The sequence below is a fragment of the Bufo bufo genome, chromosome 8, assembly GCF_905171765.1.
Source record: "Bufo bufo chromosome 8, aBufBuf1.1, whole genome shotgun sequence".
NCBI classification, from domain to species: domain Eukaryota; kingdom Metazoa; phylum Chordata; class Amphibia; order Anura; family Bufonidae; genus Bufo; species Bufo bufo.
This window is the reverse complement of record NC_053396.1, coordinates 187277577-187338524: the sequence shown is the minus strand read 5'-3', so window position 1 is coordinate 187338524 and position 60948 is coordinate 187277577. Positions and strand designations below refer to the sequence as shown.

At 43.6% G+C, this 60948-nt stretch overlaps 1 protein-coding gene across 1 annotated transcript; it reads left to right on the top strand.

Annotated features, from left to right (window-relative positions):
* Nucleotides 1-1695: 1695 nt before the first annotated feature.
* Nucleotides 1696-27334, top strand: LOC121009417 (cytochrome P450 2G1-like). Its single transcript, XM_040442525.1, has 9 exons — nucleotides 1696-1887; nucleotides 2233-2395; nucleotides 7505-7654; nucleotides 8051-8211; nucleotides 10039-10215; nucleotides 10425-10566; nucleotides 15864-16051; nucleotides 17877-18018; nucleotides 26923-27334. The coding sequence occupies exons 1-9, from the start codon at nucleotides 1708-1710 to the stop codon at nucleotides 27105-27107; spliced, it is 1488 nt and encodes a 495-aa protein (XP_040298459.1). The 5' UTR covers nucleotides 1696-1707; the 3' UTR covers nucleotides 27108-27334.
* Nucleotides 27335-60948: the final 33614 nt, after the last annotated feature.

The following is a 60948-nucleotide window of genomic DNA, read 5'->3' as shown; positions in this document are numbered from 1 at the left end:
AACAGCACAAAATGCAACTAAAAAAGATTTTTGAGTGTTTCCGCTTTTATTTATGGTTTTATTTCATTAATGACATAGAGGATGTGATTAATAGTGCGGTTTCTATTTTTGCAGATGACATCAAACTTTGTAATACGGTCCAGACTATGGAAGATGTTAATAAGTTACAAGCTGACTTGGACAAACTTACTGTTTGGGCCTCCACTTGGCAAATGAGGTTCAATATAGATTAATGTAAAGTTATGCACTTGGGGGCTAATAATCTGCAGGTCCTAGGTAGAGTAAAACTGGGAGAGTCACTTGTTGAGATGGATCTGGGTGTATTAGTTGATCATAGAATAAATAACTGCATGCAATGCCAGTCAGCTTCCTCTAAGGCCAACAGAATTTTGTCTTGTATTAAAAGAGGTATGGACTCGCGGGACAGGGATGTAATATTGCCACTATACAAAGCGTTGGTGCGGCCTCAACTGGATTACGCGGTTCAGTTCTGGGCACCAGTCGATAAAAATGAAGCCCTGGAGTTAGAAAAAGTACAGAAGAGAGCAACTAAGCTCATAAAGAGCCTGGAAGATCTTAGTTATGAGCAAAGATTAAATTAACTGAATTTGTTTAGCCTTGAAAAAAGACGTCTAAGGGGGAATTGATTAACCTGTACAAATATATAAACGGACCATACAAAAAAATATCAAGGGAAGCTATTCTGTGTTAAACCCCCTCAAAAAACAAGGGGCTGCTCCCTACACCTGGGGAAAAAAAGCTTAATTCATAAGAGGTGACAAGAATTCTTTACAGTAAGGGCTTTGAGTCTCTGGAATAGCCTGCCGCAGGAACTGGTCACAGCAAATACAGTAGATGGCTTCAATAAAGGTTTAGATTAATTTTGAATTCAAAATAGCATTGAGGCTTATGGCAATGTATAGAAATCTTGTTCTGCACACCCTTTCCCTTTGGCCCAACCCCTTTTTAAAAGGAAGATGGACATTGATCCAGGGATTTGTTCCGTGGATTGATATAGCAGGAATACAGGTTCGACTTGATGGACTTTGGTTTTTTCCAACCTTAACAACTATGTAACTATGTAACTATGGAAATTGGTCCTACAAAGTATTGACTCAGGGGGCTGAATACAAATGCACACCACACTTTTCAGATTTTGTTTTATTAAAATATTTGAAAACCATGTTTCTTTTTACTTCAAACGTACTTGCTACTGTGGGTCTATCTAATCATGTTGGTGTAATGTGTAAAAATATGGAAATGTTCAAAGGCTATGAATATGTTTTCAAGACAGTGTAAATGCTGACATAATAAGAAAAATGTATACCATAACTCAAATAGGATATGACCACACATTCTGGTTTCCTGATGCAGTTTTAGACACCATAACCAAGATAGGATTTAAAAAATAAAAGTCATATCTGTCCCTAATAATTTCTCTACTTTTATCATCCACACACTATTTTAGCTTTCAAAACTGCATCACGAAACATAAGCATGTAGCTGTACCCTACTTGGGTTATAATATTAAGTTAATTTTGTTTATTTTGCCTTTACATTTACAATATATTATTTAATGGAGCTGTAACTCTACACCAACATGTCCAGCCTGCCCTAATTCATCACATGTTCTCTGGATTGGTGCCCACTGCCTGTTCATATAAAAATACAGAGGGACATAGTACAGACAGATTACTGGGGCACAGGATGGCTCTGGATATTGCTTCAACACTTCTCCTGGCTACAGGAGTTACTCTCCTAATTTACCTCATAAAATGGTGGGGAATAGTCAAACTTAAAAACCTGCCCCCAGGACCTACACCTCTACCAGGCTTGGGGAATATCCTTCAGATCAGCACCTCAGAAATACCACAGTCTTTAGTCAAGGTATGTAAACTTACTTGAAATGTTACCCTTACTCGGACCCTGATTCCATACTAATTCTTACTATAAACCTGTTTTCAAAATAGCTCCCAAGTCAGGGTGATCCAGTAAGAGACATGGGAAAGCCTTAGGGAATTCATAGCTTTCACAGCTGCTCTTTAAGTTCATCATCATACACAGGATATTTTATGACAAACTGTCTGCATTCCTGATGTTAAATGTATGTTAGAGAAATTCTGCACAGTATGACTTCTCCTCTCTACCTACTAAAGAAGATGGGTTCCTCATCTCAAGTATACAGCTCCTGCTCAGACTTATAATATTCTTGTGTTTTCTATACCTCTCCAGCTAAGTGAAACATATGGACCTGTCTATACCCTCTACATGGGGAACCTGCGGATTATAGTACTGATTGGGTACGATGCTGTGAAAGAAGCATTGGTGGACCGCAGTGATGCGTTTAGTGATAGGGGAAACACCGGAGTAACAGAGCTTTTATCTCAGGATTTTGGTAAGCAGATATAGCAAATGACTAAAATAGCAATGATAAATTTTCTTAGATTTTCATCTGAATTTCTTTATACTACTGTACACAAACTATTTTGTCTGATAATATATGGGACATGATTTACACATGGGACATGATTTAAAGCACTGGTTCCCAACCAGTGGTTCAGGAGCCATCCTCTGCGTGACTCACCATAAGTGTCCTGAAAAATGAACATACAGTACAGACCAAAAGTTTGGACACACCTTCTCATTCAAAGAGTTTTCTTTATTTTCATGACTATGAAGGCATCAAAACTATGAATTAACACATGTGGAATTATATACATAACAAACAAGTCTGAAACAACTGAAAATATGTCATATTCTAGGTTCTTCAAAGTAGCCACATTTTGCTTTGATTACTGCTTTGCACACTCTTGGCATTCTCTTGATGAGCTTCAAGAGGTAGTCCCCTGAAATGGTCTTCCAACAGTCTTGAAGGAGTTCCCAGACATGCTTAGCACTTGTTGGCCCTTTTGCCTTCACTCTGCAGTCCAGCTCACCCCAAACCATCTCGATTGGGTTCAGGTCCGGTGACTGTGGAGGCCAGGTCATCTGGCGCATCACCCCATCACTCTCCTTCATGGTCAAATAGCCCTTACTTTCAAAGTTTTCCCAATTTTTCGGCTGACTGACCTTTATTTCTTAAAGTAATGATGGCCACTCGTTTTTCTTTACTTAGCTGCTTTTTTCTTGCCATAATACAAATTCTAACAGTCTATTCAGTAGGATTATCAGCTGTGTATCCACCTGACTTCTCCTCAACGCCACTGATGGTCCCAACCCCATTTATAAGGCAAGAAATCCCACTTATTAAACCTGACAGGGCACACCTGTGAAGTGAAAACCATTTCAGGGGACTACCTCTTGAAGCTCATCAAGAGAATGCCAAGAGTGTGCAAAGCAGTAATCAAAGCAAAAGGTGGCTACTTTGAAGAACCTAGAATATGACATATTTTCAGTTGTTTCACACTTGTTTGTTATGTATATAATTCCACATATGTTAATTCATAGTTTTGATGCCTTCAGTGTGAATCTACAATTTTCATAGTCATGAAAATAAAGAAAACTCTTTGAATGAGAAGGTGTGTCCAAACTTTTGGTCTGTACTGTATATGCTGGCAATTAACATTGTTGTAGACCCATGCTAGATGATTAGGATACCAATTTATATACCTAAATCACTGAAAAAGAGCCTGATAAAATGTAACTTTTAATTTTTTCTTTTAAAAAACAAACAAAAAAAAACCTGTCCTATAGTGACTTAAAAATAGAAAGTGATATACTCAAGACAGTGGTTATAGGTAACGTACAATGACATAGGTTGCCCAGGTGGGCACTTACCCATTCTTTTTATAAATCACTCAGCAAAGGCTGTTGGGCTGGTATTAGCTTGCGACTCCAAGATATTCAATGTTTTGTAGATTCACAGCTTTTTTTTACAGATCTATAGGTATGATTAGTCTAGTTGATTATGGTTACTATCAGTAAAATCAATGGCAATAAAGTCAGAAATTTAGCCCTACAGAGCAAGTCCCTGCACTTTCTCAGAGCACCTGCCCTGAAAAGAGTGACCCCACTCAGTGCTCTTGTTATACCCTTCTGCAGCAGGCCACTCACAAGCCTGGGAAATCCCTGGCCCCTTGGGAGATTTCTACGAAATATAGAGCTCTTATAGAGCAAGTAAATGTGACGCCAGTTGCAGTTAAGCAATGGGGACATGGAGTCCCCTTTGTAGATGGTATTGGTGAAACTCAAGGTAGGAATGCCAGAGTGGTGTAGTGTCTCTGAGGGTGTTATAAGCACGTGTCAGGGTGCTCCTACCTGGATATTCGTGGATCCCAGACATGGTTGGTCCGAAGCAGTGCAAAAGGGTAGTTGAACTTGAAAGGGGTAGAAATAAAGTTAAGTCCAGACTGGAGTAAGCGTTGAACAGTTGCTTTTACTTGGCATAATTGGTAATCCATACAGTTTCCAAACGGTATCTTGGTCATCAGCAGGTATTGGCTTAACTTTGGCAGGTAAACATTTCTGCAACAATCTCAGCTCTGCTATGCTGTAGCTTTCTCAGCTATGCTATGTTGTAGCTGGGTAAAATAAGAACTTTCCTCTTCTGCTGGATCTTAGCTTAGTGGTAGTCTCTTGTGGTGTCTTTAGCTCTAGGAACTTCTTGCCCTGGCTTCAAGCTTACTTTAGCTTGGATACTTAGGCAATGCAAGCCCAGGGGGAGACAAGCAACCATATAGAACTCGCAGGCAGGGCCTGCAGGCCCAGCAGAGCGAGCAGTGCTCTGCTAGCCACCACACAACCTCTCCCTAAGGAGGGTAGACTAGACACTGACTCACTAACACTAATCTCCTCCTCTCTCTGAGAGAGGGATAGAGACTGGAAGGAAAAGTTCCAGACTCTGCTAATGCTCTGCCAAGTGTTTGCTTCCACCTGCTGGCGGACCAGGCAATTACATGAACATTAAACAGTTACACAGGAAAGAATATGCACATTATTTAGGGATGACATAAAATTTGATGACAGGTATTAGCCCATGGCACTCCCGGACATTACACTTCCTATCCCTATACTACAATTATGAGCCAGAGTGTTTATTTTACATTTTAACCAAACCCGTTTCTGCTGGTAAATCATTCAGCATCATCAGTGGGTTAGGAAAGGCTCAGATAATAAGTTAATAACCTGATCATAAGGGTACATGGTGTATCATTCAGCAGCGTTTACTGTGGGAAATGGAGCGGTTCATGTCTCCAATAGTCTGTCTTAGCCTAGATTTACCACCGAACAGTGCCAATTTGGATGATAAAACACTAGTGCTAAATTTCACACTGACATATTTATCAGCAAATGTTTGCAATTTCATGTTTTTTGTTTCTCCACATTTAAAATTACTTTCATCTATTTTTAAATTTCCTCTCCCTCTCGACCATCACTGAAAATTGAATGTGGCTCACAACATACAAAATGTTTAGGACCTCCGATTTAACGTATATAATGCTGTGAAAGTATATTTATCTCAGTTCATATCCCAAAACAGTTTTATGGTATATTAGTAGCAGTTCTTGTAACAGGTTCTGCTTAGTGGCTCTGAGCTTTCTTACCTAATATGCACGGTGTCTTGGAGTTCGGTATATAAATCAATGGATGTAATAATGAGTATAATATCCTGAAGGTTGCAATCTCTTAGGAAAGTTTCAGAGTTGTAGTTAACCAAAAGCTGGAGAGACCAATCTCCTAAATATTTACTTCTCATGCGTACTTTTTCTAAAGTAACCTGAATTGCAGGCAAATACAATTTTGAGGTTGTGTTGCAAATACTGACTATAGCACATGCAAATTTAAAGTGGTCAGACCTTACAGACAGAACCTTTTGGTCCTGAGTAGTGTTGAGCGAACTTCTGTTTTAAGTTCGGCGTCTAAAGTTCGGCTTCCGGTTAGCGGAGGATCCCGATATGGATTCCGAATTCCGTTGTGGTCCGTGGTAGCGGAATCAATAATCGGCCATTATTGATTCCGCTACCACGGACCACAACGGAATTCGGAATCCATATTGGGATTCTCCGCTAACCGGAAGCCGAACTTTAGACGCCGAACTTAAAACAGAAGTTCGCTCAACACTAGTCCTGAGAAGTATGCAAGGCTTCCTGCTCAATGATGGTATAAGGAATCTTGCAGGAAAAAAAAAAGTAACCTAAACAAGGCAAATTTTACTGACTAAATGGTTCCAACAGTCTTTGCCAGACATTAGGATTAGTGGTTGCAGTGTCTCAATGAATAGAGGCAACAGGTTAAATGGGTACACGATCTCTGTAAGTGGCAAGAGTCAAACAGAACATGGTCCCTTTGAGAAACAGCAACACTCTCCCTCTGGCTTGCATTGCACTCAGCTTCATGGTCATCACCAATCTTCCTCTGCGCTCCTCAGAGTGACTGCAATGAACATAATTGTCACTGCAGTTAAGATCATGGCTTTATCTCCATGTGGCACAGTACCACATAATCTGCACAGGCAGTTGTTCCCAGGTTGTGGTATCCCTCTTGGAACAGGCCTAAGCTGCTTCCATTATGCATAGACTAGTCTGCTTCCTCCTGTCCCTCATCTCTCAACACCTCTGGGATATTTGGCTTCAGATGCCCTAGCTAGTACCTGAGGTATTGTTACTATTACCAATCACCTCCGCCATCTAACTAGTTGCCTGCATAATTAATTCTGGCTTTGTTCCCTGCCTACTAATCACCATGTAGCTTACCTGTACTACTCTTCATGCTGCCTTCCTGTGTTTTCCCTGAGTTCTCTACAGCTAAAGGTCCTTTTACAAATCAAGTGACCCAGAAGGTCTTTGCCCGGACACATAGTATCCATCAGTAATGATACAACTGATCTGTACATATCAGCATATTTATAGTGCATACATTTATATCACAGTGCAATACATATTAAAGGGCATTGTAGCATCATACAGAGAGATCTACCTACAAAGTCTATCACATCCTGTACCAAGTAATTTGACTCCAAATTGGTGATATGTTGTTTTAGACTACTGCAACATTATTGACATTTCACAGCTATAGCCAGGTTTCCACTATGGTTCCCACTATGGAAGATAATATGTTACTGAACAAAGCACCCATGCTTTTATAATCTTGAATATCCCTTTAAATGGGGGTTTAAAGTTACTGCAAGATATCACCTTTCCACTGGATAGGGGATAACTATTATGTAGGAATTTAACCGCTAGGACCCCTACCATCCCAATAACGAGGGTTGCATTCACACATACTAATGGAGGAGCCAGTTAACCATGTACCCTTCCACCCCATTAATTCTCTATTGGACTGCCCTCTTCTATCTGACAGTCCCAGAGTTTACAGAATAAATGGAGCAGCACGGTGTGCGGTTGACTGTCTACTCCATTAGGATAGGGGAATGGGAACTCCATTCTCTGGGTTGGTGGTCATCCCAATGGACATATCCCCACCAATCGGTTATCAGTTCTTCTGTGAATAAGGGAGAACTTGTTGCAACAGGAAAACCCTTTTATATGCATGCTTCAACTTACAGGGGTCATTGCAAGCAATGGAGAAAGGTGGAAAACTCTTCGGCGATTTTCTCTGACAACTTTGAGAAATTTTGGAATGGGAAAGAGAGGCATTGAAGAAAGAATTCAAGAAGAAGCCCAACGTCTTGCTGAAAAATTTATGAAGGATAAAGGTTAATTCCAAGATTATTTGTCTCATGAGTTCAGGCCACCATACATATTAGTTTTCTTTTGGACAACAGCCATATCTTCTCTACTGAATTTTCCATGCTCAGTATGTGTGAAATATTGAAGGAATGTTGAAAATGACATGCTCAATCTTTCAAGGTTTGTGATTTTTTAATTGCCCTAAACACATTGGATCAGTGACTGAGCCGAAATCAGGGGGCACAGACAATTTTAATCTAATAGGTGTGGTCAGCTATAGTGAGATTGCCATACACACCACACCATACTGTGTGGTAATCCTTACCATGGTCCATATTTTCCCAGCGTTTGAATTATATCATATAGTTAAAGTAATGTCTGTCTGTAACCATGTGGTCACATATCTTTATATTTACTAACAGATACCCCGTTTGACCCAACATGTATATTACGATTCGCCGTTTCTAATGTCATTTGTTCCGTTGTGTTTGGTGAAAGATTTGACTATGAAGACCAAGAATTCTTGACTCTCTTGTCATCTCTTCATGAACTTATAGAGCTGTTCAACAGCCGTTCAGGGCAGGTATGTATTACGAAATGTCTAAATGTTATGTACATTAAATGTTATTAACATATATTCAGAAGCATTATAGAGTTTTACTACTATTGATAATTGAGATGAGCGAATCGAATCCCACGAAGTGGAATTCAATCTGAATTTCAGGATAAATTCGATTCGCCTAAAAGCCAAATTTTCTCGTGATTCATGTAAGCAAATCGATTTAACCTGAAATAGTATAAAAAACAAAAAAATTTTAACTTACCTCCTCCATTTGCTCGCGACGGGCCACCAGCCTCCATCTTGCTTGAAGATCTCGGCTGAAATCCCAGTGTTCAGAAGTAACGTGTCCTCCTGTATGATGAGGACAGGTTTTGTGTGTATTAATAGGATGGTGGCCATTTTGTTTCTCCTAATGATTGCTCCCTAAACAAAATGAGCCATTATTAATATGGGAATATATTTATAATAAAGTAATATTTAAGTATTTTTATTTTCTAAATTCTTCGAGAACCGATTTAAACCGCTTGGTGTGTCTATTATGTATGTTCAGAAACACTTTGCACACTTTGGCTTCCACCAGATTTGGTTGCATTGGTACAAAACTGGAACAGAACAGCCTTTGAGTAAGCCTTATAGGGGTTGTATGGGTTCAGCTCTGAACTATCCCTATCTTCACCCCTCCGGCCCCCCTGACATGAGCATCGGAGCATTTCATCTTTCAATGATCCCCCTTGCTCTGCGCTGTATCATGTAGGGCAAGGATTTTTTGCTTACTTTGCTACACTGCTAGGCAGAGGCTTCTGCCCAGCAGTGTTCTCAGTGACATCACCGACTCTGATGGGCGGGCTTTAGTTCTGCCCTAGCATTTTATAGGCTAGGGTAGTGCTATAGCCTGCCCATTAGTGCTGGTAACATCACTGGGCTCACTGCTGGGCAGAAGCCTCTGCTTTGCAGTCCCTATTGAGAGCACGGTACGTCACCAGATCTCCTATAAAAATGTGTTTACACAGGTCAAAGGAGAGCATCGGAGAATGAAATTCACTGATGATGAAGTCAGAGGGGATGGAGGGGTTAAGATAGGGATATATATCCAGGTTCAGAGCTTTAATATCTTTGCAGATAGCCTGGAAGAAAGCCTTCTATGTTGTGTCTACAGTTATTATGCTGACAGCAACATAGGTGTAGGTTGCAGAAGTAGTAGTCAGTGTCAGACTGAGTTTCCTTGGGCCCATTAGAGGAAATTATTCTTGGGGCCCAACCCCATATCATCAGTAAAGTCTAATAGGTTAAGATTCAAAGAAGTAGAGCCCAGTGGCATATGATTAGCAAAAAAGGATTTCTCCAATTTTTTTCACACCCAGGCTAACCCACTGCCATAAAAGAAATAAATATTACAAACACCACATGGAAGGGGAGGGGCCCTGTTACAAATTTTGCACTGGGGTCCAGCAGCTTCAAGTTATGCCTCAATATGCAGACCTTGGTGTAATCATGGTTGCAGACTACAAATTAGCCATTTACAGCTTGGTCCTGCAGTCATACCTCCCCTTATCTGTTGTCAATTTGTTGCTAAAATTTTGGTATCTTAGAAAGAAGTAGGAGACAAGTGGAAGGGAGTATGACTGCAGGATCAGACAACACTGGTTTTGTTTGTAGTCTGTAACCATGGAAGCACAAAAGTCGACATATGAGCTATAAACTATATTCAAAGTTGGTTATATTTTTCCAGGATCTGCAGCAGTGCAAAAAATTGTTCTGCACAGGTGGGCAGCATAATGAATATGGCAAAATGTGGCAACATACAGAAAAATATTGATGCAGTTTTTTATGACTTTTTCTCTCAATCAGCTTTTAAACTTGCTCCCAAAAATTATGTCCTACATTCCTGGTCCTCACCTAAACCTATTAAAAATTATGGACAAAATAAAACAATTTATTATGGATATGGTGAAAACCCACCGAAAGACCATGGAAAAGAACTGCCCTCGTGATTTCATAGACTGCTTCCTCATGAAGATGGAGGAGGTGAGTTTATATATAGTTAAAACAAAAGAAGCTTTTGAGGGTAACACATTTTAAGGTATCCATACCAACCAAAATTCAAGTATTGTTGAAAAAAAGATATTGAAAGCATTCATTTTTAATTACTCCTTTCACAACTAGAAAGGGTGTGTGGGGCTTTGGTAATATTTGATCATTAAAATAATGATGGATTCTGAATATTTTTTTTTTAGGAAAAAAAAAACCCATACACCGAATTTCTCGAGAAGAACCTAGAGGGGACAATATTAGACGTATTCTTAGCTGGAACAGAGACTACAAGTTTGACACTGAGATATAGCTTTCTTATACTCATGAAATATCCTGAAATACAAGGTGATCAATTTGATGCATTTTTTATTGTTTGTTAAGGACACAATACACACAGGAGTTTAGCTATAGGGTATATAGAAGAAGTATTTGCACTAAGATCCAAGAAGAATAAATGACCTTTAAATTATACCACTATCCTCATCTATTTACTAAATCGAACAACGTTATTGGTTCCTCTTTTCCTAAAAAGGTATTATAGATATATATTAAAAAAAAAAGATATTTTGTGTGGTCTTCCAAGAGGCACAATCAGCAGCAGTCCCAAACAACAGGAGTAGGTCTCTTCTCCTTTCTTAACCAAAATAAACTGCAATTCAGGGTCCGTGCTTGAACTAGGCACTATGATGCGTGATAGAGTTTGGACACGCATCATAGTGCCTATTTCTTTTGCCATATACATAGTACTTAAAAGAAAAAAAAAATTTAATTTGGAAGCTGATCTAACGGAAGTAACACAGAGAATAACCACATGTGATCAGAGATTTTAGCTTTTTTAGTAGTGTCAATTGGAGAAGAGAGGAACGCCCCAGAAGAAGCGGACAGCGAAACCCGGGTCGGGCTAATTGATTTTATATTTGATGTGAACAAGTGTCGATCTTGATAAAAGAGCTGTGTTTGCTGGTGGATATTGAGACCGAGGTGCTGGAATTGTCTGGAATCGAGATGAAATCGTCTTGGGGAAATGTTGCTGTGTGTGAATTGTTCCTTACTGATGAAGTTAAAGCGCGGTCCCTAAATTGCAGTTTATTTTGATTATAGATATATTCCTCTTACCCTTTCCCCCCCGCGCTCAAGTTTCTTACACACACAAGACACTAAACTCTCCAACACAGCCTTCATCCTTCAAGCCTCATGTTAGTGGCATAATTAAGGAAAATGGGGATACCAGGCTAATTAGAGCTAGGACAACCCATCTTTTTCCCATATAATGGAAAGCCTAGACATGTCTCAGCATGGCTCATTCACATGTATACTGACAAGCAAAAGGATAACATAATATTTTGTACTTTTGACTTTCAGGCTCCATATCTCACCATCCACTACAGCTTTGAACGTGAGACTACCATCATTCCATAGACAATTATCTTGGCTATCATAAATTGGACTTGCAACTATTTAGCATATGATTAATTATGCAGATTCTTGTCATGTAGCTGCATTGTTACTGTTTTGCTCCTAAAATTCTATATTTTAATTTCTATTATTTTGTTAGTATTTTGTAAATTCACCTTTGGATTTCAACACAGCCTAAATCTTTCTGGGCATGCTCTCAATCAGATTCAAGCATGTCTCGACCGAAATCTGCTCCCAGTTCTCCTCTACACATTCCCAGTGTTGGTGCATACAGCTTTTTTTTCAACTATACTCACAAGTGTTCAGTTGGGTTGAGGTCTGGGGACTGTGGGGGCCAATCTATCACCTCTATTTCATTGTCTTTAAACTATTTCTTCACCAATCTCGATGTATGCTTCGGGTAGTTTTCCTGCTGGAACACAACATCATCCTTTTCATACCCATAGTACTCGAGTGTACAAATTAATTCATCTTGTAAAATACTCACATATAGCTCAACATTGAGACCACCATCAATTATGTGCAAGTATGCAACGCCCTTGGCTGTGAAACAACCCTATGTCATGAAGCTTCCTTCTCCAAACTTGACAGTTCTTTCAAGTTCTCAATCCGTTAGCCCCCTTTTCCCTTGTTTCTTCCAGACCCATTTGCACCCATCAGAGTCCAGTCTATTGACTTTCATCTCATCACTCCAAATCACTCGTTTCCAATCTTCTACTGTCCACTGTTTGTACTTTTTTGCAAGCTCAAGCCGGAGCTTCTTATGATGATGTTGAAGTCGAGGCTTCTTCACCTTTTTTCAGGCCACCATTCCAGACTTATGTAATGCGTGTCGCACGGTGCTTGCATGGATGTCTGTGATCTCACTTTTGACAAAGCATGCAAGTCACCTCCACTGCCGTGTTTGTCATGCCAGAATTGATAGACCTTGTGATAAGCTGACTTGTTGACTCTGATATTTTGCCTGGACATCCACCTCTTGGCTTTAGAATGGATACATGGACTTCAGTTTGTATTCTTTCAACTGTCATGGCACTCACATGATGCAGTTTGGCAATTTTCTTGGCCGAGATACCGCTATCGATGAGCTAGATGATGCTGTTTCTATTTTCTTGGGAAATCTTATTCATGGCTGCTCCTGGATTTGTACCAGTGACCTTTAGCTTGGGAATCAACCTAATAACACACTGAGCTATTAGGGAATGTGAGAACAGGTTGTAAATTGTAGTATACTAGAAGAATAAGATTGATCTGCCACCAGGAGCAAAACAGTAACATAGTAACATAGTATATAAGGCCGAAAAAAGACATTTGTCCATCCAGTTCAGCCTGTTATCCTGCAAGTTGATCCAGGGGAAGGCAAACAAAAACTGTGAGGTAGAAGCCAATTTTTCCCACTTAAGGGGAAAAAAATTCCTTCCCGACTCCATTCAGGCAATCAGAATAACTCCCTGGATCAAAGACCCATCTCTAGTAGCTATAGCCTATAATATTATTACACTCCAGAAATACATTAAGGCCCCTCTTGAACTCTTTTAATGAGCTCACCATCGCCACCTCCTCAGGCAGAGAGCTCCATAGTCTCACTGCTCTTACCGTAAAGAATCCTCTTCTATATTTGTGTACAAACCTTGTTTCCTCCAGGAGCAGGGGATGTCCCCTTGTCACAGTCACAGTCCTGTGGATAAATAAATGATGGGAGAGATCTCTGTAATGATCTCTGATATATATATAATAACCCTAATTTTGATAATCTTTCAGGGTACTGTAGTTCCCTCATTCCATTTATTACTTTACACTGCGTGCAGAATTATTAGGCAAATTAGTATTTTGACCACATCATCCTCTTTGTGCATGTTGTCTTACTCCAAGCTGTATAGGCTCGAAAGCCTACTACCAATTAAGCATTTCCTTTGGCAAAATGGGTCAAAAGAAGGACTTGACAGGCTCAGAAAAGTCAAAAATAGTGAGATATCTTGCAGAGGGATGCAGCACTCTTAAAATTGCAAAGCTTCTGAAGCGTGATCATTGAACAATCAAGCGTTTCATTCAAAATAGTCAACAGGGTCGCAAGAAGCGTGTGGAAAAACCAAGGCGCAAAATAACTGCCCATGAACTGAGAAAAGTCAAGCGTGCAGCTGCCAAGATGCCACTTGCCACCAGTTTGGCCATATTTCAGAGCTGCAACATCACTGGAGTGCCCAAAAGCACAAGGTGTGCAATACTCAGAGACATGGCCAAGGTAAGAAAGGCTGAAAGACGACCACCACTGAACAAGACACACAAGCTGAAACGTCAAGACTGGGCCAAGAAATATCTCAAGACTGATTTTTCTAAGGTTTTATGGACTTATGAAATGAGAGTGAGTGTTGATGGGCCAGATGGATGGGCCCGTGGCTGGATTGGTAAAGGGCAGAGAGCTCCAGTCCGACTCAGACGCCAGCAAGGTGGAGGTGGAGTACTGGTTTGGGCTGGTATCATCAAAGATGAGCTTGTGGGGCCTTTTCGGGTTGAGGATGGAGTCAAGCTCAACTCCCAGTCCTACTGCCAGTTTCTGGAAGACACCTTCTTCAAGTAGTGGTACAGGAAGAAGTCTGCATCCTTCAAGAAAAACATGATTTTCATGCAGGACAATGCTCCATCACACGCGTCCAAGTACTCCACAGCGTGGCTGGCAAGAAAGGGTATAAAAGAAGAAAATCTAATGACATGGCCTCCTTGTTCACCTGATCTGAACCCCATTGAGAACCTGTGGTCCATCATCAAATGTGAGATTTACAAGGAGGGAAAACAGTACACCTCTCTGAACAGTGTCTGGGAGGCTGTGGTTGCTGCTGCACGCAATGTTGATGGTGAACAGATCAAAACACTGACAGAATCCATGGATGGCAGGCTTTTGAGTGTCTTTGCAAAGAAAGGTGGCTATATTGGTCACTGATTTGTTTTTGTTTTGTTTTTGAATGTCAAAAATGTATATTTGTGAATGTTGAGATGTTATATTGGTTTCACTGGTAAAAATAAATAATTGAAATGGGTATATATTTGTTTTTTGTTAAGTTGCCTAATAATTATGCACAGTAATAGTCACCTGCACACACAGATATCCACCTAAAAAAGATAAAACTAAAAACAAACTAAAAACTACTTCCAAAAATATTCAGCTTTGATATTAATGAGTTTTTTGGGTTCATTGAGAACATGGTTGTTGTTCAATAATAAAATTAATCCTCAAAAATACAACTTGCCTAATAATTCTGCACTCCCTGTAGTTGCCCTCTTCTGAACCCTCTCCAGCTCTGCTATGTCTGCCTTGTTCACAGGAGACCAGAACTGTACACAGTACTCCATGTGTGGTCTGACCAGTGATTTGTAAAGTGGTAGGACTATGTTCTCATCACAGGCATCTATGCCCCTTTTGATGCAACCCATTATCTTATTGGCCTTGGCAGCAGATGCCTGACACTGGTTTTTACAGCTTAGTTTGCTGTTCACTAAAATTCCTAGGTCCGTTTCCATGTCAGTGTTACCGAGTGTTTTACTATTTAGTATGTACGGGTGACTTGCATTATTCCTACCCATGTGCATAACCTTACATTTTTCAGTGTTAAACCTCATCTGCCACTTCTCTGCCCAAGCCTCCAACCTATCCAGATCCATCTGTAGCAGTATACTGTCCTCTTCCATGTCAATGCAGTTAAATGACAAGAATCTGCATAACTAATCATATGCTAAATAGTTGCAAGTCTAATTTATGTATGAGATAGCCAAGATGATTGTCTATAATGATTGTAGTCTCACATTCTAAGCTGTAGTGGATGGTGAGATATAGAGCCTGAAAGTCAATAGTTCAAAACATTGTTACCCTTCTGCTTGTCAGTGTAGATATTAAGCTCAAGGCAGAGTCTCGGTTTTCAATGGGGAAATTATCTCTACACATGGTATTCTATGGAACATGGCAAGATTTTTTTTACACAAATTCCATATGGATCTGTGAAAAAATAAATAAACCCCATGTGGAATCTGAACTGAAGCATCTGGAACTACATCAGGGGCCCATGGATTTTTATGGGTGTTATGGATCCAAGTTGTTTATAATATGCATTAAACTATTTATCAAATTTAAATAGGCTTTGCTAATTAGTTTGGTTGTAATTGCACTTTGGATTAAATTATAGCACAATGCTAGACTAAAATTTTTTTTTTTGTTCTGCCTTTGTTTCTTTTAGAGAAGATCCACAAAGAGATTGATAATGTAATCGGCAAAGATCGCTGTCCATCGATGGAGGACAAGAGTAAAATGCCGTACACAGAAGCTGTAATGCATGAGATCCAGAGATTTGCTGATATTGCTCCTTTAGGAGCGCCTCATTCTCTCAGCAAGAACACAACCTTCAGAGGATTTTACATTCCAAAGGTATCTGGAGGAATAAAGCTTCTTCTTGTGGAGGCCACCAAGTTGGCATAGAAAGTCTTATAGGCCAGGTAGTGCATTCTGGGTAGGAGGAAATGTAAATAAGCTCTTTGAAGAGCAATAGCTATCTAGTGTAATTGATTGGATGGATATCCTTGTTTAGCTGATAAGAGCAAGACATCAGGTTCTGATACTCTTTAAAAAGAGACTCTTAACTAAACTACAGCTACACTTCAATGGAAGGTTTATAATATATTGTATTAAATATAACAAGTAGTATATACATATAGTGATAGAATTTCCTTCTTTTGCACTTATCTATATACAAAGAAAAAAAGAACATAATACACAATTACATCAACACTTCAACTGGAGTCCTGACTACACATAGAATGAAGGTACAAACATCAGCGATTGAGTTCACATCATCTGACAGCAACATCAGCTGGGAAGCCCTTTCAGCTAAAGCAGTCAGAGTCTTGATCTGGAAAACACCAATTAGGTTCCTGCACGAGGCTTCCCCCCATAGGATGAGCTTCTGAGTTCTTTCCTGAAGGGTTGAAGCTTTATACCGATTAAACAAAAAGCTCCATTCCCCAGTGGAACGCAGTCAGCGCATGCGCTCCATAATTGTCATTGTGTACATGTTGTTCATCTGCTATCAAACTGGACCTTGGAGGTACCATTCCCAGGTCTGCAGTGAGTCAGAATCTCAAAACAACCTTGAGAAAATATGTAGACAAAGCCTTACTCCCTTGCACCTGCATTCACAGGTCTTAAAAGGAAGGTATCACGACCGGTGTGCCAATCACATACGTGACGCAAAGGGAGGGAAAAGGAAGGCCCTGTCCAAGGGAGAGGGAAAGATGGTGACCCCTAACTCACCTTGAGGCTGGCACCTGAATGCCCTGACGTCCCTAGACGGGTTTCTTACCTGTACGCCGATCACGTGCCTGAACCCTGGCTTTCCCTAAGATGAGCCCTATGTAGTGAATAGGGCAGTGGGAACACTAGTCTGCACCACTAACACTAAAGGGAAACACTAGGTAGAGGACAGACAATACTGACAAAACATATAGTCCCAGGTGGGCGACAACAAAAAACCAACAGGGATCCGGAGGGTAACGCTCTGGTACGACAACCAAGGATAACAGCAACTCAGCTCCAGTGGGTCAGTATAGAAGTCTAGGCAGGAAGCTCTATATCTGGCAACCAGAGAAGTGGGAGAGGGGAATATAAGGAGGTTGGGAGTGCCGGACAAGAAACAGCTGAGGAGAAGAAGCTACGGATCCCTGAGTGAGACAAAAAGGATTGCAAGGCAAACACAGAAAGCTACCATTAAGTAACAGCGCTATCTTTAGACATTGAGCGCGCAGCCACCCGCTGCGACTTCCTGACCCCGGGTATAACGGAGTCAGACGTGGCTCTTGACACCCTCGTGACAGAAGGTTAAATGAACAGATACAAAATAGAATTCAAATGATCAGAAACTACATCTTCACACTTTAATTTGTCCATAAGACAAATCCAAAATTTTTTCCATAAGAAAAAGACAGAAATCCACAAACAGATCTATTTTTATCCCTTATCAGTGGATGCCAGGGTACTGGTTTGGCTGGGTGAGATGCCTTATTCAAACCTTTTACTACTCTTGTAGTAAAAAGCATGTATGCTTTATGGCTAAGCAGGCAACACTACTTACAAAAGGTAACAGAAGGCCTGCTGATCTTCTCAATACAGTTCTGTTCTTCCTATAAACTACCAACCAGGCTCAACTTTTAACATTTCCAATTTATTAGATCTACATATATAATATATTTACTTTCAGGGTACCATGGTGTTTCCAGTCCTGACCTCTGTCTTGAAAGACCCAAAACAATTCAAGAACCCAAATGAATTTGACCCCAGACACTTTCTCAGTGAGAATGGTTGCTTTAAGAAAAATGATGCATTTATGCCATTTTCTACAGGTAAGACATTATACACTTCATATTAATCTGAATTTGCTATAGGAAAATATGTTGAGAACAAACAGTATATGGTGTGAACCTAAGCTGTGTTTAGGAAGACCAAAACTTGACTTGTTTTGCCAAGGAATCTGTTGTCTTGACTCTTCTTTACATATCTAAATATTAATGTAAGTAACAGCTATCACATTAAACACTAAAATGATTACTAACTTTTCACACAGCTTTGCATAAATCAATGGTACAAGTGACCATAAAAAACTTTGCAATATGTCTTATCAGTGAGAAATGTCTAGTTCTCATGTTATCAGCTGTTTTAATCCCCCCTCCCGCCTCTATTAATTGTTTTTGACTTTGAAAAATGTCTTAATCCTGTCCAAGACAGACCAGCTCCACATGAGGATTATATTACACATGTTAATGTTAGTGTTGATCACAAATATTAGAATTGCAAATTTTAATCGCGAATATCGGCACTTCGAGAATTCGCGAATATTTAGAATATCGCAAAATATATTCGTAATCGCGAATATTCAATTTTTACCAGTTTATGCGAATTTTTATGCGATTATTTTAGGCGAATTTTATGCAAATTTTCGCAATCAAGAGAATAATGCCTGGAGATCATGAATTCGCGAATTCTCAAATATATGGCGAATATTCGCCCAAATATTCGTGAAATATCGCAAATTCGAATATTGCCCCTGCCGCTCATCACTAGTTAATGTAAGTCTATGAAGTCTATGGAGAGGGGAGGTGGGAAACTGAGCAGGAGCACACACAGACAAGTAGACTGCTGCAGCTACATGGGCTGAGATATAAACTTCTTAAGTGCTTTATTCACAAACATACAGGTCAGTAACTCTTTGTAATTTCCTCCATGACTCTGGGGCTATTTCTGAATGCATACAAGAAGCATATTCTCCTCTATTTTCTGTGTGTAATCGGTGGGAGCTATTCTTCACCCACAATGTCTGAGAGAACTGCAAAGTAGACATTCACTATGCAGAGTAAAACTGCTAAAAATGCCAGCTACAAGTGATACAATGGCCAGAAATATGGTATTCCTCATTTACACACATTGTACTATTTATTAATGCAAAGTTTGTTAAAAGATTTGTGACATTTTAAAGGGAACCGTTCACTGTAAAAATGCTAAGTATTCTGCAGGCTGCATGTTGATATATTGATTTGTGGGGAAAGAGTCAGTAAAATGTATATTTTATACATTTAAATTACTGCTTATTCTGGGCTTTTAATTCACGGAGGCGGTCCTATCAGTGACTGATATCTCTTTCTGTGTTCACAGTCATAGAGGGAAGGCTGTCAGTCACTGATAGGACCACCTTCTTGTTTTCATAGCCCAGAATGAGCAGGAATATAAATGAATAACTTTCAGTTTTTGCAGAATCTATTCCCAAAAAACTATATATCAATCTGCTCAGCTTCTGCTCTATAATATGCTGCCTTCCGCTCAAACACCATATTGAATGTGACAGGTTCCCTTTAAAGACACAGCTTAGAGTTTCCTTGTGGAGTCACGGCCAGAAATGGATTGTGTGCTACATTTGTGCGACATCCATCGTAAAAAGTTTTTTCTCGTTGACATGTCATGACAATCCCTTTCATGAATAATAAAGACAATAGGCAGAAAGATGTTGACTAGCTGCTTATATAAGGGCTCTTTGATATAAACTTTTGGAAATCATCACACAATACTGTTGCGGAGCTTCACGGTATACCCTTAATATCTTCACTTAAATCCCCTTGTAGCTGAAGAAGCAGGTCAATATCCAAGAGACAATTTCCCCAGTGACTGGACGACACACAGTTTGGGAGTCAACTGACTTTACGCGGCATGCGCACCTGGTTTCAAACTGCCAACAGCCTCATTTACATACAATACATAGATGACTATGGTACAAGGAAAAGGGGGGAGGGGAAGAGGTACAGACAAGAAAGACATTCTGTAAGTGGCTAGGTTTGCCACAATGCTCCCCCAGAACCAAGCCGGCATACACAGTCTGATCCCAACGGATCGGCTTGGGGATGTCCGGAGGAGTACTCACAGATCACTTTTCAAGTTCAGTTTGTCTGGATAACCCGTCGGCGTTGCCATTTTGCTTCCCAGGGCAGTAGTGGATGGTAAAGTCAAAAGGCTGCAGCGCCAAACTCCAGCGCAGCAGCCGGGCATTGTCTCCTGACACCCTGTTCAGCCACACCAACGGGTTGTGATCTGTGAGTAAGGAAAAGGGTTGTCCATACAAATAGGGCTGCAGCTTTTTAAGGGCCCACACCACGGCCAGACATTCTTTTTCTATGGCGGCGTAGCTTACTTCCCGGGGTAAAAGTTTTCTGCTTAAGTAAGCCACTGGATGCTCGCCGCCATCTGCTCCGACTTGGCTCAGTACTGCCCCCAATCCAAACATAGAAGCGTCTGTGTGGACGAGAAAGCGTTTAGTTGCATCAGGGGCGGCAAGTACAGGTGAATTCACAAGAGCCGTTTTTAGTTGCTGGAATGCCTGCTCACACTCTGGGGTCCAGACTACTATCTTAGGGAGATTCTTGCGGGTCAAATCGGTGAGGGGTTTGGCCAGGGTACTATAGTTGGGTACAAATTTACGGTAGTATCCTGCGGTACCTAGGAATGCCAGTACTTGAGTTTTGGTACGAGGGGTTGGCCATTTGGCTACAGCCTCTACCTTAGCCGGTTCGGGTTTTTGTTGGCCGCTCCCTACCCGGTGTCCTAGGTATTGGACTTCTGCCATCCCTATATGGCACTTACTGGGTTTCAGAGTTAATCCTGCCTCCCTAATACGGTCTAGTACGGCTCCTATGTGGGTCAAGTGTTCAGTCCAGGAGTGGCTGAAGATCGCTATATCATCTAGATAGGCGCAAGCGTACTCCTGGAACCCATCCAATAGCCGATCCACCATCCTCTGAAAAGTAGCCGGAGCGTTTTTCATCCCGAATGGCATGACCTTAAACTGGTACAGGCCAAACGGGGTGACAAACGCCGACTTAGGGATGGCGTCTTCGGCTAGGGGAATCTGCCAATACCCCTTACAAAGATCTATTGTGGTGAGGTATTGGCCCCTGGCCATTTTGTCCAGGAGCTCGTCTATCCGGGGCATAGGGTAGGCATCGGATACGGTCTTATCATTAAGCCTCCGGTAGTCTACGCAGAAGCGGGTAGTCCCATCCCGCTTAGGCACCAGAACTACTGGGGAGGCCCAAGGGCTTTCAGAGTGCTCTATGACTCCTAGTTGTAGCATTTCTTCAATTTCCTTGCGCATATTATCCTTTACGGATTCAGGTATGCGGTAAGGAGGTTGGCGGAGAGGGGTCTGCCCTGGTGTTTCTACTCTGTGGGTGGCTAACGGGGTGTACCCGGGGAGATTAGAAAAAGTGGTTCCTTTTTCCCTTATTAGACTATGAGCCTGCGCCCTTTCCTGGGGACTCAGCCGTTCACCTAACTGAACCTCTTCCAGGTCCTCTTTCTGGCCCTCTTTCTCTAGGAGATCTGGGAGAGGTAAATTGTCAAAGTCCTCTGCGGCAGAGGCGCAAATAGCGGTCACCTCTTCTATGCGCTCGTAGTAGGGCTTCAGCATGTTCACATGGAGCATGCGTCTGCCCCCTGCTCCAGTGCACGGGCCGATCACATAGGTGGTATCGCAGATTTGCTCCACCACCTTGTATGGGCCCTGCCAGGAGGCCTGCAGCTTGTCATTAGGGACTGGCCGTAGGATTAACACCTTCTGCCCGACCTGAAAGCTGCGGTCCCTGGCCCCCTTATCGTACCATCTGCGCTGTCGTTGTTGGGCCGCTTGGAGGTTAGTACGTACCGTCTGGGTCAGAGCCTCCAAGCGTTCCCTAAACTCCAGCACATATGGGACAATAGGGGTACCATTCGTAGTTACCCCTCCCTCCCAGTGTTCTCTGATAAGGTCTAAGGGGCCCCTCACTCTCCTCCCGAACAATAATTCAAAAGGGGAGAATCCCGTGGATTCTTGGGGTACTTCCCTATAGGCAAAGAGCAAGTGGGGCAAAAACCGTTCCCAGTCTTTTTGAGTGTCTATGAACGTGCGGATCATCTGTTTAAGTGTTCCGTTAAACCGTTCACAGAGCCCGTTTGACTGGGGGTGGTAGGCGGAGTTTAAGATCGGTTTCACCCCACACACTTTCCAGAGTTGGTGGGTGACCTCTGCAGTGAACTGGGTGCCCCTATCCGATATAATCTCCTGGGGAAATCCCATACGGGAGAATATTCGCATAAGGGCATCGGCTATAGTCTCTGCATGTACGTTGGTCAACGCCACTGCCTCTGGGTATCTAGTGGCGTAGTCCACTACGGTCAAGATGTATTTCTTGCCGGAGGGACTGGGTTTCGCTAGGGGTCCTATTATGTCTACAGCTACTCGACTGAAGGGTTCTTTAATTATGGGCAGGGATCTGAGTTTGGCTTTATAGCGATCCCCTCTCTTTCCTACCCTCTGGCAGGTATCCTATGTTTGACAGTATTGTCTAATATCCTTCGAGATACCTGGCAAGAAGAAGTTCTGCGTCAGCCGATGTTTCGTTCGGCTGATTCCTAAATGTCCTGATAATGGTATATCGTGCGCGATGCGTAGCAACTCTTGTCTATACTTTCGGGGTACCACTAACTGCTTAGTGGGCACGGGTATGGACCCTGCTACTACCTTCTCTGCATAGCGGTATATGAGACCTTTGTCCCAAGCATATCTCTCTCCCTCCAACCCTCCTTGGTCCTTATTTATCCTATCTTTATATACCTGCAGGGAGGGATCTAGGGCCACCTCACTGCCAAATTCCAGGGGGGCATCCCAGGGGAGAATAGGAGGGGTGTGTGGCATATTGTTTACCTGAGCCTCAGAGTGATCGGAAGGAGCCGTGGTGCGTGCTTGCTGCCGGGTAACAACCGGGTAGGCCTCTTGGATAGTTGGTTGAGGGACAAAAGCAGAGGTGAGCTCCCCCAAGTCGTTGCCCAAAATAACATCAGCGGGCAAATCCTGCATAATTCCCACCTCCACGTTTCCATGCCCTGCCCCCCAATTCAAATGCACCTTGGCAGTGGGAACTTTGTAAATTGCTCCCCCTGCCATCCGTACAGCTACACAGTCTCCGGTGAGGGTGTGCTTAGGCACCAAATGATTTCTGACCAGGGTTAACGTGGCCCCAGAGTCACGTAATCCTTGTATATTCTTCCCCTCCATGTGTACCACCTGGCGGTGCCCTTGGCGGTTGTCTGAGGCGGCTTGTATGGGGTTTACCTCGTTTAGGATCCCCAGAGGCTCTTCTATTGAGGTGACTGTGGATGTTGGGAGCACAGATTCTCTTTGGCAGCAGTGTACTGCAGCCCGATTGGGGGGAGGAGGACCCTGGTGGTTCCAGTTCTGGCGAGGTCGGTTACGTGGGCAGTCTCTCTGGATGTGCCCCTGTTGGTTGCAGGTGTGGCAGCGGATCGGTGGTCGGGTATTGTACCTAGGAGGGTACGGGTTGTGACTCGCGGCTGGTCGTGGGTGAGCCAAGGTAGTCACTGCTGGCAGAGGGGTGGTAGATCCATACGTGGTCCAGTGTGGTGTGCGTTGATCTCGCCTGGTGTCTTGGAACTCGTCAGCTAGCTTGGCTGCCTCTGGTAGGGTACGGGGTTTGCGATCTCGTACCCAATTTTGAAGTTCTGTGGTTAGTCCATTAAAAAACTGCTCCATTACTATTAACTGGAACATCTCTTCCATAGTGGTGACCCGTGCCGCTTCCATCCACCCCTTGGCGGCTCGCTGTAGTCGGTGTGCCCATTCAGTGTGTGAGTCTTTTGTTTGTTTCTTGATGTCCCGGAATTTGAGTCGGTATGCCTCAGCGGTAATGGCATACCGTGCTAGGATGGCTTGTTTGACTTTGTGATAATTCCTGATGTCTTCGTCTGGGACGGTCCGGTATGCCTCTGCAGCGCGGCCTGACAATCTACCTGCCAGCAGGGGTACTTGGTCGGCTGGGCTGATGTCGTGTAGCTGGCACAACCTTTCGAAATCCTGTAGGTATTCGTCAATATCACTTTCTCCTTCTGTGTAATTTATAAAAGCTTGGTAGGGAATCTTAGTTTTTCCCTCGGTAGTGCTGGTGGGCGCTGGGGCTCTTTCCCTGACTCGCTGAATAGCGTTTTGCTTCGCTACAATGTACTCGTGTACATCTGCTATCAGTCTTTCCAGTGTCTCCACGGAGGGGGTGTTTGGGTAAAAAGCTAACCTGCTATTGAGCTCTCTTGTAAATTCTGTTGGCTCTGTCTCCTGTGGAGCTGCCGCAGTGGTCGCTCTGTCACCCTCCATGAGTTCGGCCACCAGAGTAGCTTTGGTTTTGTTGCTGGCTATTCTTCCCCTTGCTTCCAATAATTCCTTTAACGTAGTTCGTTTCAATGTTGCATAATTCGTCTCCATTCACCGTTCGTTCGAATGACTGCACATATTCTCGAACTCCGGTATATCCGAATGGCTGTTTTAACACACTGCTGCTTTGCTGTGCTGCAAGGCTTGTATCCCACCGCTGCCACCAATTGTTGCGGAGCTTCACGGTATACCCTTAATATCTTCACTTAAATCCCCTTGTAGCTGAAGAAGCAGGTCAATATCCAAGAGACAATTTCCCCAGTGACTGGACGACACACAGTTTGGGAGTCAACTGACTTTACTAGGCATGCGCACCTGGTTTCAAACTGCCAACAGCCTCATTTACATACAATACATAGATGACTATGGTACAAGGAAAAGGGGGGAGGGGAAGAGGTACAGACAAGAAAGACATTCTGTAAGTGGCTAGGTTTGCCACAAATACTAATGCAGCAGAGAAAAATTTGTGCTTGCACTCTTTTGTGCAATTTTATAAATTATTGATGAAAGTAACTTGTCAGGTTTAACTGCAGTCCTATGGAAAACTACCCGTAACAAGCAGAAACTTTGCAAATCAAGTGACAATTTCAACCTGGCTGCTTGGATGATCCTGACCTTGCTCAATCTAAAGATAGGACACCAATATACAGATGTTTGAAACACACACCCTTAGGCAGAAAATGATACATAAAAACTGTAGGAAGAATAAAAATAATAAAATATTTTGGAATCAGCTGTGATCTGTGATGGAAGCCAACAGTAAAGACCTTTTCAGATGGGCGAGTTTTCCGCGTGGATGCGATGCGTGAGGTGAACGCATTGCACCCGCACTGAATCCTGACCCAAACATTTCAATGGGGCCGTGTACATGAGCGATGTTTTTCACGCATCCCTTGTGCATTGCATGAAAATCACAGCATATTCTGTGTTCTTCACGCAACGCAGGCCCCATAGAAATGAATGGGGCTGCGTGAAAATCGCAAGCAAGTGCGGATGCTGTGCAATTTTCACACATGGTTGCAAGGAGATGATAGGGATGAGCAACCCCGGACCCCATTAAAGTCTATTCACTGTATGATTTTCCCTTATAACATTGGCACTCAAAAATATCGGGAGATCAAACGGAGATCAGATGCATTTGTTGGTATAAAAAATATTATTTATTAAAATTATAAAAAAATACCTCATATTAAAGGAGGAACACTGAGACCCACGTGGACCGTCCACACAGCAATTCACAGAAGGATTTACTCAATATAGGGTATAGGTACTTTTAGGGCAAAAAATCAGTTGTTGTGGAAACACCATATGGATTTTTTGCTTTATTTTATACTATTAGTGAATTTTAATAAATACTATCTTTTATACCAACAAATGCATCTGATCGCCGTTTGATCTCCCAATATTTTTGAGTCCCCTTCAAATTCCATTCAATTTGATCTACACGTTTCTCGGGCTTGGTGTGTCGCCCTTGGAGTGAGCACCATCTCATGGTATTATATGCTGGTGAGCCACTGACCTCTATTCTTGTAATCTCTTAAAACATTGTTATATGGGAAAATAATAGCATTCTTAATACAGAATGCTTACAAAAATGTGGCATAAGGGGTTAAAAAATAATTAACTCACCTCATCCACTTGATCTCGCAGCCGGCATCGTCTTCTTTCTTCTTCTTTCAGGACCTGCAAAAGGACCTTTGATGACATAATCGCTCTCACCACGTGGTGAGCGCGGTGACGTCAGCGCAGGTCCTTCTGAATGAAGATAGAAGATCCTTCTATCTTCATTCAGCAGGACCTGCGCTGATGTCACCACGCTCACCATGTGGTGAGCGCGATTACATCATCAAAGGTCCTTTTGCAGGTCCTGAAAGAAGAAGAAAGAAGACAATGCCGGCTGCGCGATCAAGTGGATGAGGTGAGTTATGTATTTATTATTTTTTAACCCTCAACTGACATTATACTTAGCATTCTGTATTAAAGAATGCTAATATTTTCCATTATAACCATGTTATAATGGAAAATAATAAAATCTACAGAACACCAAACCCAAACCTAAACTTCAGTGAAGAAGTCCGGGTTCGAGTCTGGGTACCACATTCAGTTTTTTTCTTACGCGCGTGCAAAACGCATTGCACTCGTGCGTAAAAAAACTGAACATCGGAACGCAATCACAGACAAAACTGACTGCAATTGCATTCCTACTCGTGCGGGTTTCCCGCAATGCACCCTAAACGCATCCGGCCCTCACCCACGAAGCCCGTGTGAAGGGGCCTAAGTGTTCAATTCCACTGCAGTGCCCCTACAGGAAAAATGAAGCATTACATAGTGCCTATTGAAATTGCTTGCTGCTATGGCCTATAAATGGCGGAACTGAACAGGGAATCCCTCACCTCTACTGACTAAAATTTGCCTTAAAGGCCAATTAAAATGGTTTTTCTGTACCAGACAAGCCCTTTAAGTTTAGCTTGACTTCTTATTGTGTATGCTTGCTCTTTCTTCTCAGGCAAACGTGTGTGTATGGGAGAAGGCCTGGCTCGCATGGAGTTTTTCCTCTTTTTAACCACAATACTGCAAAAATTTACCTTGGAGCCTACAATAGACAGAAAGAATCTGAGCATAAGACCTGAGCCCAACACCAACGCTTCAAGACCTCATTCATACCAGATGAAGGTTGTCCCTCGTTTTTGAGTTGAAGATGAACTAACGTAAAAGATCTAGAAATTACAAACAGAAGACAGCTCTAAATATTGAAGATTATAAATTGCAAAAAAGAGCAATACAAAGACTAGTTTCCTCAAAAATTCATAAATCCTATTTTTATTTTTAGCACTGGTCATACCTGGATGAATGTAAACAATGTAATATGATTCTCATCTTTTATAATTATTTTGTGTTAATAAAAAAATCACACTGTACTGTGTCTTTTGTCTTTGTCTGTACTGGAGGCAGCAGGACCTGACATTTCTAATGTTGTGATATCACATGATCTCACTGGGAACATCAGGTCCTTCTGCCTCCAGTGCGGAGCGGGCTTTCCAGTGAGTACCATAGGTGAGCTGAGTCTTTTTCTTTAATTTCTTGCCACTATCTATACTATGGGCACAAATGGGCGCTATAATAGATACTGGGGGAACAATTGTGGGCTATTATAGATGCTGAGACACAACTGGGGTCAGGGGCACAACTAGGAGGCCTTAGTATATACTGAGGGCACTGCAGGGATTTGGGTTTTAACCAAAAGCTAATGAAATTCATCCATTTTTAATGTCTATTTTTATTGTATGCAAAACTGACATTAAAAACAGATAGATGTCCAGAAAAGACATGCACACACTGATACAAAATGGTCATGAAAAAACTGACAGTTTATTTGTTTTTACTGGACTTTGTTTTCAATGTACCCTTAAAAGTTATTCATTACGTACCTAAAGCTGTCTGTACACATTGTTAACATGTATCAGAATCAAAAGAGAAGGGTGAGTCTTATTTTTTTACCCATGACACGAAATCTGCACATATGAAAAGGGATTCCTGATCTCAGAGAACTCCATTAAGATTCACTATCTATAAAGCTACACTCATTTTGCCTATGTTATCTAAAACCATTCATTTATTTTGGTCAGTCATTAGGAGAATACAGGGATGGAGAGTACAGAGTACAGACGAAGCAAAAGCATAGAGGTCCTGATAGTCTATTAAGCCGAAAAGTCATCACTCTCACTTTATTGTTGTGATTCTTTGGGGATTTGGCAGCCTATAGTAACAAATAATGTTGATTGAATCAAAGCATCCAAAGTGGAATTTGATCCGAAGTTTAGGAAAAATTAGATTCAACGCAAATCTGAATTTCCTCCCTCTTTGAGGCGACAAATCAGAATATTTCTACAATGGCTGCTGTACATGTTATAAAGTGAAAGTAAGAAGCCTGGGAAAGTGATGTGCACCATAATGCTGTGCAGCCAGCCAATTAGCAGACAGTCATCCCTTGTGATGTCACAGCCCTATAAAAAGCCTAATCCCATGCGGTCTCTGCTCTTTTACTGTGAGCTGAGCTAAGGGAAAGGCGTGACAATCGGTTGGTTATTCACTAGGGACAGTGTTTTAGAAAGCGTTTAATTGTAGAATATTGGATAGGTAGAGTGCAGGGACAGTGCAGGTACAGTGCAGGAACATTGTAGGGAGAGTTTTGACACAGTGTAGGGAGAGCACAGGGAGACTGCAGAGACAGTGCAGATTGACAGTTAATCTGTTTATACACAGAATTACCGTGCCTCAGTATTAGGTTACTTTCACACTAGCGTTCGGGGCTCCACTTGTGAGCTCCGTTTGAAGGCTCTCACAAGCGGCCCCGAACGGATCCGTCCAGTCCTAATGCATTCTGAGTGGAGGCGGATCCGCTCAGAATGCATCAGTCTGGCAGCGTTTGTCCTTCGCTCCGCTCAGCAGATGGACACCTGAACGCTGCTTGCAGCGTTCGGGTGTCCGCCTGGCCGTGCGGAGGCAAACGGATCCGTCCAGACTTACAATGTAAGTCAATGGGGACGGATCCGTTTGAAGTTGACACAATATGGCTCAATTTTCAAACGGATCCGTCCCCCATTGACTTTCAATGTAAAGTCAAAACGGATCAGTTTGCATTATCATGAACAAAAAAAAATAAAAAAATTATTATTTTTTTTTTTTGTTCATGGTAATGCAAACGGATCCGTTCTGAACGGATCTAAGCGTTTGCATTATAGGAGCGGATCCGTCTGTGCAGATACCAGACGGACCCGCTCTGAACGCAAGTGTGAAAGTAGCCTTAAAGGCGGTGTAATATATCGCTGAGTGCATCTTGTTCAACTGCTACCACATTCTTAGTTAAATCGTTATTTTATCAATACAGTTATTGTACACTATAGCCAACAGACAGTTGCCTGGGCCCTCCAAACAAACAGGCAGTAGCAAAAATGTTGCTGTAGCTGAAACAAGTATCAGCAGAAGAAGGGTTGATGGTAGCAACAGCTGCAGCAACAGGCCAGAGCTGCCACTGTCATCCTGCAATCCTGTTTTGACCAACAATTCATCTGTACTGGAATGGTTGACTCACTTTTCAACATCATCTCAAATGACAACAGGTACAACACAACAATGACAACACAGCCAGAAATAGGTGGGTTCGTTTGACACCACGCTTACTTGGCAAACCCAGGAACTGACTCCGTGCCCTCAACTATCATGAACCTACCTCTTTCTTCTGCTGCTCCTTCTGCTAGCAAAGTAATATATGTCGCCAGTTTTTCTCCACTTTTCATCTTTGTGGTGACTAGTAATGGATGAACATCGGCCGGGATGATTCGCTTATGCGATCGCTCGAACGCGATCAAATGTTCACGAACCTGCAAGTTTGCGGTGGGCCCCATTCACTTTAATGGCAGGCGAACCTAAAACACCTTCAGGTCATATTTGCAGCCACCAAATACATACTAGTGCACAAATTGTCCCACAACATGGACAGTGACATACCAGACGGAGATCAATGGCAAAAATTCACACAAAAATATGTATTTTAATCAGGGGCCACTTTTATGCGTCTTAAAGGGAAACTCTAAAAAATGTGCCCTGCTGGAGCCTAGAAGAATGTTATTTTAGGCCATGGGAGTACAGGCCCCAAACATTAGGCATTCACCGGACAGAAAACATCAAGTGATTATGTGGCTGGAGGTATATTAGACAGTCATTGGATATCAATTTTACGGCAGGCCAGTGGAGAACAGGCCCAAAACAATAGGCATTCACCGGACAGAAAACATCAAGTGATTATGTGGCTGGAGGTTTATTAGACGGTCATTGGATATCAATTTTATTGCAGGCCAGTGGACTACAGGCCCCAAAAATTATTCATTCACCATACAGAAAATAACAATTGAAAATGTGGCTGGAGATACATTAGGCGGTCACCGTATAACAATTTTACTGTTGGCCAGTTCGATTACAGGTCCCAAAAATTATTCATTCACCGTACAGAAAAGATCAAGTGAATATTTGGCTGTAGGTACAGCATATTAGAAGGTCAATGGATATCAATTTTACTGAAGGCCAGTGGACTACAGGCCTTAAAAATTATGAATTCACTGGACAGAAAACATCAAGTGATAATGTGGCTGGAGGTATGTTAGACAGTCATTGGATATCAATTTTACGGCAGGCCAGTGGAGTACAGGCCCCAAAAATTATTTATTAACTGTACAGAAAAGAACAATTGAAAATGTGGCTGGAGGTACATTAGGGGGTCACCGTATAACAATTTTACTGTTGGCCAGTTCGATAACAGGCCCCAAAAATTAAGCATTCACCATACAGAAAAGATCAAGTGAATATGTGTCTGGAGGTACGGCATATTAGACGGTCAATGAATATCAATTTTACTGCAGGCCAGTGGACTACAGTTCTCAAAAATTATGAATTCACTGGACAGAAAACATCAAGTGATTATGTGGCTGGAGGTATATTAGACGGTCATTGGATAACAATTTTACTATAGACCAGTGGAGAACAGGCCTCAAACATTAGGCATTCACCGGACAGAAAACATTGAGTGATTATGCGGCTGGCGGTATATTAGACGGTTATTGGATATCAATTTTACTGCAGGCCAGCACAAATACATGTCACATACATATGTTTAAAAGAACTAAAAATATTAAATTGGATTAAAAACATGGCTAGCAAAATCCTCACTCTTGAAAAAAAAAAAACAATGGTAATACAGTAGGTAAAATTAAATTAAACGTGGTCATCGTAGGTGTTGAATTCCTCCGAGATTCATGCCTCATTAATTTTTAGAAATGTGAGGTAGTCCACACTGTCTTGAGCTAGGCGAGTGCGCTTATTGGTCACGATCCCCCCTGCTGCGCTGAACGTCCTTTCGGACAGGACACTCGATGAGGGGCAAGCCAAGAGTTCCATGGCAAATTGTGACAGGTCTGGCCACATGTCAAGCCTGCACACCCAGTAGTCAAGGGGTTCCTCACTTCTCAGAGAGTCCACATCGACCTTTTATCTGATGTAGTTGGAAACCTGACGGTCTAGGCGTTCGCTGAGGTTGGATCCAAAGGGCGGCTGTCGATGGGTTGGCTGAAAGAATGATCTCATATCAGAAGTGACCAACACATCTTCAAGACGCCCTCTTCTTGCATGTGCAGTAGGATTGGTACCCGCAACTGTTTCTCGGTTGGTGGAAAATCCTCTGCCAGTGCCCGCAACAGCAGAATGCAGCATCTCTCGAAGCAAGGTGTGGAAATGCAGCATTCTGACAGCCCTCTGTGATGCTGGTAACATGCCATTTTGTGTTTGTATCGGGGGTCTAAGTACGTTGCCACCCAGTACTGGTCCTTTTCCTTTATGCTTTTTATACGGTGGTCCCTCTTCAAACACTGGAGAATAAAGGCCTCCATTTGCACTAAATTGGAAGCGGTGGAGCGGCCTGGTTCCTGCTCATCGCCCAGGAGAATGTCGTCCTCGGTCTCCTCCCACTATCCACGGACAACACCAGGGATCCCAGAAATGTTTAAAGCCTGCTCTTATTGTTCCTCCTCCTCCCCCCAGGCACCACCCTCCTCTGACTCCTCTTCAGACTCATGCTGACTTGTCTCAGATGGTGTAGCCCCCCTGGGAATTCATTCAGCATTGCGACTAACTCATCTTCCTGCTCCTCGATGGTTTGATCAATGACACAATGCAATGCACACTCCAGAAAAAAGGAGTAAGGTACGATGTCACTGATGGCGCCCTGGCTGTGACTGACCAGTTTGGTGATCTCATCAAATGGCCGCAGAAGTCTGCATGTGTCACAAATGAGCAGCCACTTGCGCGGTGAAAAAAAAACAAGCTCCCCAGAACCTGTCCTGCTGCAGAGTTTGTACAGGTAGTTGTTAATGGTACGTTTCTGCTGGAGCAGCCTATCAAGCATATACAAGGTGGAGTTCCACCGCGTCGGGCAGTCACAAATCAAACATATGCAGGGCAAGTGGTGTCACTGCTGAACGTCAGCAAGGCGAGCCATGGCCGTGTAAAATCTTCTAAAAAGGACAGAGATTTTCCTGGCCTGCCGCAAGACGTCCTGGACCCCAGGGCATTTGGCAATGAATCGCTGCACGACTAAGTTCAAGATGTGTGCCATGCATGGCACGTGTGTCATTTTGTCCTGTTTCAGCGCGCTCAGCAGTTTGGCAACGTTGTCGCACCCTACTTTGCCAACTGTCAAATTCAGCGGGGTTAGCCACTGATTGGCCTGTGACCGCAGAGCTGAAAGGAGTGCAGGACCGGTGTGGTTCTTGGCTTCCAGGCACAACAGCCGCAGCACAGCATGGCAACATCTCACCTGGCACGTCGAATAGGTTCTGGGGAGCTGGGGGGTGCAGCGGAAGAGGCGGTAGCAGTGGAAAATGAGGGGTCGGCCGAAGAGGAGACGGAGGAGGAGGAGAAGAGGCAGGCCTGCATGCATTTTGCGGTGGTAACACCAAATCCACACTGGTGCCTTGGGTTGCATGCGTGACATTCGTCAGAAGGTTCACCAAGTGGGCAGTAAAAGTTATGTACCTTCCCTTCCCGTGTTTGCTAGACCACGTGTCTGTGGTCAGATGTATCTTGGCACCGACACTGTGTGCCAGAGATACATTCACATGCCGCTGAATAAGGCCATATAGCTACGGTATGCACTTCTGGGAGAAATATTTCCTTCCGTGGACCTTCCATTGCGGTGTCCCAATGGCCCCAAATTTTCTAAAGGTCTCCGAGTCCACCAGTTTATATGGCAGTAGATGGCGGGCTAGCAGTTCCGACAAGCTGGAGGTCAGCCGTTGGGCAAGAGAGTTATCCGGCGTCATCAACTTTTTAAATTCGAACATTTGGTCCACGGAAGTCTGCCTTTTGCCAGATGAATGCGACGACCGCACGGTAGGAGGTGGAGTGGAGGACAAATGGGAGGAGAAAGGAGAAGGAGAAGAAGAGGCAGGACGTGGAGCGCCGGGAGTGTGGCTTTGTGAGTTATGACAGGTGTTGCTCCTATTAGGCTCGGTGATGGGAGGCCAGGTGCCTTCTTAAGGCAGTCGTCCCTAGGTGAGTGTTGGGCTTACTGTGACTTGACAGCACAGGCTGCAGATGGCAACACTATTGTCAGCAGCGGACATGTTAAAAAAGCCCACACTGCAGAGCCATGTGCCAGCTTCCTGGGAGCGCCAGAAGTGACCGTGCATGATGGATGGCTCACTCCAGATACATTTGCAGTCTGCTTTTTGACTCCTGTGCACTGCGAGTTCTGCCTGCTTCTCCTACTTCTACCCCCTATCTGCTGCTCTGTCTCTGCCTCTGAACTCCCCTCCTGTTCCTCTCTTGTAGGCACCCACGTGACATCCATCGACACGTCATCATCATCACCTTCACCACCACTGACATTAGAGATCTCATAGTAGGCAGAAACAGCGGGAACCTCGGTCCTTGGGCTGATCTGGGTACTGTCGTCAGACCACTGGGTGGCGGCCGTTGCTACATCCTTTTCCTCATCCGATGCCAAGAATGGCTGTGCATCGGTAAGGTCTGGGAATGGATGGGAAAATAATTCCTCTGACTCGAGTAGAGGGGCTATGGTGGTGGTGTATTTTGGGGTGCACACAGCAGAGAGTGAGGAGGGTGCAGATACAGAGGATGAGGAGGGTGCAGAAATGGAAGGCTAAGTGAACCACTCAACCAACTCTGGTGCGTCCTTTGACGTAATCGTACGCACCTTCTCCAACATCCCACTTAGGCTCCGGCCTGGTGCACCTGCCTGACCCCTACCACCCCTGCGGAATGGCCTGGCTCTTCCTCTGCCTGTCATTTTCAAAATGACCCTTTGACAAAGTTCCTATAGAAGAACAGTATTTGTGGAAGCAGGTATATAGAACCCCTTAATGATTATTTGCTGGAAGCCGGTATATCAAACCCAATAATCAGTTATTTTTTGGGCAACAGGTATACCACACCAGTTTCAATTAGTTGTTCCAATAGCATTTGTCCCTCTGTATACCTTGCGGTATCGCAGCAGAACCGAAAAACAACTGCTGCACAATACAAATGCATTATATAGAAAGTATATTATAGGTATATAACACCCATGCCTCAATTAGTTTTTTTTGGGAGGCAACTGTTATATCACACCAGTTGCAATTAGTTGTTCCAATAGGGTTTGTCCCTCTGTATAGCTGTGGAATCTCAGCAGAACCGCACACAAATGCTGCACAATACAAATGCACTATATAGAAAGTATATTATAGGTATATAACACCCCTGCCTAAATCAGTTTTTTTGGGGGGCAACTGGTATATCACACCAGTTGCAATTAGTTGTTCCAATAGCGTTTGTCCCTCTATATAGCTGCAGTATCGCAGAAGAACTGCACACAACTGCTGCACAATACAAATGCACTATATAGAAAGTATATTATAGGTATATCAGACCCCTACCTCAATAAGTTTCTTTAGAGGGCAACTGGTATATCACACTATTAGCAATTAGTTGTTCCAATATCATTTGTTCCTCTGTATAGCTGCGGTATCTCAGCAGAACCGCACACAACTGCTGCAGAATGCAAATGCATTATATAGAAAGTATTTTATAGTTATATCACAACCCTGCCTCAATCAGTTTTTTTGGGAGGCAACTAGTATATCACACCAGTTGAAATTAGTTGTTCCAATAGCGTTTGTCCCTTTGTATAGCTGCGGTATCTCAGCAGAACCACACAACACAACTGCTGCACAATACAAATGCACTACAGTATATAGAAATTATATTATAGGCATATCACACCCCTGCCTCACTTAGTTTTTTTGGGGGGCAACTGGTATTTCACACCAGTTGCAATTAGTTGTTCCAATAGCGTTTGACCCTCTGTATAGCTGTGGTATCTCAGCAAAACAGCACACAACTGCTGCACAATACAAATGCACTATAAAGAAAGTATATTATAGGTATATCACACCCTTGCCTCAATAAAAAATTTTGGGTAGCAACTGATATATCAAACCAGTTGCAATTAGTTTTTCCAACTGAGTTTGTCTCTTTGTATAGATGTAGTATCTCAGCAGAACCGCACACAACTGCCTCACAATACAAATGCACTATATAGAAATTATATTATAGGTATATCACACCCCTGCCTCAATCAGTTTTTTTGGGGGCAACTTGTACTGTATAACACACCAGTTGCAATTAGTTGTTCCAATAATGTTGTTCCCTCTGTATAGCAGCGGTATCGCAGCAAAACCGCACACAACTGCTGCACAATACAAATACACTATATAGAAAGTATATTATAGTCCAGAAAATGAACGGCACTCCAATAGGTCATAGACAAATAACTCCTTTATTCACCCGTGCGGTGCAACTGTTCTGGTTCTGGCCAAGCTGCCAGTTCGGTTGATGTACTGCTCCAAATTAATTAATGTACGTGCACGGAGAGATCAAAACTGAGACAACCCACAGCACGGAGTTAAAACAGTATCTCTGGTTTATTTTCTGAAAACAGCAGACAATACATAGGTTTTACGACAGGAAGAAGTGGGAGGGGGGGGGTTAAAGATAGAGTATATCTTTTCTATTGGCTACGAACTCTATACTTTTCTGTAACCTTGACGGCCAGAGGAAATTCCTCCCCCCTCCCCCCTTGCTCGTGGGTGAAACCGTTACTTCTTCTTTCTTTGTAACTGCTTGCTTGAGCTGAACGGAAACCACAAAGAAACACATGATAAAACACAAAGTAAGATTCTAGTTTATAGGTGTTGGCTGAATGCCTGGCCGCCATCTTAGCTAAACATAGTCCTCAACAAGCAAGTATCCATTTTGTATCAATAGTCCATAACAGTCCCCTCTTGGAAACTTGATTGTAGACTTTCCCTTCGCCTAGCGAATCCCCTGGGCATACCATTCGTATCCTCTTCACCCGCAGTGGCGACAACCTACCCCTTATAGGTAGGCTCCCGGTTGCTCAGACTTGTGGTAATACCCTGGGATTCATCTCACCCTATCTCAGCCAGGCATCATTGTGAGGAGGGGGAGCTGTGTTGAACGATGTTTCCTTCTGTCCTTCCTCATCGTAGAGGAGCATAATAGGTCATTCATCAGTTTTCTTCATTCTTTTTGAAAAGCGGGTCACACAAATAAGAACGAGCTTAATCACTACATATATCACCAATATTATTAGGGCTACCTGCAATATTACTTGGACAATTCCCATGAGCCAACCCCCAATACCTTTGAACCAGTTATTGGGGTTAAGGGAAGAGAAGGTATCAGACCACCATGTATCTTTATCAGCTTTATGTGCATCCAGCCATTTATCTCTTAAATCCGCCATCTTCTCTATATCCACCTTAACTTGCAAATTACCCTGCGGGTCTATGTAATGGCAACAAGAGGGTCCCACAATCTGGCACATACCTCCATCTTTAGCTGTAACATAATCTAGAACTAATGTGTGTTGGTTGGTGACGATGATTAACTGGTTTTGCACAATGTTTGAGGTATTCATAAGTCTCATCACCTCCCATATTTGGTCATCCAGGTAGTCTGTTGCTACTACCAGATGATCCCACATCTGCATTATCATGGGATATATGAAGATGGAACTAACAATTTTGTTGGTAATGCTCATCTCTACTACATGTGGCTTGCCATTTGGTCTGGGTGTGTTATCTTTGGCCCTACGATACAAGGTGTGTTTAGGTACTGCATTTATGTCAATTTCAGAGTGTGGTAGTATAAAGGTAGCAGGAGTAAGCCTGGCGATGGTGCACAGTCCTGTGACATTCTCGGATAACCATTTGTATGCTTTGTGTCCACAAACTAAGTATATGTCGTCTGGAACTGCTACTGCTGTGCCATTGAATAATCGGGTAATTAGTTTGGCTAATTGTGTCCCTTTCGCCAACTCATATCCTTTTGACTGACTTTCGGTGTCGTTAGCTAATATACCTGTCCGGAGATCGTGTACAGTACGGTTGTTACAGGGCAGATCCTTTCCGTTCTCAGCATCTACACCAATACACTGCACGTGGCTGTCCGTTTTTGAATCATTGCAACCTGAGTGTATGTGTGGACCAAATGTCATACCTTTGGTTTGTACTTGGAGACAATAACAGTGTGTCCAGCTAGGAAAACATGTGACATTAGCCCAGTGTCCCTCTTGCCAAGGAGTAGAGCTATAATCTACCGAGGGTCCTGATCTGTTTATCATGAGCCATGGGGCATCTGCCCACCCTGCAACAGGCAAGGCTACTTCCCTGTCCTTGTTTGTATTGGATTTAACTTGGTGTATACTAGTGAGAAAGATGGTAGAATTAGACAGGTCAATCAGTTCAGAAAGGACCAGGGGTATTGCAAAATAAGGCATACTGGTTGAACTCACGGGACAGTGGGTACAGATCCAACAATCTCTCAGAGTTTCAGTCTCCTTCAACCCCTGGACTAAAATTTGATGGTGCCGTATCAGTGAATTGTCCCATTCATCACCCAGTGGCGTGAATACTGCAGATATGCCTATGGTTTTGGTTATGGTTATGGTTCCTGGGACGGTGGGACAGCCTTCACTCTTTTACAATGTGAAGCGTGGATCCAGGTGGGTCTCCCTTCGAGTTTCACAGAGGTTGGGGTGGTCAGCTACACCTGGTAAGGTCCCTCGTATCGTGGTTCGAGGGTGCTTCTGACGTGTTTCTTGACCACCACCCACTCTCCAGGTTTGAGAGTGTGGCTTCCCTCCAGGGAGTTAGGATCTGGAATGGAAGAGAAAACTTGTGCATGTATATTAGACAATTGCTTGCTCAAGGCTATCACATATTTTGCAACAGATTCATAATGCATTTGTAACTGTTGTGGGAAATACTGTCCCATTCTTGGCCCTGTTCCAAATAAGATCTCATATGGGGTTAGTTTGTGTGGGGGCCTTGGTGTATGCCTAACTGAAAAGAGGGTTATAGGCAAACACTGAACCCAATTAAGCCCTGTCTCGCTGGTCATCTTCAGCATTTTAGATTTTAACACCCCGTTCAATCTTTCGACTTTGCCGCTGCTTTGGGGCCTGTATGGGGTATGATACGCCAGGTGTGACCCTACCATCTTCCAGACCTCTTGGGTTAGACTAGCAGTGAATGCTGGGCCCTGATCACTCTCAATGACCTCAGGTACTCCGAACCTACAGACAAGCTCCTGCATCAGTTTTTTTGCAGTAGTGGTTGCTGTCTGGTTTCGGAAGGGGTAGGCTTCTGGCCACCCAGAGAACAAGTCTATCACTACTAGCACATATTGAAACCCTTGGCACATTGGCATCTGGATATGATCGATTTGTATCCTCTGAAAGGGATATAAGGCTTTCGGGAGACATTTTCTGGGAGTGGGCTCGGTTCTGCCGGGGTTACACTCTGCACAGATGAGACACGCTTGAGTATGTCTCACCAGGACAGGGGTTATCCCTGGGGCCACCCATATTTTGTCAATTAGTTCTTTCATGATGGTTTTGGATTGGTGGGTGGGCCCATGGGCCACTGAGGCTATTAGGGGATAAAGAGCTCTGGGTAGGCAGACTCTCTTTCCTTGTGTCCAGAGTCCAGATTCTTCTTCGAGGGCTGATTCTTTCAGCCAGATTTCCTTTTCCCTGGGAGTGGCCTGTTTCTGCATTTGTTTCAGTAGGTCCCATGTGATTTCTTCTTGTTCCAGGTCTTCCTGTGTTATCATAATATGGTCTGACTGGACTCTTTCCTCTTTCACTGCTGCTTCCTTGGCCGCTTGGTCAGCTAGGGCGTTTCCTCTGGCCTCAGGGGTGTCAGCTCGAGTATGGGCCTTTACTTTGATCACTGCCACTTGGTTGGGCAGGAGTACTGCTGCCATTAGGGCTGCTACTGCTGCAGCATTCTTAATCGGGGTTCCTGCAGCTGTGATGTAATCCCGGGCCTTCCATATTAGTCCAAAGTCATGAACCACTCCAAAGGCATATCTAGAATCTGTGTAGATATTGGCGGTAGAGTCTTTTGCCATGAGGCAGGCTTCAGTGAGGGCAATGAGTTCAGCTTCTTGTGCTGACTGGTCTGGGCGCAATTGTCTTGCACACAGCACTTCATGTTCACTTGTGACTGCCATGCCTGTATGGAACTTCCCCTTGTCATCGGCGTACCTTGAGCCGTCCACAAAGAGAATCCAATGAGGGTTTGTCAGAGGAGTGTCTTGGACTGATGGTGGTGTCCCTACTTCAGCTTCCATCATTGTGATGCAATCATGTTCTTGTTCCTTGTAAAGAGAGTCGGTTGAGGCCCATAGTTCTTCTTCCTGAAGATCCTCTTCAGCATGTAGATCAATAAAATCTTCAGAATCTCCATTATACTCCCCCCTTGGAAGAGGAAGGAGTGCAGCAGGATTGAAGATGTGGCACCTCTGAATGGTGACATTATCTGGCAGAAGCAAACTACACTGAAGCCGGAGGTGGTGCTGTGCAGTGAGGTGTTTAGGTTGAGTCTACTGGAGGATGGCAGAAATGTCATGGGGAGCCAGAATAGTGAGGGGATGACCCAGCACAACGTCAGATGTGACGTTTAGAAGAGAGCTGGCAGCATGGATAGCTCTGACACAGGAAGGGGCAGCTCTGGCTACCGGGTGAAGACGTTTAGAATAGTAACCCAAGGGTCGATTGCGGCCACCATGAGTTTGAGTGAGGACTCCAGTGGCGTGACCTTGGCGTTCCATGACATACAGCCGGAAAGGAAGGTTGTAGTTGGGGATGCCAAGAGCAGGGGCAGATGCAATGGCGGCCTTCAATGACTGAAAAGCTTCTCCGGCCTCCATTGTCATCTGGAAAGGAGTAGCAGCATTACGAGGTATACAGTCATATAAGGGCTGCATGAGGACAGAAGCATCAGATATCCAAGGCCTGCAGTAGGAGATGAGTCCCAGAAAGGTTTGCAGCTGATGAGGAGTGTCCGGGAATTGGATGTCAGAGATAGCCTTCTTCCTTGCCTCAGTTAGGTGCTTGTGACCTTGAGAGATGCAATGACCTAGGAAGACAACTTTGGGGAGACACAGTTGTAGTTTGGCTTGTGAGACTCGACATCCAGCAGAGGCTAAAAACTGGAGAAGTGAGACAGATTTTGTCATGCAGATTTGGGGAGAGACCGCACAGAGGAGAAGGTCATCCACATACTGGAGGAGTTCCACATCCGGGTGATCTGCTTGCCAGGGTTGCAGAACAGAGAACATAGCCTTGCTGAAGCAGGAAGGGCTGTTTTGAGCCCCTTGAGGCATAACAGTCCAGGTGTACTGTTTGCCTGCATGTGTGAAAGCAAAAAGAAACTGACATTTCTCATGTAAGGGAACAGAAAAGAATGCATTGGCCAGATCAATGACAGTGAAAGTAGTGGCAGTGGGTGGAATGCCAGCAAGGAGTGTGTGCGGATTGGGGACAATAGGTGTCTCAAGAACAGTAGCCTCATTGACAGCTCGGAGGTCCTGCACCATGCGGTACGTTGGAGGCTGTCCTTTCTCCCTTTTCTTCCGTACTGGGTAAAGGGGTGAGTTACAGGGAGAAGTAGTGATCTTGATTGCCTCATTCTGCAGGAGGGCCTGCACCTGGAGGGTAATAGCATCCTGTTGTGAGATAGAAAGCGGATATTGCGCTTTGTATGGCAGAACCTTGGGATCCTTCAGGGTCACAGTGACCGGTGGGACATTGAGGCGTCCGATATCATGGGGTCCTTTGGTCCAGAGAGTATCGGGGATGAGGTGCAAAATGGTTTGCAGCGAATCCCCTTGCTCATATGAGTCAGCGTCCTGAAGTGTGGTTAATGCCATAAGGAGGCAAGTATCTTCCGGGTGTAGGGCTGTACCGAGGGTGAATGTTCCATCCTCTTTGAACTGTATGTTAGCCTGGATTTTCTGAAGAAAATCAGAGCCTAACAGATTGAAGGGGCATGTTTGGCTGACAACAAACTGCGACATGACTCCTGCAGTATTTGATCTTGTGAACGTCGTGATGGGCGCACGACCATGGGCACAGTCCACTGTGGTGCCAGGGATAAAGTTGGCGGATCACCGTAGTCTGTCGGGGTACCCCGCGAAGGATTCTGCATATTACCCGGTGCATTTTGTATGCCCATTGTGGATTCTGCAGCACCGTCTGCATCCCCCTGTTCTGCTTCATCAGGTTGCCCCCCTACCATTATAGGAGTAAGGGTGGCAGGTGAGTGGGGTAGCATGAATGTACCGTCCGGGTTAACCATGGGGTACAAGGTAGTAGGAAGGGGCAAGGGTGACATAGGAGTGACGGGGGGGTCCGGACCGAATGATATTAAAGGTCCGTTCATGGGCGTTGCCTGGGGACAAGATGGCGCTGTAGCTAACACGGGAAGTGATGGGACGTGCTGGGGAGTAGTTACCAAGGTGTGGTTTTGTGGGTGGGGAACCCCACAGGGAAGGCACGTATCACGGGAGGAGGGATTCTGTTGACCACATGTTTTGCAGGTCCACCCACCTGCTTTCTTCCCGGCGCCATTATAGGGTGGTGGCAAGTCATGTATCAATGCAACACCAGGCTTACAGAAATATCTCTGTCTTTTCTCATCAAAATTTAGTTCCCCCCCGGTCTGTTCAAATTCTTTACTACAGTCCAACCACACACGGACCATGTCTGTCAATTTATCATCTTCTAACTTCCCCCTCTTCTCGTTTAACAACACTTTCCAGGTGGCACTACATAGGATGTCTCCTTTACAGACACTATAACTCTTCTCCAACTTAGTTAATCCTTTTATAAAAAACGTTTGCCTCTCCTGTCCGCCACGTACTGTTCAGGTGAAAAGTAGCCCTTCGGGACACTTTCCTCATTTCCCATTATCTCTCGTACCTACTGAAGCCGCCTAAAGACCTCTGTATAGAGTAATCACTAGACGTGAAGACCTTTGAGTCCCGGTCAGCACACTCTGGGCTACCGCGAACCGCTCTCCCCCCTTCTGTGATCGTCCCCTTTATGGAGATTCGAGTCAGACACCGGGCTGAACTTCGATACAGGCACACAGGAGAACTCCGTGTCTCAGTCAGTGATACTTGTCAACAGGGTCTTCACAACTTATAGGCACAACACAGTACATCAAGACTTTAAAAAACATATGGGGTTCTTACTTTCATGTCCTCGAGGACGTCCCAGACTGCTTCCGCACCCCTCCCTCAGATGAACACCAAGAGGCTACACCAGGGGACACTTTATGGGCAAGATGACTCAATTTTCTTACCTCATATCACGGGTTGCGATCCCGGTGTCCGTTAGTGCGCCTCTCCTCGTCTGGTCTCTGGGGGTACGGGAACAGAGGGTCCAATCCTCGAGCCCCACGATTGGGCACCAAAATTGTTCTGGTTCTGCCCAAGCTGCCAGTTCGGTTGATGTACTGCTCCAAATTAATTAATGTACGTGCACGGAGAGATCAAAACTGAGACAACCCACAGCACGGAGTTAAAACAGTATCTCTAGTTTATTTTCTGAAAACAGCAGACAATACATAGGTTTTACGACAGGAAGAAGTGGGAGGGGGGGGGTGAAAGATAGAGTATATCTTTTCTATTGGCTACGAACTCTATACTTTTCTGTAACCTTGCTCGTGGGTGAAACCGTTACTTCTTCTTTCTTTGTAACTGCTTGCTTGAGCTGAACGGAAACCACAAAGAAACACATGATAAAACACAAAGTAAGATTCTAGTTTATAGGTGTTGGCTGAATGCCTGGCCGCCATCTTAGCTAAACATAGTCCTCAACAAGCAAGTATCCATTTTGTATCAATAGTCCATAACACAACGTTTCAGCTCAGTACTAGAGCCTTTTTCAAGCAAAGAACACATACACTCACCTAAAGAATTATTAGGAACACCATACTAATACGGTGTTGGACCCCCCTTTGCCTTCAGAACTGCCTTAATTCTATGTGGCATTGATTCAACAAGGTGCTGATAGCATTCTTTAGAAATGTTGGCCCATATTGATAGGATAGCATCTTGCAGTTGATGGAGATTTGAGGGATGCACATCCAGGGCACGATGCTCCCGTTCCACCACATCCCAAAGATGCTCTATTGGGTTGAGATCTGGTGACTGTGGGGGCCATTTTAGTACAGTGAACTCATTGTCATGTTCAAGAAACCAATTTGAAATGATACGAGCTTTGTGACATGGTGCATTATCCTGCTGGAAGTAGCCATCAGAGGATGGGTACATGGTGGTCATGAAGGGATGGACATGGTCAGAAACAATGCTCAGGTAGTCCGTGGCATTTAAACGATGCCCAATTGGCACTAAGGGGCCTAAAGTGTGCCCAGAAAACATCCCCCACACCATTACACCACCACCACCACCAGCCTGCACAGTGGTAACAAGGCATGATGGATACATGTTCTCATTCTGTTTACGCCAAATTCGGACTCTACCATTTGAATGTCTCAACAGAAATCGAGACTCATCAGACCAGGCAACATTTTTCCAGTCTTCAACAGTCCAATTTTGGTGAGCTCGTGCAAATTGTAGCCTCTTTTTCCTATTTGTAGTGGAGATGAGTGGTACCCGGTGAGGTCTTCTGCTGTTGTAGCCCATCCGCCTCAAGGTTGTGCGTGTTGTGGCTTCACAAATGCTTTGCTGCATACCTCGGTTGTAACGAGTGGTTATTTCAGTCAACGTTGCTCTTCTATCAGCTTGAATCAGTCGGCCCATTCTCCTCTGACCTCTAGCATCCACAAGGCATTTTTGCCCACAGGACTGCCGCATACTGGATGTTTTTGCCTTTTCACACCATTCTTTGTAAACCCTAGAAATGGTTGTGCGTGAAAATCCCAGTAACTGAGCAGATTGTGAAATACTCAGACCGGCCCGTCTGGCACCAACAACCATGCCACACTCAAAATTGCTTAAATCACCTTTCTTTCCCATTCTGACATTCAGTTTGGAGTTCAGGAGATTGTCTTGACCAGGACCACACCCCTAAATGCATTGAAGCAACTGCCATGTGATTGGTTGACTAGATAATTGCATTAATGAGAAATAGAACAGGTGTTCCTAATAATTCTTTAGGTGAGTGTACATGTGGTGAGTATATATAGGTAAAAAAAACACACATCAAGGTCATGTGACCCAATCAGATCAGTGGGTGTTAACAAAATTACCATACAATGCAATTAAAGAGAGAACTGCATACAAAGTGTACAATATACATTACATAATAAAGACATGGTCATATACAGTGATTGTGATATATGTTATATTATGATATCCTTATACCAAAAAACCTGCGATCCATAGTGATTAACATCATCTCCAGTGCTAACCATGTCAAGTGTTAAACCAAAATCAAATATAGGGGGAGGAGTCAAAACACAGAGAATGCTAACATACCCATCGGGTGAGGCACACTATCCACACACCATCCCAGGGTTGTGTACATTCTACTGTGCCTGCTTCGGGGAGTGCCAATCAGGAAGCACACAGGCAGCTGAGTACGCCATGCGTCAGAGACAAAAGTTGTCGCATGCGCATTCCCATTCCGCCGTTCCTCTCTCCTGCCTGGTATGTAAGACATTCCACGCATGCCCAGTGTGATCCAGACACACACGCGCCATCTTGGCTAATAGTCAGCTGCCCAAACTCTGCATATCAATGCTGCTGTCACCAGAAACCAGCCTTATAATCGAGTATAATACCGGAAGATGGCAGGGACAGTCCCCTTCACAGGGCTGCAACCCTACCATTCAGGGTAACACCCCGAAGACCACGACATATCACGAGGCTATATGGGGGGGTACCATGAAAATTATGCGGACATCATTCAACTCAAGAGGGATCTCCTCAGGCCGGTGAGTAAATATATATAGAGGGCAGGTGAATTAAAATGCCTGGAAAAATAAAGACTAAACCACCAGGGCTAGTGTAACATGTACCCTATGGCACTCCTCAAATAGGGCAGTGTGTACTCTCTGAAACATTACATTAAAAGTGCCAAATTCCCGACGGATGTGCTGCAACCACTCGACTTTGTTCTCCATCCCTTCTTTCTTCATTATGTGCAAGTGATCTAAAGAAAGAGAATTTTTTTTTTTTTTTTTAAATTGTAAAAAAATATTGTAATTCTCCAAGTCTACACGCATGAGACCAAGATACAAATCACAGGTCAGAGGAGGCAAACCACCCTTTACGTAATATCCCCAAAATTGTATTCAACGTTCAATCCATTGGGCTTAAGACTGCCCAACCTATGTATCCACAGTAACTCCCTGCGTTTTAACAACTTAGATCTATTGCCACCATGTCTAGGTAGAGGTTGGTGGTTCAAGATCCAACATTTCAAATCATTCTCCTTATGTCCTGCCTCAGTGAAATGTTTGGATACCGGCAGGTCAAGGTGCTTTTTTCTGATACTGTACCGGTGATCATTGAGGGGGTTTTTTAATTCCGTAGATGTCTCACCCACATAAAGTAAATTGCATGGACAGGACAACACGTATATAACAAAACTGGAATCACAAGTTAAATGAAACATAATGTCATAAGATATACCTGAACTTGGGTGTGTAAATTTCTTCCCCTTACGAATGTACTTACAATTGACACAGCCTAGGCAGGGAAAACAACCCAGTCCAGGCTGTGTCAACGAAAGTATATTCTAGGTATATCACAACCCTGTTTCAATCAGTTTTTTTGGGGGGGCAACTGGTTTATAAAACCAGTCTCAATTAGTTGTTCCAATAGCGTTTGTCCCTCTGTATAGCTGTGCTATCTCAGCAAAACTGCACACAAATTTTGCACAATACAAATGCTTTATATTGAAATATTATAGGTATATCACACCCCTGCCTCAATCAGTTTTTTTGGGGGGCAACTGATATATCACACCAGTTGCAATTAGTTGTTCTAATAGCGTTTGTCCCTCTGTGTACCTTGCGGTATCTTAGCAGAACCGCACACAACTGCTACACAATACAAATGCACTATATAGAAAGTATATTATAATTATATCACACCCCTGCCTCAATCAGTTTTTTGGGGGGCAACTGGTATATCACACCAGTTGCAATTAGTTGTTCCCATAGCGTTGTTCCCTCTGTATAGCTGCGGTATCGCAGCAAAACCGCACACAACTGCTGCCCAATACAAATGCACTATATAAAAAGTATATTATAGGTATATCATAACCCTGCCTCAATCAGTTTTTTTTGGGGGGGGGCAACTGGTTTATCAAACCAGTTACAATTAGTTGTTCCAATAGCGTTTGTCCCTCTGTATAGCTGCGGTATCTCAGCAGAACCGCACACAACTGCTACACAATACAAATGGACTATATAGAAATTATATTATAGGTATATCACACCCCTGCCTCAATCAGTTTTTTGGGGGGCAACTGGTATATCACATCGGTTGCAATTAGTTGTTCTAATAGCGTTTATCCCTTTGTAAAGCTACGTTATCTCAGCAGAACCGCACACAAATGCTGCAAAATACAAATGCACTACCGTATATAGAAATTATATTATAGGTATATCACACCCCTGCCTCAAATAGATTTTTTGGGGGCAACTAGTATATCATACCAGTTGCAATTACTTGTTCCAATAGCTTTTGTCCCTCTGTATAGCTGCGGTATCTTAGCAGAACCGCACACAAATGCTGCACAATACAAATGCATTATATAGAAATTATATTATAGGTTTATCACCCCCCTGCCTCAATCAGTTTTTTGGGGGGGACAACTGATATATCACACCAGTTGCAATTATTTGTTTCAATAGCGTTTGCCCCTCTGTATAGCTGCAGTATCTCAGCAGAACCGCACACAACTGCTTTACAATACAAATGCACTATAATATACTTTCTATGTTAGAAAGTATATTATAAGTATTTCACACCCCTCAGTATGTCACACCTATCGATAGCACACCTATACCAGTCCTTAAAAGGACTTTTTTGGGCCCTATTAGCTAGCGTTTGGTGTCTATAACATTCTGTCCCTGCTCCACACAGCAACCTCTCCCTACGCTGGCAAAAGACTGATGAACGTCGGGTGAACCGCAAGGCCATCTCTACTTTTGAGTATCCTACTTCAAACTGTCAGTGTTTGGTCAGTAATTGATCATTATTGGTAAGGCAAAAACAGGAGTGGGTCCAAAACAGAGATAACAGGTGAAATAAATATTTGCATGTCTTCTATGTTTTTAACCGAAATGCTACAAAATTAAGTGTTTTGCCCAAAATGGGTGTTTTTTTTATAACAGAATAGCACAGCAGTATCTAAAGCGTGTATCTCACACGGACAGATGCAGCCAAGGCTGCAAATTAAGTATTTTGCCCAAAATGGGTGTTTTTATTAACCCCTTAAAGGGGTTTCTACCACCAGAAATACTGTTATGTAGCTGACTGACATTAGCGATGCGCTAATGTCAGCACTACATAACAGTATGTTTCTAACATTAGTCCCTGCAGCCGTTTTTGTTAAAAAAGCACTTTTATTTTATGCTAATGAGCCTCTAGGTGCTATGTGGGCATAAAATCAGCACCTAGAGGCTCCGTCCACTCACCCATTATCCCGCCCAGGTCCCCTGTTCTGCCCGCCCAGCTCCTCTTGATTGATGGCACGGTCCGCCGCATCGCTGCCGAAATCCCGTGCCTGCGCCATTCACTTCTGTCTTCGGCGCAGTGAGTGAATGATGAGATCCTGGTGCCAGATTCCTCACTGCGCCTGCGCCGACTACGTCACAGTGAGGAAGCCGGCATCAGGAGAGCGGCCTTCACTCACTGCGCCTGCGCCGAAGACAGAAGTGAACGACGCAGGCGCGGGATTTCAGCAGTGATGCGGCGGACCGTGCCATCAATCAAGAGGAGCTGGGCGGGCACAACACTGGACCTGGGCGGCATAATGGGTGAGTGGACAGAGCCTCTAGGTGCTGATTTTACGCCCACATAGCATCTAGAGGCTCATTAGCATATAATAAAAGTGCTTTTTTAACAAAAACGGCTGCAGGGACTAACGTTAGAAACATACTGTTATGTAGTGCTGACATTAGCGCATCGCTATATCAGTCAGCTACATAACAGTATTTCTGGTGGTAGAAACCCTTTAAGGACTTGGCCATTTTTTGCAAATCTGGCCAGTGTCACTTTAAGTGCTGATAACTTTAAAACGCTTTGACTTATCCAAGCCATTCTGAGATTTTTTTTCCGTCACATATTGTACTTCATGACACTGGTAAAATGAAGTCAAAAATAATTATTTTTATTTATAAAAAAATACCAAATTTACCAAAAATTTGTAAAAAATTGCAAATTTCCAAGTTTCAATTTCTCCACTTCTATAATACATAGTAATACCTCCAAAAATCGTTATTACTTTACATTCCCATATGTCTACTTCATGTTTGGATCATTTTGGGAATGATATTTTATTTTTGGGGATGTTACAAGGCTTAGAAGTTTAGAAGCAAATCTTGAAATTTTTCAGACATTTTTAAAAACCAAATTTTTAGGGACAAGTTCAGGTCTGAAGTCACTTTGCAAGGCTTACATAATAGAAACCACCCAAAAATGACCCCATTCTATAAACTACACCCCTCAAGGTATTCAAAACTGATTTTACAAACGTCGTTAACCCTTTAGGTGTTCCACAAGAATTAATGGAAAATAGAGATACAATTTCAAAATTTCAGTTTTTTGGCAGATTTTCCATTTTAATATTTTTTTTCCCAGTTACAAAGCAAGGGTTAACAGCCAAACCAAACTCAATATTTATGGCCCTGATTCTGTAGTTTACAGAAACACCCCATATGTGGTCGTAAACCGCTGTACGGGCACACGGCAGGGCGCAGAAGGAAAGGAATGCCATATGGTTTTTGGAAGGCAGATTTTGCTGGACAGTTTTTTTTGACACCATGTCCCATTTGAAGCCCCCCTGATGCACCCCTAGAGTAGAAACTCCAAAAAAGTATCCCCATTTTAGAAACTACGCGATAGGGTGGCAGTATTGTTGGTACTAGTTTAGGGTACCTATGATTTTTGGTTGCTCTATATTACACTTTTTGTGAGGCAAGGCACTTTTTGTTATTTACAACATTCATCTGACAGGTTAGATCATATGATATTTTTATAGACCAGGTTGTCACGGACACTGCAATACCTAATATGTATACTTTTTTTTTATTTATTTAATTTTTACACAATGAATTCATTTTTGAAGCAAAAAAAATCATGTTTAAGTGTTTCCATAGTCTGAGAGCCATAACTTTTTCAGTTTTTGGGCGATTACCTTGGGTAGGGTATGATTTTTGCAGGATGAGATGACGGTTTTATTGGCACTATTTTGGGGTGCGTGTGACTTTTTGATCGCTTGCTATTACACTTTTTGTGATGTAAGGTGACAAAAAATTGTTTATTTAGCACAGTTTTTATTTTTTATTTTTTACGGTGTTCATCTGAGGGGTTAGGTCATGTGATATTTTTATAGAGCCGGGCGATACCTAATATGTATATTTTTTTATTTATGTAAGTTTTAAACAATAACAGCTTTTTTAAAACAAAAAAAATGATGTTTTAGTGTCTCCATATTCTGAGCCATAGTTTTTTTTATTTTTTGGGCAATTGTCTCAGGTAGGGGCTCATTTTTTGCGGGATGAGGTGATGGTTAGATTGGTGCTATTTTAGTGGGCAAACGCCTTTTTGATCGCTTGCTGTTGTACTTTTTGTGACCAAAAAATGGTTTATTTAGCACACTTTTTATTTTTTATTTTTTATGGTGTTCATCTTAGGGGTTAGGTCATACCTAATATGTATACTTTTTTCCCCCCCCTATTTATTACCAATTTTTTTAACTTTATTTGGGGAAAATGAAGTTTTTGTTTATTTTTACTTGAAACTTTTAATTTTTTGGGGGGGAACTTTATTTTTTCAACTTTTTTTTCACTTTATTTTTTGTCGCACTTTGGGACTTGAACTTTTGGGGGTCTAATCCCCTTTACAATGCATTCCAATACTTCTGTATTGGAATGCATTGGCTGTATGAGTAATACTGTGTGTATTACTCATACAGCTTCCGGCCTGTGAGATCCAGGGGGCTGGATCTCACAGGCTCATCACAGGAAGGCAGCACAGATGCCTAAGGAAGGCATCGCACTGCCTTCCATGCCATCGGGTCCCCCCTACACCCGCATGGGGACCCGATGGCACCGCCGCCCGCCGGATAAGGTAAAACCGCAAACCGCAGGTCTGAATTGACCTGCGGTTTGCGGCGATCGCCGATACGGAAGGGGTCACATGACCCCCCCCCCCCGGCGTAGTGACATGATGCCCGCTGAATGATTTCAGCGGACATCCTGTTCCTATTAACCCCCGCCGTGCCGCAAGGTAGTTTTAAAGTTATGACGTACCGGTACGTCATGGGTCCTTAAGGACTCGGGAAACATGCCGTACCGGTACGTCATAAGTCCTTAAGGGGTTAGTAAAAGAATAGCATAGTAGCAGTATCTAAAGCGTGTACCTCACACTGACAAATGCAGCAAAGGCTGCAAAATTAAGTATTTTGCCCAAAATAGGTGTTTTTTTAAATAACAGAATAGCACAGCAGTATCTAAAGTGTGTATCTCACAATATCAGATGCAGCAAGGGCTGTAAAATGTATTATTTTGCCCAAAAAGGGTGTTTTTTTAATAACAGAACATGACAACAGTATATAACGCTTGGATTTCACACTGACAGATGCAGCAAGGGCTTTAAAATTTAGTATTTTGCAAAAAAAAATGTTTTTTAAAACCCAGAAAATTATTGAAGTATTTCAAGCTTGTTTTTAACAATCACAGATGCAGTTAAGGCTGCAATATTAAGTACTTTGCCCAAAATGGGTGTTTTTTTAATAACAGAATATGACAGCAGTATATAACACTTGAATTTCACACTGACAGATGCAGCAAGGGCTGAAAAATTGAGTATTTTGCCCAAAAAGGGTGTTTTTTAAAACCCAGAAAGTTATTGATGTATTTCTAGCTTAAATTGCACACTGACTAATGCTGCAAAGGCCACAGATGTAGGGTCTTGCCAAAAATGGGTGATTTTTTTTAAACCCAGAATATAATTGCAGTATTTCAAGCAGGGGTGTAACTAGAGGTGACTGGGCCCCACAGCAAATTTTTGTATAGGCCCCCCCCCCTGTGTAAACCCCGCTCCTTTGGCTAGTCACGATCTAGACCAGACCAGGCTGCCACGCCATCCTTTTCCTATTATATATATTATATACATACACACACACTCTATCTGTCATGTAGTGTCATTCTATCATACTGTTGCGGGGGCCGTGTCAAAGTCTTAGGCCCCTTTGACACGGGCGACTTTTCCGCGGGGGTGCAATGCGTGATGTGAACGCATTGCAGCCGCACTGAATCCGGACACATTCACTTCAATGGGGCAGTGTACATGATCAGTGATTTTCACGCATCACTTGTGCGTTGCGTAAAAATCGCAGCATGGTCTATATTCTGCGTTTTTCACGTAGCGCAGGCCCCCCAGAAGTGAATGGGGCTTCTTGAAAATCGCATTGCATCCGCAAGCATTGCAGATGCAATGCGATTTTCACGGATGGTCGCTAGGAGATGATAGAGACCCGAACTTTATTATTTTCCCTTATAACATGGTTATAAGGGAAAATAATAGCATTCTTAATAGAGAATGCTAAGTAACATTGTGGCTTGAGGGGTTAAAAAATAATAAAAAATGTAATTATTCACCTCATCCACTTGATCGCGCAGTCCGGCTCGTCTTCTTTCAGGACCTGGCAGGAAAAGTACCTTTGATGACGTCACCGCACTCACAACGTGGTGAGCGTGGTGACGTCGGAGCAGGTCCTGCTGAATGAAGATAGAAAGCTTCTATCTTCATTCAGCAGGACCTGCGCCGACGTCACCACGCTCACCACCAGGTTGCTAGGAGATATTGTTTGTAAACTTTTAGTTTTTTATCACGTGCATGAAAAACGCATCAAAACGCATTGCACCTGCGTAGAAAAAACTGAACGCAATCGTAGACAAAACTGACTGAACTTGCTTGAAAAAAGGTGCGAGTTTCACTGAATGCACCCTGAACGCATCTGGAGCCAACCCGTATCGTTCATGTGAAAGGGGCCAGCCATTCCCGTATTGCGGACCGCATATGCGGATCAGCAATAAATGGGCTCCCTTCCGTGTGCATTCCACATCACGGATGCGGACCTATTCACTTCAATGGGTCCGCAAATCCGGAGATGCGGAAGGGTGCGAAACGGAATCACGGAACGGAACACTACGTAAGCACTACGTAAACAGCTTCCGTGAGGTTCCATTCCGCACTTCCGTTCCACCAAAAGATAGAACATGTCCTTTTTGCAGAATTGTGCTTTCCTGGGTAATATACCCGGAGAGGTGAACATGACATCACCCTACACTGTATGTACAGCACAGGATGACCCCTGCTGTAGGATAGGCGCCCATTCTATGTATTGCTGCAGGGCTGACACCGACTGTAGTCTGTCCCCATGGTCTGAGCCCCTGGTAACCAGTGGAGTAGCTAGAAATGACTGGGCCCCACAGCAAATTTTTAAACGGGCAGGCAGGCGTCATACAGTGGCATCTGATTCTTTAACATACAGTACATGTGTTTTTACTGGACTATGACGTACACAATACAAAAATGCAGTACTCCATGTTCTTGTATCCTGCACAAACCGGTAAAAAAAATGGATACTTTTTTTTTTTTTTTTACAATGAAACTCTATGGTGAACGGATGTCACTGTCATGGCATCAGTTTGAGGCATCCGAATACGTTTTTTTGTATACGTTAAACCGATGGGAAAAACGTGATGTGAACCCAGCCTTAAATGTGGGATAAAAATGTGATGTGAACTAGCGGTGCATTGTACAGTTGTACCATACTCGCCTGCTCCCCGCCGCTCCGTGATCTTCCAGTCCCCATTCTGGCCTCATAGTGGTGTCCCCAAGCTGCACATGGGCGCTCAGAGGAGTGTGGCATCAGATGGATAGGGGGCCTAGAGGGCAGGGCATCAGATAAGTAGGGGGCCCACAGGACAGGACTGGGGGGGGGCTTCTGAAAGGACAGCAGATGAATGCAGCTGGGGGGGCAAAGGACAGCAGTTGAATGCAGCTGGGGGGGGGCAAAGGACAGCAGATGAATGCAGCTGGGGGGGCAAAGGACAGCAGATGAATGCAGCTGGGGGGGGGGGGCTACATGAGATGCAGGACAGCTAGGGTTGGCAGGGATAAGCCTGGAATGTATGGGCTCCTGATAGTGGCAGGCACAGCATCTTCTTTCTGCAGCGCTTCCTGTCTCCCCTCTCCCTCCTGTTACTGCCGACTACAGAGCAGTCTCTGTAGCAGAAGCTGGGCTGTACTAATAGGAGAGTGAGGGGAGACAGGATCTCCCTGTAGCACCCTGTACTGAGCCCTGGCTGCACTATTAAGCAGCCAGGCTCCTCTATTAATGGTCCGTGCTGATGGGCGGGGCTTAGCTCCCTGCTCTGCTCCGAGGACATTCTAAAGCAGCAGTGAAGTGAGTGTAGAGGGGAGTGTGGCCAGTCTGACTGTTTACACCTGCTCCGGGCCCCTTGTCAGCACGGGCCCCGAAGCAGCTGCTTCCCCTGCTTCCCTGGTAGTTACGCCACTGATTTCAAGCTTCTATTTGACTGTCATAAATGCACATATGCTGTGCTGGTGCACAGAACTTGCATAAAATGGCCGCTGCCGCCCACCTAACTAACAGACGGATAAAACTTACTTTTCTGGGTCACTGGGCTCAGGGCAGGGTAAAAAGATTGTGCACTGCACCCACAAAACAATATCTAGGTAGATCGCTAAGTTAACAAGCACTTCTGATTACAGATTCTGTCCTATTCTCTCCCTCACAGCAGCAGCATCCTATCCCTACACTAATCAGAGCAGAGTGACGTGCAGCGCTATGTGACTCCAACTTATATAGAGGCTGGGTCACTTGCTGCACTGGCCAATCACAGCCATGCCATTAGTAGGCATGTCTGTGATGGCTTCTAAGGGCACACAAGTTAAACGCTTGTTGATTTGCTGCTCTGCAGCCTTTCAAATAGCGCCATTAACTCGCCGAACACCGAACCCGAACCCGAACTTTTACAGAAATGTTTGGGTTCGGGTTTGGGGTCCAAAAATCCAAAAGTTCGGTACGAACCCGAATTTTACAGTTCAGGTTCGCTCAACCCTATTGAGTATCCCTGTCTGCCTGCATCATCAAGAAATCGCTCACGGCCTTGATCTGTTTATATAGTCGGTCTAACATGTGGAGGGTGGAGTTCCAACATGTGGAAACATTACATATTAAGTGATGTTGGGGAACACTATTCTGCCTTTGCAGCTCAAGGAGTGTGTGTTTTGCATGGTAAGAGTGGCTGAAATACATGCACAGTTTCCTGGCCATATTTAAGACATCTTGCAGCTGGGTGGAAGACTTCAGCAATTGAGTTACAACCAGATTTAAGACGTGTGCCATGCAGGGCGCATGGGTCAGCCCTCCTTGATGCAGCACCGATAGAATATTCTTCCTGTTATTAATGACTAGACATGAGCGAATCAAAGCTGACGTAGTGGAATTCAATCCGAATTTCAGGAAAATTCGATTTGCACCGAAGCCGAATTTCCTCACGCTTCGTGGTAACGAATCACATTTTTTCCTAAAATGGTTGCTACATGTGTGAGGACATGGAGCAAGGAACTCTGGGAAGGCAGGATCACCCATAATGCCATGCATATAGCCAATCAGCAGCAAGCCCTGTGATGTCACACCTCTATAAATAAACTCAGCCATCTTGGATTCTGCCATTTACCAATGTACTTAGTGCAGAGAGACGTCAGCAGGCGCTAGGGACAGTGATTGGAAAGACTTGAATGTGGTGAAAAAACTATTTATAATTGCAGGGAAAGGATAGGGAGGAATCATTCCACAGCATTTATGTAGAACAGGGTTCAGTAAGGGAGGTTGCAGACTGGCTAATATCCTATTCCTATTATACCTTGTTGCACTGACTGGGGATCCAAATTGTCATTATACAGCTCTGTCATTCCAGCAAACTGTTCTTGTTATTGGGGTGCAAGTGCTGTTTGATACAGACATTACCAGGGTTTATTACAAGGAAATATTTCTACAGTACGTCTTATTTGCCCTTGTGCGGTGCAGTTATTTGTTGTAAAGCCCTTTTTGCCGTGTATTAGTGGCAAAAGAAAAATATATTCTCCGTTCAGCATTGCAGTTATATGTTAAAAAGCCTTGTGTAGGGTAGAAGTGGAAAAAAATTAGGGCCTAATTGCTGTTCAGCGTTGCAGTTATATATTCTAAAGCCCTGTCTGCCGTGTATTAATGGCAAAAGAAAAATATATTCGTCGTTCAGCGTTGCACTTATATGTTAAAAAGCCCTGGGTAGTGTAAATGTAACGGGGTTCCGAAGGTGCACTCGGTCCCCCATTAGCCGCAGACCTGCTGCTTAGCTTCGGGAGCGAGGATTTGTGTTTGACCTCGTTCCCAGGGCGGCTTTACTAGCTGGGTGGCTCCCTGCTCCTAAGTCTGCCTTGAGCGCCGAGCTGATCACTCGGTGCTCGACTGGTTATTCTGTCGGTCATGTGACGCTGGCCACGTCACATGACCCTCACTCCCCACTATAAATACAGGCAGCCTGCTGGCCACAGGTTGCCTGTTAATTTAGGTTCCACCTGTGGTTTTGTCTTTCCTGACGTACTTACCTCCTGCTGAATTCCTGACGATCCTCTGCCTGCTCCTTGTGTACTTTGCTGCTCTCCTGGTATTCTGACCCCGGCCTCCTCCTGACGATCCTCTGCTGACTCCTTTGGTACTACACGACTCTCCTGGTATTTATGACCCCGGCTTCTCCTGACTATTCTCTGCTTGCTCCATTTGTACTTTGTAGCTTTCCTGGTATTGACTCGGTCCGTTCATGTTCTGTTGTTTGTCTGTCTGTCATCCCTGCACTTAGTCCAAGCTAGGGATTGCCGTCCAGTTGTCCCCTGTCATTAGGACTCGCGAGGCAAGTAGGCAGGGCCAGGGGTAAGGGTGGAGCGCAGTGGTCACTTCCCTCCACCCTGTGTGTGTGTGTACGCGACCATTACAGTAAAAGTGGGAAAAAATCAGGGCTTATTTGCCGTCCAGCAGTGCAGTTATATTTGGCAAAGCCCTTTTTGTGGTATGGACCAAATTACATAGTGGTGAAATTTTTTATGTGAAACAGGCTTTTTTGGGGAAGATTGATGGGTGATTGTAGACTTTGTCCTGTATGAATCGAATTCCATTATCCTTTCATTGATGAATTTTTCTATGTGAAACAGGCTTTTTTGGGGAAAATTGATGGATGATTGTAGACTTTGTTCTTTATGAACCGAATTCCATTATCCTTTCATTGGTGAAATTTTTTATGTGAAACAGGCTTTTTTCGGGAAAATTGATGGGTGATTGTAGACCTCCTTTTGCTGTATGGACCAAATTACGTAGTGGTGAAATTTTTATGTGAAACAGGCTTTTTTGGGAAAAATTGATGGCTGATTGTAGACTTTGTTCTGTATGAACCAAATTCCATTATCCTTTCATTGGTGAAATGTTTTATGTGAAAGAGGCTTTTTTCGAGAAAATTGATGGTTGATTGTAGACCTACTTTTGCTGTATGGACCAAATTACATAGTGGTGAAATTTTTTATGTTAAACAGGCTTTTTTATGAAAATTGATTGGTGATTGTAGACTTTGTTCTTTATGAACCAAATTCCTTTATCCTTTCATTGGTGAAATTTTTTATGCAAAACAGGGTTTTTTAGAGAAAATTGAGTGATTGTAGACCTCCTTTTGCTGTATGGACCGAATTACGTAGTGGTGAAATCTTTTATGTGAAACAGGCTTTTTGGGAAAAATTGATGGCTGATTGTAGACTTTGTTCTTTATGAACCGAATTCCATTATCCTTTCATTGGTGAATTTTTTAAATTTATTTTTTAATAAATCTTTTTATTAAATGTTTAGACATATTAAACACGTAGTACATCGTCAGACAATCATTTTCTTGGAAAGTCAGAATTACAATGAGGTAGAGACATATGAATCAATAATTACAGTCACTATGAGCAGGTTTCATCACGAAGGTATTGATAGGAGTACAATCTTGGGAACTGCTATACAAAGCTAAGTAATATTCTACTATTAGCACCCAAGATCACAAAGAGCCAATTCAATGCAGTAGGGAGTATGAGAAACTAAAAGAAGGACACCTGGCCAGGAAACCCACCCGGTCCCCATCCACAGTGCCCCACAAGAGTAAGGCGGCATGGACAGGAAGTGAGTGGCTTAATTGCATTCTACAATCTCAGCTTTTGGCCCTCTGGGCTTCCAGAAATTGTTTCCAGGGTAGCCACAGCTTGACAAAGCGATGGTGTTTCCTAGCTGCCCAACCAACCAACTCCTCTAAGGCTACTTTCACACTAGCGTTCGGGTGTCCGCTTGTGAGCTCCGTCCAGCCCTAATGCATTCTGAGTGGACTCTGATCCGCTCAGAATGCATCAGTCTGGCAGCGTTCAGCCTCCACCCCGCTCAGCAAGCGGACACCTGAACGCTGCTTGCAGCGTTCGGGTGTCCGCCTGGCCGTGCGGAGGCAAGCGGATCCGTACAGACTTACAATGTAAGTCAATGGGGAGGGATCCGTTTGAAGATGACACAATATGGCTCAATCTTCAAACGGATCCGTCCCCCATTGACTTTCAATGTAAAGTCTGGACGGATCCGTCTGAAGCTACTTTCACACTTAGAATTTTTTCTAAGTTATAATGCAGACGGATCCGTTCTGAACGGATACAAACGTCTGCATTATAGGAGTGGATCCGTCTGTGCAGACATCAGACGGACCCGCTCTGAACGGTAGTGTGAAAGTAGCCTAGCCTGTATATTTGATTAATCTTGCCATTGCTCCCTAGAAGGAGTGTCTGTGCTGAGCCATTTGAGGGGAATAAGCAAACGAGCGGCTTGCACAAGAAGAGTAGGCAAGTTTGACTTGGCCGGGTTCCACGTCTCATTGGGTAACCACAGCAGAACTGATTCTGGGGACAACTTGATTTGTGATGCACACAATCGATTGACCTCGCCTTCCTCCATCTTCCAGAATCTCTGGATGAGAGGGAATTCCCAGAAGATATGGAGGAGGGAGCCCGATCCCTGCCCACACCTTCAGCATTTGTCACTTTGAGATAGGCCAGCTATGAATAATTTTGTCGGGTAATTGTATCCCCTGGTCAAAACTTTGAAGGAGTGTTCCTGTATGCGTACATATTTAGAAAACCCATGTGATTTAAAGGGAGTCTTTCACCGAATATGACCATAACAGACCACTCAGATCAGGTTCTCCATTACTTTCCCCAGATTATTATGGTACCTTTCATATTGCAGTCCATCGCCGATTTGGTTCAAAAAACACTTTTATACCATATGGTAGTTAGGTTCTGAAGGTGCCCAGGGGCGGCGTTCATGCGGCCGGTGCCCAGGCCCCTCGGCCGTTTGCTTATTAAACCCCTCCTCTTTCACCCCTCTGGCCCTTGTTTAGCTGAATACCTCCTCCTCTCCGTCTAAAATCCCGTGCCTCCGCCGGCTGGATCGGGTTGCGCAGGCTGGCGTATGCGCATTGAAAGTCCCTGTTCATCTGCCCATAATGGGCAATGCAGTGCGCACGCGTCGGGAATGTGTGGAGCGGCGAGGACGTGGGATTTTAGACAGAGAGGAGGTGGTAATCAGATTAAACAAGGACGGGCCAGAGGGGTGAAAGAGAAGGGTTTGGTAAGCAAAGCGCCCAGGGGCCTGGGCACCGGCCGTATGAATGCCGCTCCTGGGCACCTTCAGAACCTAACTACCATATGGTATAAAAGTGTTTTTTGGAGCAAATCGGCGATGGACTGCAATATGAAAGGTACCATAGTAATCTGAGGAAAGTAATGGAGAACCTGATCTGTGTGGTCTGTAATGGTCATATTTGGTGAAAGACTCCCTTTAAGCTTTATTGTGACCAATTCTGCATCCGTGAAGGACCTTTTCAGCTCCCGCTCCCAACTCCCAATAAATGCAGGTCACTTCTGTAGGGCTTTCGATTTCAAAGAGTGGTATAGGAATGAGATCCACCTGGGACGCTTGGCTTGTGGGTTCAAAGCACTCTCTAACCATGTGGGGTCTTTAGGCGCATTGCACTGAGGATTGATCTTCTTCAAGGAGCACGATAGTTCATGGACATCCAGGAAATTTCCTGTAGATAACACCCCAGAGCAATAGCCCGAGACATTGCCCTCTGAACCCACCCCTGATAGGACGTCTATAATGGGCTCCCCCTTAAAATTAGACCAGAAGCTGGGGACACTGGCCCTAGATGGTAAAACGTAATAGGGAATCAGGTGAGCTGGTAAGTAGACAGGGGGATCCGACAAGATCTGGGTCTCTCCTTGTAAGGAGCACTTGACTGAATATATGCCTTTCGTGAGGCCAGTAAATGCTGAATGTGGCGCATCAATTCCCCACAGTTTAGCCCACTGCTGGTCATTTAAGGAGGCATTTTCAATGTCAGAGCCCAATGGGGGATGGCCTTCCACACATAGCAAGATCCATCTCCTCAATTGAATTGCTTTGTAGTACATAAGAGCATCTGACATCCCAAAGCCTCCAAGAGAATGAGGGAGGGTCAGATGTGTGTATGATATTCAAGGTCTCTTTGTTCTCCATAAGAAAAAGGAAAAAATGGATCTCACCATGCGGAAGAATTTTTGAGTTAGGAAAATGGGGACCATTTGCATGAAGTACAGAAGTTTGGGCATAACATAGGTGCTCAACAGGTTCTTTCTACCCATCCAGGAGACATAAGGGATTGAGAGAGATGACAGCATCCTTTTGATATCCCCCATCAAAGGGGTGTAATTCACTCCATACAGATCTGAAATGTCCCTGGTCAAATATATGCCTAAGTATTTCAGTTTGGACAACTGCCACTGGAAAGGAAGTGTCTTTTTCAGTTTACTGATTAATTCTGAAGGCGCTGATATATTGAAAGCTTCCGACTTAGTATAATTCACTTTGAAGTTGGAGGCATTCCCAAACTCCTTGAATAACTCCAATTTGTGAGGGAATGCTGTGTCAGGATTAGTGATGAGGATTAGCAAATCATCAGCAAATGCTGCATTTTCATGACATATTCCTCCAATCTGCAATCCTTGTATATGCTTGTGCTCTCTTATGGCTTGGAGTAATGTTTCCATGACTAAGATAAATAAGGTTGGAGACAGAGGGCACCCCTGTCTGGTCCCATTCAAAATCTCAAAGTGAGCAGACGGGGTGCCATTAACCCTAATCCTAGCACTGGGGTGCTTGTAGAGGGACATGATTGCTTGTGCAAATTGGTTCGGTATCCTAAAATTGGAGGTAAGCTCAGCACACTCT

Coding starts and splice junctions, on each gene's coding strand:
- LOC121009417 (XM_040442525.1), top strand. CDS start 1,708: ATGGCTCTGGATATTGCTTCAACACTTCTCCTGGCTACAGGAGTTACT. Junction 10,216..10,424: donor TCCTCATGAAGATGGAGGAG/GTGAGTTTATAT, acceptor TTTTTTTTTTAG/GAAAAAAAAAACCCATACAC. Junction 10,567..15,863: donor GAAATATCCTGAAATACAAG/GTGATCAATTTG, acceptor TGTTTCTTTTAG/AGAAGATCCACAAAGAGATT.